Here is a 51,937-nt window from a genome sequence, read left to right on the forward strand (position 1 = left end):
TCGGACGACGCCGGGACGGCTAGTTAATTCAGATTGTTCTCGTTTCTTCTCTTTTGTATACTTTTGTATACCCCTGTGTCACAGACCCGCTGGGAGCCCAGCCCCACTGGAAAACTGGCCAAAAGATTTTGTCAATGTTTAAAAATTGCACTTTAAAACCATTGCCACTGAAATCTTTAACCTTGAAACAAAGGAATTTCTATCTATCAATAGGAATGTTTATCCCCGCTGAGAAATAAAGTTCCACCGGGGCTGTGAGACAGGGGTGTATTTGTATGTTTTAATGATTCTTTGGAAAGTATACTAAGTTTGATTGTTTTTTTTTTAATTTCCTGTTTCTTTAGGGGCTCGTTCGGGGTTGAAGTCTTTATCTTTAGAACACCAGATATCTTCTTCCAATGAAGACTCCCTTTCACTTTTTATAAGACCCAGTAAACTTTTGTTGAGACTCGATTGTTCTTATAAGGACAAACAATGAGGATTCAACGTATTTTTTACTACTTTTAACCTTAATTTGCCTGAAATTCAGCTGCATGTTTTTTTTATAAGAACAAAGAACATAAGGCTTCGCTGGCCAAAACGTTAAGAACAAGTTAAGAACATTCTAAGGCTTTGTGAACTCTAAAACACACTTTTTCTCAGGAAAATGGTAAAAAAATATTCGCAAAATGGTCAAAATAAGAACATGTATGTTAAGAACATTTTTAGGCTTAAAACTCAAAAAAGTAAGAACATCCGAAGGCTTCAAAAATTTTATGATTGTTCATGAGTTTTTTTGGCCTCTTTGAATCTCATTATTCTAATAGAAAAAGATTTAAACTCGAAAGTTGAAAATTTGTCATCAATGAAATCGAGTTGAGCTCCGATAATTACGCATACAAAAACAAGCATTTAATAAATAGATGAATTAACGGTTAATTTTCTGATCAACAACAGTTGCCAAGGAAACAGTACATTTTCTAATTAACTATCTTACATAAGAAGTTGGTATGCCAATTTTTTGTGAATTGATAAAAAGATTCGATTATCTTACATCCTATGTTAGTTTTCTATTAACTTCTTATCGCCCGGTGATTGCTATCTTGTATGAGTTAAAGTACAACAAGGTAGACTGGAGTCGTTTATAATGCGTGTAATACAGTAGTATAGGCGTTATATGATAAAACGATTATTGTTACGGGGTTTACTTTTTGCTTTATTTCTTCTATGTCTGAATTAGTCGTCAAGCTGGCTAGACTAACAACAAGGCGGCAGCGTAAGCTTTTTCCATAGGAATTGGAGGAAGCTTTTTGAACGGTGACTTTATGTTGTACATACACATTCTAAAAAGAGGAAGTCAAGAGACATTGAAGCCAACTTATTAGATAGCAGCTATTTTCATATCGAGAGAGGGCCTACCATAAACTGAGTTTTTGTCTCAGTTTGAATGGCACACAACATGTTATGGTGTGAACCATGGATAGTTTTCGCTTCACTGTTCTCAAATCGTTTGTAAATCAATCGTAATATACAACGCGTAAACGTGCGTTTATTTTTTATACACGTTTTTAATGTTTGTGAAGAGACGGGTAAATAGCGTTAGAATATGACCCTGTCTCAATGACTGGAGATTGTTACTGAAGTTGGTCGGAGAATTTTGAAGTAGTGATCTGTATGATTTGTTTGTAGACTTGTGAAAATCTTTTCCTGAAGAGAAGAAATGGAATATATATTGCACACGTACTGAATGATACATATATTCTTTTTCCCTTGGAAGGATCTGCATCAGTTTCCTTTATGGTGACGTAATCTATTTGGCAAACCTTGGAGTCTGACTTTACAACAAGCTGTCAGAACTAAATAAAATAAAGTTGGATAGGAAAGGCAACTACCCACAATCACCATACAGTCGAAGCTCTCTAACTCGATTTTCAAGGGGAATTTCCATCGAATAAGGGAGCGTGTGGAATACTGGAGCATCGTGAGAGTTTCTTGCTGAGGGTGACTTTCAATATTATTGAGTGTATTGAATAGTAGAACGTCTAATTAGAGAGCATCAATTGCAATGCTTATGTTTTGTTCGAGTATCATCATCGATACAGCACGGCTCTGATGTGTCGCGAGCACAGAGTACAATGTCTGGTAAGCGCTGTGATTTCCCTATCTAGGGGTAGGAAACTATCCCGGCATAGGGCCCGGTCTGATATCGGAGGGTCAGCTTCTCTTCTTCTCTAATTGTAATGCTGAATAAGCAAATTTCATGCTTTTGTATGTACATGACGAGGTGTGCGGTTTTTTTTAGAAACTGACTAAAGCATGGACGAAACACGACCCTCGTTACGTAGTAGATTGTTTTGTGACGTAGCATACTTTCGGAAGAGTGATATAGACACAATATACTTGTAAGGTTGTAATAAAAAATGTGATTTGTTAATTAGTATTAGTTCATCATGATCTTGCATTGTTGTCATTACACAAGCAGTTCGTTCTATTGTCACTGTCATTACGGCATTTCGCATTTTCATAAACATTTTTAAGTAACGATTGATTTGTAAACGTTGTTCTGAGTGAAACATTTGTTGTAGCTTTTATTTATCATGGGTTTTGATACTACTGTATTGCTGTTTTTGTATATTTTTTGTTGAGATTTTGTCGGGATGGTCTTCTCAGCCGACTCGTATATGATTCAGATCGGTTTTGACATTTTTTCTCCGCTATTGGTTTTCACTCGTTAGCGATTTTCTTGTCTGTCTAAATTTGAAGTATATAGTCTGTCTAATTGTTTTCTAGCTCTTGTTATGGATGTAGCAGTTATTTCACTCCATGTCAGCCTTGTGTCAATGTTGTATTATAGAAGAGTCTGTACTGACAGGGCTATTATGTGTAAATTGTGTTTTGCCAAAAGAGTATTAAATTTCTAAGAAAAGTCAACAGTGCTTGACAGCCTTCAGAGATTCAGATCTTACAGATGTTTTCTTTCTGTTTACAAGTTTCTGCTTTCCACGCCCACCCTTATCTTTAGGGAGAAAATATTTGAACGAAACTGTAGGCTCCATTTACAAGAGAAACATTCCCTGGTTATGTTAGCTTGCGTCTATTTAAGCAGATGTATTTACCCCGAAAATGTCAATAAGCATCTTAAGATTTCATTTTATGGACGGATTTTATCTTCTAAAACTTCTAAAATGTGTTCTCCCTTTTGACAGGTTAAAACACATATATCACATTTACGACGAATTTTTATTCCATTTCTAACTTTTCAGATGGAAATCTTTTTTAAAAACATTCGTTGACCCTGAGTGATAGTTAGCTGTAGTAGAGAGCTTTGTAACTGCTGTAAAGAGTTCGAAATATGATGGTTTTTTAACCGGGGTTTGTCATCAATATCGGATATTGCTGTCTACGTTGTTATATACTCGACGACTGTATAAACGCTTTTTTTTCATAAGAATACCCAAAATTTTTATAAAGTCTTCAGTTGTTCTTAACTTTCTGGGTTTTAAACCTGAAAATCTTCTTAACATGTTCTTATTCTCACCATGTTTTTGAGTACTGTTGTTCATTTTCCTAAGAAATTGGGTGTTTTAGAGTTCGCTGAAGCATTAAAATGTTCTTAACTTATTCTTAATATTTTGGCCATCGAAGCCTCATGTTCTTGTATAGTTTTTTCTTATATAAAAAACGTGTAGTGACTTCTTTCATCAGCTTGTGGTCCTTGTGGCTACACCGCGATTTAGGTAACCTGTTGCGTGTTCGTGTGTGGGAGAGATAAGAGGTATCATGAATCATATGTTCAGTTGGTGGAATTGGAATTGTGGTTAGTTTTCTCTTGGTTGATTGAAGTCAATTGACGGATTGACTTTTTTACAAGTGTGCCCAGATTCGTGTGTAGGTTTGGTGTAAGTTGAGAAATACTGCAATTAACCTCATCGCTTGATCTATTTGATTTCGAATTTTATCACTTTTGATATCAAGAGATACTGAAGTTTTCATTTGAATTGCATTTAAATCTATTTCAGCATATATGATTTGAACTGCTTAAATGATCGATTTGATGGGCGTGCTGCAGGTAATAAATATTTCTTGACTTTTTTTCTATTTTACCATAGAAAACACGAAAATTACAAAAACAGAAAATGCAGATATCCGAGGTGCTGAAACTATTCGATGCATCGCTCAGCCAGGAGCAGTGCTGGAGTATCGCTTATGGTGTTTGTAAATCATTGCTGCTGAAGAAACGTGAAGACATTCAACGTAAAGAAAGAATCAGATATATCCTAAGTCTGGATTCTCTAATCCTGACACAACGTGGTGAAATTGAGATTCTCCATTCTGAACCAAATCTCCATGAAATCCAAAAAGAATCAGAATTGATTTTCTCTATTGGGAATTTGATTTGCAGATGTCTTGATTTTGGATTAGATGAAGTGGATATCTGTGAAGTTCGCTTTCAAGATGACATGGCTGAGCTCATCGGAGGTAAGGCTGAAAAAATTCATTTTATTATTTTCTTAGAGTTCTTTAGAATTGAGTTAGTACGCCCTAGCTGCCACATGACGTCAAAAAAAACGACCATATAGCGTCAGTTAAACGCCAGATGAACGTCGTGTGTCAGTCTTTTTGGAATGCGCTTGAGCTTGAAGTAAAACTTTTTACTAAACACCCCTATATCAAATACCGCATTCTAGTAAATCAAACATGATTAGTACTAAGGCTGGAGTAGGAAGCTTGCATACAATGGTATGTAATGATAAAGGCGACCCATTTTCTCAAATTTTTGTATTGACAGTGGCTGCCAAACGGTTGGAAAGTCTAATCAAATAATGTATTGTGGAGATCAATGGGTTACCAATGTTATATGTGATTAGATTACTCCTACTTATAATCACTCCTAATGGACTTTATAAACAAATTTAATTGAACAGCCATAGAATTAAATATTTCTTGATAAATTTTGATTGAAACAGTACTAGTTATTTTGTATCTGCATAGAGTTCACAAATTTCCTCAAAATTCAATTAAAAGTGAAACGATAATTTCTTTATTTTTGATTTTCTTTCGATATACTTCGTTTGCATTTGAATACTTTGTTTGAATACTAGGCCATAGAATCAAAACCTTAATCGATAGGAGAACAACAGATTTGCAGGATCAAGTCCAGGACGACCTTTCATAATTTGGATTGTCAAGAAAAAAAATTCTTTCGAATTCACTCGAAATTTGCTCAAACTGAAAAGTCTATTCTGAACCTTGAAGTTGTAGATTTAAGAAGTTCGAATTAGAGAGGTTTGACTACTCTACAACACACCTCATTACAGCGGAAGGTGGGCGAGAAATCTCGTTCCAATTCAATCATTGTCCTCTTTAAAACCAACTTAAGGTTCATTACATAATTTCCGTTTGCTGACCAACTTGTCAATTCCACTGGACATTCTTCACAAATAGTTAGAGATGCTTTTTTCACAGAAATAATCCTGTTTGTTAATCCATTTTGAATTGGTAAAAAGGAAATCGAATGTAACGGTCTTCATCCTGTTTACTTGTCAATTAAAATGCTGTATTTAGCCGGCCGGGTGGGATGGGTTCTGTCAAGATAATCGAAGGCTATCCTATTTGTAAAGATTCAAGAATTTTTAACCAACATTCAGTGCCTTTCTGCCTTTTACTCCTTTTCCAGTAAAAACCTATTTTCTTATTCTCAATACCGTCGATTTTAAATAGCTTTGACTATCTTATAATTTCGAAATTTTAATACAGTTAAGGAAAGGTTTGCCCGAAGATTCCCTGCTTTTATGGAAAGTCGGCTTACTGAGTGAAAAATGAAACCGTAAAAATCAATTCCTAGTGAAAATTATTATTCTAAGAATTTCGGAATTTTGGACTTTCAGAACCTTGGGTCGTGAACATTAAAATGAAACAGAGGTGTCGATAAAATTTCTACAAACCAATTTTCACAAAATGTTGTTTTTTTTCAAACTGTGTTTTGACAGACGATAACAATCCTTAGAAAATTACAGTAGGTATTAAGTATCATTGATATTGTTTAATTTGTTTATCATTAAAAACGCGTGGGAAGGGATCATGATCAATTTCTACAAAACGAGGGATTTCCGGAATATGGACAGACCGATAGACGAAATATGCTACTCCGGATAAAACACCGGATTAATGACTTTTCGATGTTTGTCACCTGTGCTCAGCTTAATTAAGTGGCATATCAAGCAAGCTATTTCTCCTGACTTCAATAACAAGAATTACTAGTAATAAAGAACATCGTAGCTTCATTCACTTACTAATAAGCATCGTATTCTTTTACCTACTTGGCCTTCTTTAAACGCGTTATTCAAAGGGCAAACTTATTTTACAAGATCGAATTTAAGCTCTGTCTGTTGGAATACTGTTTATGTCTGTCAGTCCGTAGATAGCAATATATAAATAAATAGTTTGCATACGATAAATCATTTCACCACATTACTTAGCAGAAAGCTATGCAGCTCACTCAGCAAGTCAAATGACACAAAAAGAGGACAATCACCCTGCTGTCTCGTTAAGACTGAGAAATAAATAAAATGGAGAAAACCCACATAATTTCGATCCTATATTACTCATTTTTGACAACAACTTTGTAGTTAATCCAATTTTCACAAAAGAGAAATAGGAGGATTCAAACATTTTCAGTAAAAGGATTCAAACATGATTACACATCCCATTAAATCAAATGCTAATTAATAAAATGTCACAGATTTTTCATAAGAAATATTAAAATTCAAACACTCATACCAACACAACAAATTTTTCTCAGACTCGGGAATATAGATTCCAAAAGCTCTATTGTTCTTGAAATCTGTCCTAGTTTAACATCTTGCTTTAACGAGGAATTTCATATAAGAACTATTGCCAAACTTTTTATCGTGATGAAAAACTGTTGTCAAAATTTCCTAATAGAACTTTAAAGCCAATTCTTTTAACTAACTCTATTGATCCTTTATATAATTTTCTCTTTCGTTTAATTCAGGAATGGTGCTACAGAGCAATGAATTCGATGAAGGAATAGGTGATACTGACAGCCTCGGTGAAAATTGGAGTGAAAACAAAAAATCCGATTCTTTACGAAGTTTCAAATCGTTGGTTGAAGTTTTACGATTCTGTGAAGCACGATTATTACGAAAGAATATCGAATGCATAGGAAATCATTACTCGAACGTATCGCAAGCTCTTTACTTAGAAGCATCTGAACTAAAAGCATTCTTAGGGCATGTTTTGCACGATTTAGACACTTCCGAAAAACCGACAACTTATAGTTTCCAGACTAAAACGTATATTAAAGAGTGGGCTAAACTGTGGATTGAAGTTATGGGTGAGGTAAGGCAGAAAACGAAAGAGATCAAAACACAAACTGATGAATCAGCAGAAATTATCGCTCCAGAGACTGAATATTACAAATGTACACCATTCACTAGAGAAAACTTAGAGAACACTGAAGAATTACAAGCTTCGATCAAATCTTCGAAATCGCTTGATGATCTTGAAACACTCCCTGAAGACGCTGAAAGCCGAATCTTTGATTTTCTGAAATCTAGAGTCTCAAGTCACGATGAGTTAAACACTTCACGATCCATGACTCCAGATAGCCTGGATGACCTAGATGATCTAGACTTTGAACCACAAACCAAAGTTCCGTCAAAGAAAAAGAAACTCGGTGTCCATGATAAGTTAGTTAGAAAAATCTCCGATTGGGACCAATATAGCTTGGATGACACTTTAGAGAAAGACTTTTTGGATGGAAACTTCGAAACTAGTGATGATAAAAACACTGACAATAAAATTGATACTGAACTTGAGTTAGACGATTTTTCAGATTCAATGTCATCATTGAGAAGATTTACAGCACCTGTGCTATCCAGCCATAAGAAAAGGATTTCGAAAAGTGAAATGTGTTTACATCAAATAGACATTGATGAGATAACCACAGAGAATTTCGAGCAAGAAGATTTATGCAAAGTTGGTGCAAGCTTGACTGAGATCTTCAAAATCAGACAAGAACTGACCAGAGCGGAGTTACAGTTCAGTCAAGATCAGGATGTGTTAAAACAGAAAAAATGTTTCGGTTGCCACAAAAACAAATTCACATTTTTCCAACGAGCTAGAATGTGCGCTGTATGTAAGAAGAAATACTGCATCAACTGTTTGACAGAAAACGTTCCAATTCCGCCATCTTTAACCGAAACTCTTCCTCCCAATGTTGACGTCACATATAATGCAAATCAACCGTCTTCCAACCTTGTACGGTCTAAAAGTATGCTCCATGTTGGACCCTCTACAACCATCAAACAGTTACCATGGCAAAGAGACGCTAAAGTGAAAGGTGTTCGACTGAGCATGTGCAATGAATGTCATGTGTTTGTGGACAGTATTAAGAAAGAGCGAGAAAGAATCGAGTGGAAAGTCCAACTGGACTTAGATTTGTAAACTTTTGTTTTTCACTTTCTTTAGAAAGTAATAACTCACCCTTTTTTCCCAGCTGTAACACAACGTTGTTTCAACGTTCCTCTAACGTCAAATGGACGTTGTGAACATTACATGGACGTTGAAACAACATTGTGTGCCAGCTGGGATGGGATAGTTACTTGATTTTTTTTGAAGATTTGAATAACAGGCTGGTACTGTTTTGTAAATTGCAAATCTTCTATGTTTCAGTAAAGGGGCCGGGGATGGACTTTATTAACCCCCATCAATCTTGAACTTGAGTATTGTGTTCTTCATTTGAGCCATATCATTCTTTGTGTGTTTACCCTTTTGTAAATAGCTTAGTTTCGTGAAATTTTTAAAATGCATATTTTTTATTTCATTCATATTCGAATTATTTATGACGCATGACAAAAGATGAATTTATCCCATTATTTTAATTTTGAAGATTTATCAAAATAAATAATTTGAAAAAAATAATGAAAATATTATTCTTTCTTCGAAAAATCCTCGAAAAAATCCATCCTCCAAACAGGCTAAAAGAAGAATCGCTTTAACTTCAGTCAGGATGTTGTAATGGAGGTATTCTTATAGTGCCCAAACCTGATTTCTATCCATTTTGATCCATGTTGATTCCCTCAGACCCTTTATGTTGAGTTTTCCCAATCTCATACCCAGAGCAACTTGGTAAATAACTAGTTCAAGAATGGCCCAATAGAGCTCAGAATATAGCCTGGAAGTCCATAAACCCCTCCCGAATTGAAACACTCGAATAAATTCATCAATTAGCCCAAAAGCGACTTTTTCGCCTGAACTCCAAATTTCGAAAACGAGGAAATAAGCTAAACTCTCAATAGATTTTGATTATAGTAGGCTCAAAGATTCTTGCTCCGGTTCTAACTTAGGGAGACCACAAGTTGGTTTGAAAAAAGTGTAACAAAGGAAATTAACGATGAGGAGGTATAATTAGTCTTTCTTTGACTAAATATTTTATTTCAATTTTATCTCTAAAAATCTTACAATTTCCGATAAATTATAACTCAAAATTCAATGATTGTCTTAAAAACGATCATCTCGTTGGGCTGCCTTCTTTGAAAATCAAAATCTTTTTGTCTAAACTTTCGAAAACAGCCATGATAGATACAAATTGTCAAATTCTTTCAAACTATAGTTGCGTTCTTAATTAAAGTCCTAACTTATTACTACAAGGAAAGCAGTAAAACAAACCATCCAAGTTTTCCTCTGCTCAGAAAATTTACAAACTTGATGACCCTTTGAAAGACAATCATATCAGATGAAATTAATTCTTAAAAATTTTCGTTTAGAGATCTTTGAGGCAAAGGAAATTATCTTTCCATGTATTTGGGTCAGATGGCTCGGTCATTTGAACGCAGTTTCTGGTCATCTTGGGTCTGTAGTTGTAGAATTTGAAATGGTATGGAGAGTTCTTGGGAACACACAGAAAGTTATCTCCCCAGTGGTATCCTTTGGGTTCTGATGGTTCGTTGACACGGCTGCATCTCATGTTCTTGATCGCACCTAAGGATGGGAATAAAGAGTTCATAAATGGTCAATAAAAGCCAATAAACACCCCTGGTGCTGTTTTTTAATTGGTAACCATCAACGTCAATTTTTAAAATCAAGATAATGCAGCAATTTCCGAGCTAAAGTCGTTCCTTAACACCGAATTTGTTTGGTGTCTACAAAGATTGCTTAAAATTTTTATTTTTCAGTATTCTTATCAACGATTTGAACGAGGAGATCATTGAAAATCTGTCTGTTGGACGCACAAACATTTTATGCAATAATGCCCCCCTCGCATGGTTAAAAAGTCGTTTCAATTGCAGAAACTATGCAAACTTCATATGAGGTTTTGATAAAATAGCAAAATAAGCTTATTTAGATCTCAATAGCTACTTTGACAACTTCATAAACTTTATTTTGTGCGTCCGACAGATTTATGATAGCATTTTTTTTTTTTTTAGAAAAACAATGTATAGACTATTGACGATAGCCTGTAAACTATCAACTTTTAGGGAGTCTTATCGTAAACCGATAAAATTATGAAGCTCTTGCTTCCGAGATGGAAGTACTAGCTCTATCCATTTTAGCTGTGCGTCCGACAGATAAGTTCAATATAATTAAAACAAGAGGAAAATTAAATTTAACCAATATTTGGATCCCCGAATTTGTTTAAGGCTTTAGGTACTTTCTATTATTAATTATATTATTAAACTATTATCTTCAGGAAAATGACTTTTTTTTTTGCGAATCTGAAAAAAGATATTTGTGCGTCCGACAGATAAGTTAATTAACAACAAAATACACTCAAAACTTAACTTAACAACGATTCTTCTGACCTCGAGAAGGTTCCACTGACAATTCTCAGTGAAACAAACGATCACTCACGCATTGCATCATTCACTTGCGTTTCAAAGGTCATCGATTGTGTCGAGGAACGGCTGCCACTTCGATACACTTTGAAGAAGGTGTATTTGTGGAGTGATGGGTGTTCGTCGCGATTTTGCTCGCGGTTCAAATTCGCACTGCTACCTAAACTGCATCCTGATAAGCTGATAGAGTGGCACTACAACGAGGCCTCTCATGGCAAAGGCCCTATGGATGGAGTTGGTGGAACGATAAAAAATAAAGTCTTTCGAGAGGTCAAATCGTTAGGAATTGTTGTCAACTCGCCACGAGACTTCGCCGATCATGCAAATCGCCTCTGTGAGTCGGTGACTACAGTGTACCTGCCAAAAAGTGATTTTTTCGAAGAGCCCCAGGAAATCGAAGAAGCACCATACATAAACGGGACTCTAACGATCCACAAAGTAAATCCTCAAGGGATCGCATTCTTGGAATTTTATCGTCTATCGTCCGACGAACAACCATTTTTTACCCAATACTACAGGAAGGCCGACGATCCCGTAGTCTGTGGTCATAAAACATCTGCTGATGGTCCAAACATCTGTGCCCAATGTTCAAAGAAGTACAGTGATGGTGAAGAATGGATTGAGTGTCCCTCCTGCAAACAGTGGTACTGTACTGATGAGTGCTTTTCAGTTTAAAGGTCCGGGCTTTTTTCTGTCGGACGCACATTTTTATTTCGATGTAGATAGTACTTTTGAGCATTTGCGAAAGAAATTCCGAAAATAAAGTATTATAATACACAACTATCCACTATCAATCGTTTTTTTTTGACTCTAGCAATGAAAATTTCTTGGAGTTTGGCTCCATCAACTTTTCTAAAAATTCTGTCGGACGCACAACTTTCTTAATCTTCAGTTTACAATGTAATGGGAAGAGATCTTTAAACAAATTTTATGGACTGATAATTGTAACCGTTTAAAGGTTTGAAAGGCCAAAAGTTTTCATTAAAATACAAAGTTTGCCTGACAAGCATCATTTTTGTGCGCCCGACATGTGCATCCGACAGAAAAAATTGTTCTGTTTTATGGAGGAATAAAAACTCTGCCTTAACTTTAGGTAATTCAATTTTCCTTTTGGAGAAATGACGAGTCATAATTCTAATTCAGTTCAAAAGTTCAAGTTTGTAGGCCTAGTACTTTCGATAGAATTAGGATTTGCCCTCAAAAATTTTGAAGTCCATTTTCTATCGCGTGCGTCCGACAGACTTGAATTTGACTTTACTGAAAAAAGCTGTAAAGAGTTTGATTCTTGGAAAGTTCGCTATTAAAAAGAACCCATTAGTCCTTATTTATAATAATAAGCTTTGAACCTAACTCATAACTAATTTTTATTCAACTCTGTCAGAAGTATCGATTGTGCATCCGACAGAATTTTCAATTAAAAAACAGCGCCCCCTGTCTCACAGCCTCAGTGAAGTTTTTCCTCAGTGGGGATAAAAATTCCTATTGAAATCTCAATGGGGATAGATTATTCCAAGGTTAAAAAATCAAGTGGGATGGTTTTGGAGTGCAATTTTCAAACATTGGAACTCGAATGGGGATGAAAATAAAGTCAAATTCTCAGTGGGGCTGAAATTCCATGGTATTTTCCCACCGGGGACGAAATCTTTGCCAAATTTTACAGTAGGACATTTTCTGTTCATTTTGGACTAACTAACATGAACCCGATTCGGATTAGTATTTATCACATTTTAAAACGATCTTCGTGCACCTATTTTCTCAATGAAATAGTTAGACAGAAAAATATTGAGTAAAAACAGTACAAAAACAATTCATAAACATGCGCAGCTGGCACACAACGTTCTTTCAACGTTTATTTAATGTTCACAACGTCCCCATAACGTTAGATGAACGTTGAAACAACGTTGTGTGCCAGCTGGGTTTACATACCACGGTATGACCAGCGGATCCCGGTGTTACAGATTCGTCCATGCTCTCTAACATGACACAAGAAGTTGTCCCCATTCTTCCATTTAGGATCAGATGGTTCAATCACCTTGACGCAGTTCATCTTGGGGATACGTCCTTTGAAGCTCCACAAAAATTCCTCAGGGAAAGTAGGGTGTCGGCAACCAGCGTCGACGCAAGTTGCAGCAAAGATGGCGAGAGCCAAGAAAGCCAGAGTTGTTTTGCCCATGATTGTTTGATTGCACAGGAAAGTTGTTTGCTTTATTTGTTCACTTGTTTTAAGCTTTGAGATGCTTGTGAAAAGTGAATGGTGTTTTTCATTTAAGATGGCCTTTTTATATCATTTTGAGCATCTCGAACTTTGAAAGTATATTATTAGACATATCCCTATTTTCTCATAATTTGGGCCACTCTACTCTAATATCTTCAAAAATATTTGGAACTTAAAGATAATATGTAATTTAACAAGTTCCATCCCAACTATTTTGACAAATTTCTTTTTTATTTCCAATATTTTAATTAATATCATATCAGATTTGAGATTTTTAGCACAACATTTGGTTTTTGTGTTAAATTCATTCAAATTTTCCCTACTGAATGAGGAATGATAATCGGTTAAAATGTCTTTAGAGCAGGAAAGGAGTTGGGAATGATTTCCGCACTCTGGTAAAGTCTACATCTTTTGAACATTTTTAAAGAAAAAAGTACCATGCCCTACCAACGGGGTTCATTAACAATCCATTCACTTACAAGCACTTTCTACCGTTTCTCTGGCTGTAGCTCGAAGTAAACACGGAAAAATGTAAATCACATTTTGTGCTCTTGGTGACACAGGCTGGTTGAGACAGGGATGTGGAATCGTATAATGAACTGTTTAAATCCAGAGAATCACTGACCTTATGACCGAGGGCCAGGCACGTCCATCAGCACATACTGTCCTGCTCAAGTCATATAAGAACATTCTCAGTGATAGAGTGAGGATTTTCTTTTAGTCCATGAGCTGAGGGCCAAATTTTGAGATTTTCGGCTCAACGAGGCTGTGTCGACCTGAGTGCGGTATTTATTCGGAGTACGGCTCCGAATAAATAGTTATACGGAGTAATACTCTGAGCATTCCAAGTGTTGTCGAACCAAACGCCCAGATCACCCGCTCTCCCCCATTACGAAACATTGTCAAAAATTTGTCTTAACCGATGGCCTAATGGCGGCCGCCCAAGCTAAAGCTCTAAAGAGCGAGTCAGTGTGACAACGGTAATGGTATAACATCTTATAGTATTTCTATAGACCTTATCGGGGTTTTTGATTTTTCTTAAAAAGTGATGCATTGTAGGATTGTTTAGGGAGTATTACAATAGAATTCCATCGAGGAATTCCTAAGATATTTCTATTGTAATACTCCCTAAACAATCCCACAATGCATCGCTTTTTTAGAAAAATAAAAAACTCCGATAAGGTCTATTGCTTATACGATACGGAAGGGGAAGATTGCAATATAAAACCAGATATTTATATACCAAAAGATTCCAAGTTTTATGTAGAGTGGATATTTCTATGTTAGCAAGGTCAAAAAGTGATGGAATCGAAAGATTTCGGGTTTGGACTGAGGAGTGGTATGCTGTTAACACCTCAAAAATTGAGAAATTTACGTCTATTCTAGTCTTACACTTTCGTTAATATTTCAAAAAGTAAGAAAGATATAGATCTGAAATCCAGTTATACTAGAGGTAAAATTCAAGGGTGCTTTTCTCAAAAGGGACAAACTTTTGGCTTTAAAAACTTTCAGTAGTTTAGCCTCGCTAGCTATGACTTTTAATCCTTATTCAGTCATATACTTTATGCTTATAAAGAGAGGTAGGTAAATCTTACTTCTGTCAGCCAATATATCGGAATTTTCTTTCAGACAATTATATGCTAGAGAAAGGAAGATAATAATTTTCCTTCTTGCTGAACCATAACAACAAGACATATTATCAAAATTATGAGACAAAGGACAAGTATGCTTTATGCCTCTCTGAAAACTTTTTGTTAATCTCTCAAAATGCTTAAGCTTATTTTGTCAACGGTGATTAAAGGTTTTATTTTTACATAAGTGCTCCCGTTTTATATCAGACACATATTTCATATCAGGACAGTGTCTGCCTTTTGTCATATAATGCTGATATAAGCAAAAAAATGTTTTTCTTTTCCTTTTTCTGACCAATCTTGCTCCACATCCGTGTCGATCCAATGTAAAAAAGCTTGTAAATTAAAACCGTGTCAATTCAAATTCAATATCAAAAAGCTTGTGAATTAAAATTGATGAGTAAGCCCAGAGGAATGTAAAGAGATGGAAAAACGGCTTCTTGAAAACAATGGAAAAACGGCTCGTCATATACCCACTGACCTTTATATAACCCTGGACCAAGCAATATCTGCCATCTTTGATTGGAGTTTTTTTAGAATTGGTACCCAAGGAGAAGCCATTGCAATGCTAGAAATTAACGTCTAACGCCGCTACATCATCAAAAGAATTTGAGGGAAAGTAGACCTAGCTCTCTCGATGCATTTACACCACTATCGAGTAGTGCCGACATTAGGGTACCAATTTTCAAAAAACTCCGATCAAAGATTTTGCTTGGCTGGGATTGAGAAGCTTTGTCCAGGGTTATATAAAGGTCAGTGCATATACCAGGTCTCTTGCCCTTAAGAGAGTTTATGTCGAGTAAATAGGTTTCTTTTGTTGTCGCTATAAAAAATCTGCATAATTAGCGTGTTGTGACAAAATTCTTTTGTTTCAAGCCTGATTATGCGCAAATCTTTAGGGCTTATACTTTTGGTACACCTCTCCTATACGAAAAGGTACCTATATCTTCTTGCTCAGAATTTCCTAGCGATTCTACTGATATAACCGCATCATGCATGACCGCACCATAATATGGAAAGCTAGAGCTCGAGAAAATTATAACTTCATCTTGATTTTACTCGACTTCTGACAGTTTTACAAGAACCAATTTAATATCACCGCGTTAAAAATTTCTTTTGCTATATATTGGTAAAAATATTGCTCCTTATTCTTAAAAATTGAACTAGTAATCGGCAAAAAAGGAAAAACGAATTTTCATTTTTATCGTCAAATCATGTAAACACCGTCCGATTTGTATGGCGAGCCGTCTTTTCTGGACTTTCATTTAATGACCTAATCAACGTTTTTACAATAGATCTTTCAATAGAAGTGATCGTTGAACTTTGAGTAATCAGAAAAGCTGTTTTTCCATCTCTTTACATTCCTCTGGTAAGCCAAAAGATATCACTCTTATTTAAAAACAAAACTTTCATGGTAATAATTATTCTCACTGTTCACTGTTGTTTATTAAAATGATGTTTCTAAATTTTAACCCCCCCCCACCATTTACTAAAAAACTGACGTGACTAAAGAAATATGGGGTTTAGAACCTTTTTACGGGCAAATTTCAAGCGAAAAGACACCATTTGTGGTCAAAAATATTAAGTTGGGTGAAAATGACCAAAATTAACTAGCATACCCCTAAGATATAATTACAAAATATATTGATTGCAAATTATGTAATATATTGGTATAAACACATTTTGATGCATACAAACTCATTAGCGCTAATGGACACATTAATCACTGTGAAAAATTCTTTTTGACATCTTGTGGGTCGCGATTGCTTGAATTGAATTGTTGGATTGTAATTTCTTGGTTTCAAAAAACCTTTTTTTCTATCGAAAGGTTGAAAAGTTAACGAGAGAGTAATCTTTTGTGCGTTGAAACAAGTTTTTGATCGATTTGATACGTGCTTTACTGTATCAAATTGGTGTTAAAAGTGGTGAGTTATGGTTTGAGTGTCAATATTATGAACTTTGAACTGAGTTGGTTTAGAACGCCATGTTTTGAATTGAAAGATTTTTTACTTCAAGGGAAAATATATTGTCTCGATTGATTTGAGTTTCCACCCATTGAATTCCAAGCCCGAAGGGCTAGACTCGAGACTTCTGGATGAGAAACGAAGCCATTTATTTCCCATTCAGAACGCCTGCGCCGTGGTTTATACACAAAAGCTAGACTGAAATCAAAACCTATCGCTAGATTTCAAAAACTGCACTTCTTAAAAACAAAGGAACCTCTAGACCCGTCGTCATGATTGCGGCGCGTTCTTGGCGCGTTCTGGCGATGGGAAATAAGTTGGCTTCACTTTTTCTTGCCCGGGAAAGGTTAGAGATTCTACTCTAGCCCTTTGGGCTTTAAACTCAATGTACCCTCCCCTTCTTTCACCTCTGTTTAGCTGACCAAGTGAAAAGTTATTCTCATTATTAATTTTCAATCATTTCTTGTTCGGAAATATTTATTTAAACAGTATGATCAATCAACATAGTATCCATGTTATTTTTTAATTGAGAACCCCACAAAATTTTGCCTTCTACCTATGCGTCATGTTTTACAATTAGGAGTGAGAGTTTAGTGTTATTTTCCTTGGGGATGATAATTCGAGTTCTTTTCTGAAATGTGATCGAATTTTTTCCTGTTTGAGAAAATAAATTCTAATTTTATCGCACTGTCTTCTTTACTCCAATTTTTTATTCTTACTAAAAATAATCAAAAACAAATTCTCACTGCACGATGTTGTGTTGTTTTCCACACTGGATTTTCTCCTTTGAAAACAATGGAACTCAAATCCCCAGGGAATGTCAATCCCCATCAGTTATTTATCCACTGGCTGAAAAAACCCAACTAGGTCTGTGTGAGAAGGGGGTGTATGTTAGAGAGCACACCTGTTTGTGACAAAAACTTTTGAACTAAATATGCATTTATACCATTTTTTCTAGATCATCAAGTATTGAAAGAAAATGAGTAGCTCATCAGAATCTGAAGATCCATCATTAACAGGAGATGCAACGCGAAGTGAAACCAAGATCGCTTTTGTAATCGTTGGAATTGTCATCTTGTTCATTCTTGGTGTTGGAGTTTATATCGTGTATAAGTTTTACAAAAGGAGGAAAAGGCTATTGAACAATAATGAAGTTTTACAGAGAGATCATGATATCAAAACAAGCATGGAACCTTTACCAAGTTGAATGGAAAGTGATATCTGGATGGAAGAGGGCTCTGGTTGAACGAGAAGGAATCTCCAATTGGAAGGTATTCAAGATCTACGGAAGAAGAAGTCTTCACAGCTTTTGGATTTAAAATCATTAAAATGAGACAATGGTACATCAAAGAATAAGTTAGACCTTTACCAAGTTTGATGGTGATTCATTTGTTGAACCGAATAAAACCATAGAATGGACATTGGATGCTGAACTTGTGGCTAGCCTGTCTACATTATTATGTTGCATTGACATGTGAGTTCACCAACCAGCGAATTTATGTATTGGCATCATCATTCCATTCATTAGAGAAGCAAGTTGTATTTGTGATATTCATGACGCAATATTTTTTTCTTCTACGGAAACTCCCCGTTCTTTTCCGTTCAAAGTTTGCCACTACTGGAAAAAACCGAGGTGTTTCCTTAAAAACATTACCTCGTGGATATCATGAATTGTGGTTCTGTGTTCCACGGTGTAATTTTTGGTAATCATGAAACCTAAATGAAATCGGCAACTCGTGGTTAAGTTTTGTTGAAGCTAAGAAGGTCAATGTGTTTTTTTAGTCATACGTCATTGTATGTAAACAAGGAACATTGATGTCAATTAGACTGACTGTATGACGGAATGGAGGAGAGCTTATTATATGAAGCAGCAGAAAAGTTATTTTTCACTAAGAAGCCGCAAACACTTGTAAAGCTTTGATCTGGCTCTTGACAATATCCAGTTAACAAAAATAATAAAATTCTTCGTCAAACAGAACAAAACTTGCGACATTGAACTTACGAGTAGAAGTTTTGTTTCGAGGATAGGGATGAAAAAATTCTTTCATATCAAACTTTAAATTATGTTAAATAATTATTTCTAAAAAAATATCTACAATTTATTTTAAGTTTATTGACCCATGTTTTTTCACATTCATAGGGTTATGCCCTGCCATATAAATATGCTAGATAAGTTTAGACTTTGTATTTATCTCTCGAAACTATACCAGTGGGTACCCCTTAAACCTACAAGTAATAGAGGTACCCTCTATCTGAAAATTTAGGTGGAATTTGAGGCTGAAACTTTTTGTGTTGAAAGTACGCTGTCAATGGTTTTCTTCCCTAGTAGTGATGTTTCGTAGAAACCAGTTTTCAGTTTTTCATGAAAAAATGTCCTTTTGACAAAATGGTTTTTCTCGAATAACTTTTTATAAAATAGTCCGTTTGGTCTAAAATTTTATACAGTGATTCACTGCAAAGTTACTACCGTTACAATTGGATCATTGGTACCTAAATACTTTCAAAACTGTACGTTAAAATCAAAATATGCCTTAAAATCTTCACTATTACATCTTAAAACCTACAAACATTGACCCCTTACTCACAACATACTGAGACTGTGAAATTGCAATCCAGGTGCTAAACCGTGATTCAATTGATCAAATACTTGCTGGAAATCCATTCCAAAAACAATACACGTTTTTTTTTATAAGAACATCGAAAATTTTCGAAGCCTTCGGATGTTCTTAGTTTTTTGAATTTGAAGCCTAAAAATGTTCTTAAAATTTTCTTATTTTCAGCATTTTTTGAGCATTTTGATGTAATTTCTTAAGAAATTGCATGTTTTTAAGTCTCCAAAGCCTTAGTATGTTCTTAGAATGTTCTTAAATTTTTGGGCTCGAAGCCTTATGTTCTTATATAGTTTGTTCTTATAAAAAAAAAACGTGTATTTGTATTTTTCAGGATTTCATACCCATAATACAATTGCACTTGTTTTTTTCTTCAAAAAACGACCTTGAAGGGTCAAAACTTTTATTAACTTCATTTTTGACGTATGGTACTAATGTTTTTCTAAATCTCCATCGAATTTGTGACATTTTGGTATACAGAATGACCAGGTTTTGAGAAAGTCGATTTCCAGATTTTATTGGCCACTACTATAATGAGCCTTGAAATAGAACTTTCAGGGCCTTACGATTTCGGTTGAGTCTAATCATGAAGAAGAAAATGATTTTTTTCATACCTACCATAAATAGGTACCTAAAAAGTATCGGTTTTATGACTATAAACTCAATTGTGCAATCTCTAGGTTCGAAAAACTTGAATTTTCAAATAACTTCGAATTTTACGATACTTCGCGATAATTGAATTCTCGAAATTAGGTATTTTATGAAAGCAAATTTATAACAGGTAGTAGAAAAGTGAATTATACTATTAAATTAAGTTTGGTGGCTAAGAGAGCCCAAAGTGCAACTTTGTAGGTTTTAAGGGGTATGTGATTTTAAGGGGTATCCAATGGTAGTAGCACACAGTAGCAAATTCCACAAAAACAGGATCAATACTTAGTCCAATTTTGAAATGTCGACTTATTTTACAGCACTAGATTAAGGAAAAAGGCCCAGTGGGCCAAAGCTCAAAGAGGTAGTGTTTGGATGCAATTAATAACTCTTAATCGCGCTGTTCCAAAAAATTGGGCTGGATTTACATTTAGCACACGATATCGGTTTTATAAATAAAAATAAGATAAATAAAATCAATCCCAAACACGCCAATTTGAATGATTCCATTGTCTTCAAAAGGATTCACACCATGCAACGTGTGGACAGGGTCTTATGTTGTAGTCAGATCAAGAAGTCAACGTACTTTTTTGATCGCCAAAGATTGATTCCTGCATAAAAAACAGCTATGATGGAAAACAATAATAAAAACAGTGTGGTGGAGACCAAGTCCCACGTGACCATAATCCCTGAGATGGAGAACCCAACCACACTACGCATGCTCTCTAAATAAGATAAAAATTTCTCGAAATTGAATCTCGGTCTGTTTTTTACATTCTTAAATTTGTTTATAGCAGTTGCCGCAGCAACGGTTGAAGCAAATCGAGGCACACTGTTTATTGAGGTAGTCGAGCCAACGATATTTCCCGGATCAGAAAGTTGTTTCTCAGCTACTGCTTTCTGCCAAGGCATGAGATTTTGCGTTGATTTCCTTTTATTACGGTCCTTAATTTGTACACTTGATGATCGCCTGAATCCAGACAGTTTCCGTTGCGAATCGAAATGCGCAGACTTTGGGCGGCCGCTTTTGAAGATGCCAGCAACTGAAGAACTAATAGACTCGTCTAGTTTCTTTTTAGAGAAGAAGAAAGGACTTTTCCCTGCGAATGTCTTTTTATCTTGACTCGTTTTCATTTCATCAATTCCTGAATCTTCATCACTGGATGATGAATCTAAATCGTCACGATGCACCCAAGCTCGTACAACAACTATAATAAACCTGGAACGAAAGGAAGAAAAATCGTTATACTGTAGTCAATTCCTTCAGACAAAGGTTGTTTTCAGGAAGAACCCAAGAACATTCATCCTTATGTGATAAGTAACAAACTAGTTCCTTTAGCTTTTTTCTTATTCCTTAGATTTACAGCTTTTTGAACTTAAACCTAAATTTAAAATCTTCTACACAGTTTAAAGTTTTATATAAATAAGAAACAAAATCAACAACTTACCAAGTGTACTGTTTAGTAACCCATGCCGCAGTGCATAGTGGGTAAACCATGATGAGTAGTGGGACAATGGAGTGCCAAACATGCAAATATCTTCTAACAGGCGAGAATAAGAAGACGTATGTGTTTAAACCAAAACAAATGACGACAGATAGTAATTGCATGGATAAGATAACCTGTTGTAGAAAGAAAAGAAAAACTTAAGACTTGAACTTAAAACTTAAGGCTAAATTTCAGTATAATTTCACTAGCTTATCAATAATGAACCGTGGTTTTAACCCTACTGGTAGTCTAAATTTTGGAAATCTTGTTAAACCTACAAACTATGTAAAGAACACTTTTTTCAGCTATAACATCAAAAAGCAAGTTGTTTACGATAGACAGTATTCCCCCTCTATTACCTAATTTCATTACCTGATCTACTTCGAATGTCCAAAAAAAGGTCAAGCAGCTGCCATATCAATCCTCTCCAAAATAAAATTTTCCAGCCTTCTTTCAAGTTAAACCCCCTATGAAAAATTAGCCATCCCCTAAACTAAATTCCTACTAAATTATCTTCCAAAGGACACAAGATCAAATCTTTCATTTCCCCTAAATCTGTTCGAAAATAATTAATAATGAAATGACACATACTAAACACTTGGAGGAAGAGGTTTTGACGAATTTGGCGCGTTTTGAATACAACGAGATGGCTTCTTTGAATGATGTTATTCGGTTTGTGTCTCGAATCTTTGCATCGAATTGATCTATAATGGAATTGATTGAAAGATTTGTCGTTGATATCCAACATCGTTTCCTGTTTATAATCGGCTTTTTGACGCTTACAAACAGAACCAGATAATATCCGAGAATTGTTTTGTGAATAGTCTACCTTCTTTGAGAGGGGAGACTGGCACCAGCCAACACCAGGGTATTCACTGATGCGTATCAGTAACGTAAATAAAGCCTTGGATACACGGCAACGAAGTTGGTTAATTGATTACTTAATAGAGATAAACAGTAGTAAGGTTGTACCAAATGTTTTTTACAGGAAATTACTGACTTTTTCCTAGTTTTTTCTTTCGAATTTCTGAATTGATCATATACCAGTGGATACCCCTTAAAACCACATACCCCTTAAAACCTACAAAGTTGGGTTTTAGGCTCTCTTAATCACCAAACTTAATCTAATATTGTATAATTCACTTTTTTACAATCTCTAATATAGGTACTTTCATAAAATATCTCATTTCAATAATTCTAATTATCGCAAAATGTCGTAAAATTCGAAGTTATTGAAAACTTTATCAAAAATCCCTTCAAAAAATCAAGTTTTTCGGACCTAGAGATTACACAAATCAATTTAAGGTCATAAAACCTATACTTTTAGGTACCTATACTTATGGTAGATACGAAAAAATCATTTTCTTCTCCATGGTTGCACCCCAAAGAAATTGTAAGGCCCTCAAAATTCTATTTTAAAGCTCATTTATGGTAATGGCCAATAAAATTTGAAAATCGAGTTTCTCAAACTTGGTCATATTGCATACCAAAATATCACAAATTTGATGGAGATTTAGAAAAACATTAGTAACGTTTCAAAAATTTTAAGGTACCAATGATCTAAATGTACCATTACTTACTTTGCAGTGTTCAAAATTTGAGACTAAAAGGACTATTCTATAAAAAGTTATTCAAGAAAACCATTTTGTAGGTTTTAAGGGGTAAATAGCTAAAATTGCATTTTTTCACAAAGCAATAAAGATTTTCTTAGCAGCTTCTACAAAAAACCATACCCGGGGAAGAAGCTCATAGATAGCCTAGACTCACCAGAAAAAGTTTCAGCCCTTACTGTTTTCTTTATCAGGATATAGGGGGTACCTTTTTTGTTGTAGGTTTTTTAAGGGGTATCCACTGGTAATTGAAGCCATTTGTAGTCCAGGAGCTGACTCAACGAGCTTACTACCCTTAAGAGAACTTTTTTGACGGGAACTAATTTTGGCAATTCGGCAAATTGTTTCCAGGGTTTCTTTCGTTTCAACCACTTATGTAATATCCAGGTAATTGAAGCCATTGTAGTCCATGACTAAAGCTTACTACCTTAAGAGAACTTATTTTGACGGGAACTAATTTTGGCGAATTCGGCAAATTTAGACAAAATTCGCCGAAATTAGTTCCCGGCAAAATTAAAAAAAAATTCATCAATCGGCAAAATTTCCAGGATTTTTACCGCTCGTCAAAATTAGTTCCCGCCAAAATAAGTTCCCTTAAGGTAGTACTGGACATATTACAAATCAAAAGTTTCCCAATTTTATGTAGAATAGGTAAGTTCTGATTGCCTTTGCTCTACAGTTCCATCTTTTTTCCGAAACGACTGACAATCTCTTCTAATCAAAAGTACTAGATGCCCATTCTAGCCCTTAATCCAGATTTGAACGGAAGTCACCTTACCTAAGAACTCGGACATAGCGTAACCACACGCCATCATTACCGCAGTTGGACCCATCCAAAACAACAGGTAAGCGCTGTAAATATGAGCGGCTGTTACGAAACGTACGATCAAGAGTATTGAGGCCACGATTTTAGATTCCATCCATGAATTGTAGGAACCGTTAAACGCATCATCGATATATAAGAAAAGGTGTTGGGCACCAGAGCCGACAAATCCGAACGCGAGAACCCAATACGGAATTTTCTAAGAAAAACAAAAAATACATGAATGTCTTTTCACCTAAAATGTCTAAAGGTTACGCCGAACGTTATTAAAAATAAGAATTGAAAAAGTACATGGTCATCGACCTTAACTAAATATTGGGTTGCTTCCAGATATCAAATTTTCATCAACAATTTTATTACAACTATTTGAGTTTTCATTATCTCGAGTATGAGCATGGACAGACAGCACAGGCAAAAATACAGTGGATGATTTCGGCTATGTATTTCCAAGGTTCACAGGATTATAGTTTTAAGAGGGTAAAACGCGCAAACGAATTAGGTAAAGAACCGTAATACCTTAACCATTCTGAGCACATTTGTGATTGTTTTTTCATAACATTCATCGTGTCTTAATTCTTTCATTCCTTCGAGTAACCATGGTAACACACGATAACGCATAGCTAGGGTGCCAACCACGAAGTTCAACAACCAGAAGAACTGCGCTGCTAAGAAGGTGTAGCCGTAGACTTTTATGGCCTCGTTAACGTCGAAGGCAAAATGAATAACGACGCTAGCAAGCCATGATAACGCACCTAGCGAACGTAAGATAACGTTCGTACGGTGTGACGCGCAAGCAAAGAAAGCACACAGGTATTCAAGTTTTTTATATTCTTTGTGTAGGTTGAATTTAGTTGACATGGGTGCGATCATTTCTTTTAGTTTTTCGCTGTATTTTGTTGTTTTGGGATTGCCGGCATGTTTTTCATCTTCGTTGTCGGTTTCGTTGAAATATTCTTCTTCAGCTTCGCTACTGCTCGATGTCACCGACACTTTCTGAAGATAAGAAGAAGGAAAGTAGTTGATGTTTATGTTGCTATATAAACTGTTGAAAGGGGATAGAATGGAGAACTGAAGTTTCCAAAATGTATGAACGAAAGTTTAAACCCGATCCTTACAAGGAGGCTTTTGATTTGAGTTTTACGATGGAAATGAAGGAATCTGGTGTAGCCAATTGCAGAGAAAGCTTTTCAAAAGACAAAGATTCTAATGGAAGAGCCATACTTACCTTTCCTTGGGTTTTAATATAACTGACTTGATTTAAAGTATGTTTTATAAGAACTCGTTTTAAAGGGAGTCTTCGTTTGCAGGTCAACAATATTAATCCTAAGAATCACGTATTATTTTGATCCCTTAATTTCAACAACCGTTATAGATTAAGCTTTGATTGTGGAAGGAAAATAGATCATTCTTGAGACATTTTATTTAGCTTTTATTTAACCATATCAACGTAAAAACAACAACTTTTACAACAACTTGAAAAAATCAAACAATTTCTCTCGGTCACATGAAGCTAGTGGATATGAAGAAGATAGAAACAACCTCAAAGGCGAAAAGTCACTATAATCGAAATTTCATTTGGCCTCTTTCACAGACACTCTACTTTCGGACGCTAAATACTTACATTGGTGCGGCAAAACAAGGAACAAACACAACTCATTTTGTACAAGAACAAAAATGATTACAAATTCTCTTTAAGAAATTCCAAAAAAGAAAATCACAACTCAAATAAAATTTGTTCACACAAACTAAAACATTAGCCTTTGAGCTCCTCCTCCTCCTGAGAAAAACCTTGTGCTCAAAATAGATGAGAACTTGAATTTTCCAAAATATTCATCATTAGAGAAAATGAAGTCTCGATCAAATCAAAATGAACATAAAATTGCTCAAATTTCGTGAAAAACTTTTTCGATCGATTCACCAGTCTTGGTTGAATAAAAATGGAGTAATTTCCTTCTGCTTGAACAACTTATTCATCTACTTTATTTTCCATCCTTGTCGTCGATTGGAAATGAAACACTTACTTATAAGAACATCATAATTTTAGTCCTCCAAAAATACTCTTAATCTAATTTGTAAACTCAGTCTCATAAAATTTTAGAAATGTACAATTTTAGCCAACGTTGTTATAGAAAAAAGTCCTTTCCGGCTAAAATACTTATAAGCCATCTATTTCTTAAACTAGCTAGAGGGTACATTTCATTTTGAATATAATTACGATCCTAGATTTAAATTCGGAGCTAATCCCCGCTTTATTTAATGATTGGAATATTTAATGCTTAATCAAGTTCTTATAAGAAATATTGTTCATCATCAAAACATTATTCTTATAAACAAGAACAATTTTCATGAATAATGAAACAAGAAAACATGAGGAGATAAGTTAAACAAACTCACTGACCCCCTGTCTATTATAAAGATAAACAGAACCTAATAGTGACGTCACAGAGGACTAAATTCATCAAAAAATGATCAGGACAAGTTTTGTGTGAAAAGGTACAGCACCTGACCCCGAGAATGTAGGTGAAATTTGAATCAGACGTGAAAGATATAGATTTGCATTTTAAAAGATATTAAATATTTTCAACGAAATTTTGAACTCCCAAAATCCTTTCCCAGGGGTTAGTTTCATTACTTTTGATAGATACACCAATTTTTTTGGTCCTTGAAGTTGACTCCCATTTTCGTTATAGCCCCCAGAATGTAGGTTTGGTTTTATGGCTTTAAATCTAGTAATAGTAAAATGTTGATATTTTTTCAATTGGATTAATTCTAACAGCAAATTTTAGAAATGTTTTATGCGAAAACAATATTCTAAAGAGCATTTTGTTATTCTGAAAATTGGAATTTTTCACTTTTTAACCCCCAGAATGTAGGTGAAAAGATTCGGTTGTTGAGAATGGAATTTCGGTATTCATCGGAAATTATTGTTCTCTAAGTGAAATTCATACTTTAGAAATATACGCTGACAAAAAATTAACAAATGTATTAATTTCATCGTACTACAAATGAGGAAAAGTAAAAGGAAGGACGAAAAGAAGAGACAAGAAAGTTGTTTTTATTTTGTAGGTTGAAAATTTTGTGTTGAAATATGTGAATAATGTACAATCCGTGCCATAATATATTTGCACTTTTGGCTAATTTACCATTTTTCGAAAATTGAAGTTCGAGCGAGAATGTCAATTTCAGGCCCTCAACTTGATTTCATCGATTATTTCGAACTGAGAGGGATTTATTGGTTTCTAGGCTATATTTCAAGCCCTACTGGACCATTTTTAAACTTTTAGATCCTCAGATCCTAAGGTCCTAAGTCTTAATTCTAGCGTTAAAACTCAGAGTTAAAACTCTACCCTTCGAACCTACTTTAGAGCACTTACAAATCGATTGTGGTTTCAAAACACCCCGGCGAATTTCCCTTTTGTGCAAAGTATTTTGTCCCTGATTGTAAGAACACCCCTACCTCACAGCCCCGGTGGAAGTTTTTCCCACAACGGGTCCAAAAATTTCTACTTAAGTCCAAATTGGAATAGAAATTCTATTGCTCCAAACTTAGGCAAATTTTCTGATTGGGCTGGGGCCCCAACGGGTCTGGGACACGTCGTAAAAGCTCAAAATTTCAACATTAATCATCTCTCAGGTAGTACTTTCATGTTATAAAAGTACAACAAACAAGTTTTATATAATTTGACAGACTTTTTATGTCGGGTTATAAAGGCCCCCAAATTGTAGGTCAACTAACCGTTCAAACATTTTCGTCAAAATGTCTAACTCAGAACAGTAAATATTGAAATGGACTATTTTCTCCATTTCCTTAGTTCATTAGGACTAAGAAAATACCCTATTATCATAACTTAATTCCAATAGATTTCGATTTAGAGAGGATTTATTTAAAAAATGTCTCAGTTCGGGTAATATCCAATCAACTTCCATTCAGATTTTCATTGGAAAAAATTAATTCAAGTTAAAATTTTCTGTCCAGAAATAATCAGTAAGATGTAACAGTATGCTCTGAAACAAATTTTTATGAAGTTGAACTATCGTTAGGGCTACAATGCTAAAAAATGAGAAACCTACATTCTCGGGGTTTACTACATTCTCGGGGTCAGGTGCTGTATCTGGTTGGTAAATCTAATCATTGATCGAATTGGATGAGAGTAGGGAATAAATAGGCTTGGATAGTTTTAGAATAGGGTTCAGATCTCCTTTGATAGCTAAGAGTTTGCTCTTTTTATGACATCTTAGACACTATTCGTTTTGGCTGAAGACATAACCAAAACTATATGATCAAAGGTTTCCATTAAAAAATTATACCTTGCATAATATTGTTCCTTGGAGTCTCAAAATGATAAAAGATTTTCCTTTAGAAATACAACATCGTCAAACTTTTTCCTTTAGAAATACAACATCGTCAAACATTTTCCATGAGAAACTGAGAGGGCCAGGGAGAAACAAAAATAGATTTTCCTTGAAAAATACAACAGTGTCAAAGATACAAGAGGCTTTAAGATCTTCCTTCAGAAAAATAAAATTTTCAAATATTTTTCTTGGGAAAGAAACAATAATAAAAGATCTGTTAAGGTTATCTTTGAGATTTACAAAATTATGTGAGAAAGATTTCATTTGAAAAACGAACATCAAAACAATAAACGATTCTTTTGAAAAATGAAACATTGTCAAAGACTTTAGAAATACAAAATGATCAAAGATTTTTCACGAAATTACAAAATTATCATTAATTTCAAACGACGTTCCTTGAGAAAATATCGAGGCAATTTTACAAAAGTGAAATTTTTACAAAATACAAATTATACCTTTTCACTTTTGGATTCTTGTTGAATCTTATGCGTGTCCAAAGAATTTATTTCCGCGATGGTAACAAGAGGGCGATTAGTTCTCAAAAATTTCATGCTTCTTCACCCGAAAACGTTCTTGTAGTATTGAAAACGCTACAATCTAAGGGAAATTTTACAAGCACTCTCAATTTGAATTAGAGATCCAAAGTGGTGATCTCTAATGATGGTTTTACAATGCCAAGGGTAGATGTAAACAAAGATTCTTGTCTGCAGGTTTAAAAATGTCTTCTCAGTTTGTTTTTGACTCTTCCCCAAACAAATCGGAAAACAAAATCAATGTTCGTTTATGCAGTACTAAAGCCCTCTATCAAAGGACAAGATGGTTTCTAGCGATAAATCTTTGTAAAAGCTAAGAAGTACTCAAAACAAACAAGCCACAAAACATAATTTGGCTCGAAAACCTTTCAATCGATAAAGAAACAATGGAAATAATGTATGCTCCGATCAGGAAAGTTGGTTGGTAGTGTAAGGAACAATAAATTTCTCGTTAGTGTTGCCCTAAGATCTACTGCGTCTTTAAAGCCGTTGATAGTACTAATAATATGATGTTCAGGTACGTTAGAAATTAACAGTACAAATGTGCATTGAGAAATCACAACTTTTCGCCAATTTGATAAGAAATCTGAACTAATAGCAGCTTCAAGCACACATATTAATAACAAATTCATATGTGAATTTTTTACCAAATACATAAAAATAATGACGATCTATAATCCGTTTAACAAACTGCATGATATCTATGGTTTCTTATATTGTAGCGCGAGCAGTACATCATACTTTGATCAAATTATATAACTGGGGAGCTTAGAAAATACATATTTGTCGTATTTCTATCTCCTTGGTCGGGGGGGGGGGGGCAGAATACGGTATGATAACACTCAGAGCCCTTTTTGTCATACACGGTTTTCATAAGAACATCTAAAATTTTTGAAGCATTTAGGCTTAAAAAAGTTCTTAACATGTTCCCATTTTCGCAATCGAAAGCCTTATGTTCATATATAGTTTACTCTTATAGAAAAGAGAGAAATTGAAAAACTTTTTCAAAGAGCCAAAAATCAAAATAGTACTCTTAAACCAGTCCCGAGTTCATGTGATCCAAATAAACTTCTTGAACATTTCAAATCTCATTTTAACCCCCCGCAACGACCAGATGAAACAATGCCAAACGAATTGCGCAATCATCATGATAATCTCCCTCGTTTTATTCAAGAACTTCGTCAAATATCAGCAAACACAGATATTGAAGACAGCCCACCCACTATTGAAGAAATCCAAAAACAAATCGCCAGCTTAAAAAACAATAAGGCTAATAATGACGTAGATACTGAACTTCTAAAACTATGCGATGATCCCATCTTATCACAAATAATGCACCATATTACAACAAACCTATGGATGAATAATGATATCCCAGAAACATGGAGCAACTCGCGCCTTAAAACTCTTTGGAAAAATAAAGGTTCCAAACAAGACCCCTCAAAATATAGAGGGATCAGCATAGGGTCAACAATATGCAAACTTGTGACTAACATTATCTTAAATCGCCTGCAACCATGGTATGAAGCTCAACTTAGTGATGAGCAAAACGGTTTCAGGAAAGATAGAGGGACGACGGACGGCATTTTTGAACTGAAACGTGTACAGCAAATTACTAACCGAAAGAAGCAGCCCCTCTTCCTACTGTTTGTAGATTTATCTGCAGCATTTGATCACATTCCGAGACATTGGTTATTCGAATCAATCAAAATGCGATTTCCCGATAACAATCTACCACCACTGTTCACCATACTCGAACAGCTCTACAAACAGACAACTCTCACTTTCCAGGAATCAAATACCTTTCAAACTACATCAGGAGTCCGCCAAGGAGGACCAGAGAGCCCGTTCCTCTTTAATCTCTACATCGATTTTGTCATGCGTGTCTTTATGAGTGAAGCCAATGCAGAAAGTATCAACTTCTATAAACATTCATACCGTTTGAATCCAAGAAGTATCTCTAGAGAAAATAGAATATCTATGAGAGAGAACAATTTACGCAATTGGGGGACATCGACATTACCGTGGTGCGGATACGCGGACGATCTCATCCTTTTTCTCATCAGTCAACTAGATTTGCAAAAGCTCTATCAACTTTCTAGATCAAACGTTTACTCGATTTGGACTATCAATAAAACGCTTTGAAAACCGAATCTATGATACTTAACTGTACCGACAGGAATTACCCAAAATCCATCATCAAATTGAGGAACATTGATATCAAAAAACGTCAAAACGTTCAAATATCTCGGAGCTTTCATTCACTTTGAGGAACCGAATACCGGTGACATCGAGATTAATTACCGTATTCAACAGGCGACTAAACAATTCGCAGAAATGACCAACCTTCTTCAAAATTTCAATGTCCATTTGAAAACTCGTATCATCTTCTTAAATATTATGTACGTATCGCTTAATCTACTCATGCCAAAATTAGAATTTATATTCAAGCCAACTTGAGCGACTAAACGTCACATATCGTCGATTCCTACGTCGAATGATTAGAGGTGGTTTTCGTTTCGTAAATGAGTCTAACAACGATTTCCGTTATCAGGTAACCAACAAAAGACTCCATGAAATATGTGGTACATCAGATTTGTCCAATTTCATTGGAAAACAGCAGCTGGAATATGCTAAACATGTTATTCGTATGACCCACGAGCGTTCCATTAAACTGTTGATGTTCAACGATGATAAGTATACGAAACGTGGAAGACCATTTAAAACTCTGCTAGATCAAGTAACTGATCAAAACTCCCTTACAACAGATGGTCTCTGCAACAGTGCTATGTTGAGAAAATGATTTTCTAATATATTTTTTCTAGTTGTTCTTGCTGATATGATGATCGGTGGGAAGTATCTTGCAATCCAGATCAGCTGATCTGGATTTCTCGATGCTTCCCACCCCTATAGTACTAGTATATATATATATATATATTATAAAAAAAAACGTGTAGACACAACCTTATTTTCTATATCCCCGGTTTGTTTACAAACCACTTTTTCTCACCTTTACAACGCCGAATTTGCGCTGACGTTGGCGTTTCATTTGTTTCCTTCGGTACCGGCTCATCCCTCGACTATCCAGGCGGTGCGCGGGCGGATGAGAGCGGCCGCGGATCCCACAGATGCGCGGACTTAGTCTCCTGATTACATAACGAGGACCTAATTTACTCGTTGAAGGCTGGAGCTGAGACATGCTTCTAATGTCTCGAATACTAATCGTCAAAAAAAATTTCAATCTTCAAGTCCTCGGCTTCTGATCTTCAAATACTCACAATGTTATAATAAATGAGTGAGTAAAAATGAAAAACATTAAAAAAAAACAAAAAATGGATAATTCCACACTTCTGATTAGCGTGAAAATTGGGACGGGAGGAGTTTTTCATTACAATTCTTTTTAATAATCCTTAAAATTTAAATATTTTCTGAAATTTTTTTGATATTCACAACTTCACAACATCGCAGAGAAAAACTATTCTGAAAAAATAAAGTCCATCAAAACACGGAAGAAAACAAACCACACTTCTGACAGCTGAACCAAATGAGCACCACGCGTAACCCGACCAAAATTGGGCTGGAATTATATATAAGATTTTCATTAAAACTTAAAAAAAAAATTTTTTATGCTATATAGTATATACTATTACCGGAGCCAGTCTTAAAACTTAAAATCGGTCTACATCTGTTAAATCCGTTAAATTCAGTACTTTCTTAGAAACTTCTGAAATCTGAGGCTCAGATTGTTCATAATTTGTTCTAGGGTTTGGCCAATTTCCAGCCTCGTGTTCTCATGCTTATGGAACTGTTCCTATAAGAAGGCGTGTAAGAGATTTGAAAAATATAGAACGTTATAGGAGCGTTTGAAAGTTTTATTCTACAACATGTTCCAAATCATATTTTAGAATCTTATCTTCAGCGTGCGTACGTACAATTTTGCTCAAAGACTTATTTACACGAAAGCCCTCGGCAACCAAATATGTTGCATCGGAAAGTTTGAAAAGATTTGTATTGGATGGGAAAAAAACGTACATCTATATGGATACTGTAACCTTACCTTTAAAACCGCTAATTTCCGTTGCCGTTGACGTTTTACAATCTTTCGTTGGTAGCGACTTATCGCGTGACTGTTCAAGCGTTGTACGGCGGGCGAATGTGAAGGCGAACACGAACGAGTGCGCACAAGTAGTTGCGGACTCAGTCTATTTCTTAAAGCCACTTGTGGCATGATTGATGATTCCTAACTTAATTCCACTTATTCAAAGAAGAACTCTTGAAAATTTCGATTCGATTTTATTAATAGTTCTCAAACAATATACAAAACCAGTCGAAAAAAACTCAAAAGGTGATGTTTCAAGGAAAATTGTGAAAAACATTCAATGAGTTTTTTTTAAATATTCTATGTCCCTTTGGAATTGAAACTAACAATTTTAAATTTTGTTGTAGATAATCGAAAAAAGACACAGAGCAGCAAAATAATTAGGAGTAAATTTGATGTCAATTAAATCAATCAATTATCTTCTGAAAACTTTTAACAAGACCTCAGTAGACTAGGAAACCACGTCGCTGTATTTCACGGCAGCTTACGCTTGCATTGGACTTACTAAACTTTCGCCTGAATACTTTCGAAACCACTCTCCAGCGGTAATTTAATTTTCTGTATAAGAACTCTTTATAAGTAGTATTTCGTTTTTGTGGTTCAGGAAAGGCAGACGCGTGCTAGTCTAGTCTTCCAAGCCCGAAGGGCTAGACTCGAGACTCCTGGATGGGAAATGAAACCACTTATTTCCCATCCAGAACGCCCGCGCGTTGTTTCACACAAACGCCGGATAGAAACTAAAATCTATCGCTAGATTTCAAAAGATACAGTCCTCAAAACAAAGTTACCGCTAGATACAATCCGTCGTCATGATTGCGACGCGTTCTAGGCGCGTTTTGGATGGGAAATAATTGGCTTCACTTTCTTTTGCCTGGGAAAGGTTAGAGATTCTACTCTAGCCCTTCGGCCTTTAAACTCAACGGTTAGTCTATTACTCCCCCTAACCTAGACTTGATATCCGAGTTATAAGTTTCAGTGGAAGTAAAATCTCAACATACAAAACTCTGAAATTACAGCTTGGTCACCCTAGAGTATGAAAGTGTACCCACCAAACGCAACAATACAGAAATGTAGAAAAAGCAGCCTGGCAAGTTCTCAAGACATTTCAAGCATCCAAAAATTACACCAAAGTCCACAACAAAGTGTGAATGCATCACCATGACCGACCATGTTTATTTTTGAAAATGATCCTCTATCCTCTTTGTTTCTTCTTTTTCATGTTTTCATGTAACAGCTTTATCTTCACTAGCAAGTGGGAGCCACTGCCCTACATGTTTTTTTTATATGCAAGTGTCTGCCCCTATATCGGGCTCGCATTATGCTTAACATTCTATTGTTTAGGTACCCAAAACTGAGCCTGCATATGCCTATAAACGTTATGCTTGTAAAAGAAAAAACATGTATTTTTGCAAGGGAGTTTCTCCTCGTCATATAGATCACACTCTACAGCTTTAACGGATCGAGCGCAATCAAGTGCACTGCATTCGCTTTAGGAAGAGGCCGTAAACCAGAAATATAAAGCATCTAAAAAATTTTACCGCCTGGATATCCAGGCTACACTAACGATAAACCTTTTTCATTTTTACAGTATGTAGAATATGATATTTAACAATTTATTTTTGAGACGGAGATAAAACTACTTTTGAAAGTGAAAGATAGATTTAAAATACCTGCTTGTAAGCCCTCTTCAGAGCAGCACGCTCGACGAGCAAACGCCACATTTTAACTTTATCGTTATGATCCATCATTTCTTAGAGATTTCTCCCAAATCACCGCGCAATATCTTTCATCAAACAAGACTTTTCGACAAAAATTATTTTCTGTTTCTCTTTATCGACCAAAGTGTTATATGGATTCCAATTTCCATCAGAATTTCTTGAAATCCAAAATTCCTTTCCTTTTCAATCCAACTTTGAACAAATACAGCCTCCAAAAAGAATTGCTTTTGGACTCAAAAGGAAGGAGTTTAATTACAATTGCTGTAATCAAACTTTAAATGCCACAGTAGACCATAAAAATGGTTCCAAATACAAACTGCGTCTTTATTATCTTATTAAAACCAAATACTGATAGCTCAAAGAATCACAAATACGTAAAACAGTGACTGCTCAAAACTACAACTAACAAATGCCACAGGAAAAATCACAATTATCAAAGTCAAATATCTGAGAGAAAACTCACGTCACCCTATTAGGACCAACCACAGCTTAATCTAGAGATTTTTGACTTAAGAAAGCCCTATAAAATAAACAAAATGGAAAAATAAACATTACCTTGTATTTTTTACTATCCTTAGGCATGATTGGTCATTAAGAGGATCGCTAAACACTCTAATGACTTTTAATTAACAGCCTCTCATCATCAAACCATTAAAATTATCCGAGTTAATCCGAGATCAGTTCATCAATAAGGTATTATAGTCAGTAGTATAAACGATTGAGGTATCATAATAAAAAGAACGTATTATCACTTATTGAAATGTTTTTGATATCACTATGATTTAGCTTTTAAATAGGTACTTATACCTTCATTTTGACATAAGATTATTACTAATAGATTTTCGACCTTCCCCGACGAGAAGAATGCAATTTTTGAAAAATTATGATCTTTCCTTTTAGCTAAATAACAAAACAAAATTAAGATCTTCCCTACTTTCACTAAGAACAAATAAATTTTAACAGAGGCAGTTCTCATTACAGGCTTAACATTATTTCTAGAACGTTCTTTAATATACACACAGGGATACGTGCTTTATTTAGTAACGCCTTAAAAAAGGCACTTAATATATTAACATTTGATACAAGTCCTGATTCACGTTCAAACAGAGCATGTCCCGGTTAAATTTTTCACCGATTGTTTATTGGATAAGGGAGACTTCTCACTATTTGATACTCCCACATTCGACAAGAATCCAATATCCCTAGAATATTTAACTAGATAGCCATAACTGCGCAAACTGCAGAATTCTTTTCTACAGGGTATTGTGTAAACCTGGCGAGATTTAAAATATAATTCATCTTCTTTTAACCAGAAACAGGGGGGGGGGCACGCAGTTACTACAAGACATGATGTGTAGTAAGTGCTTTTTCAACACTTTTTTTCAGGACCACCACCCTTTGCAGTTACTACACCTTGGTAGTAACTGTTTTCAGAAAAGATTTCCAGGTACCACCCCTGTTTTTGAGTGATATCATCAAAAATATGCTCGAAATTACCCTAAATTGCGATTATTTTTCAACCTAAAGCCATTTTTGTGCTAGATTTTCTTTTAATTTACTTGGTTAACAGCTGTTGAGAACATTTTAATGATAATTAGGGAAAGCATAATTTCCGTTGGGTCTGAGAAAAATTTTGAAAGTTCTTTAAAAAGAATTAAAATATAAGCATTTACTACACCGAAAGTGCTGGTTTTAGTGTTTGGCACCACCCCCAAACAGCAGCTACTACACTGTGTAGTAACTGTTTTCATAACTTCTGAATACAGTACCACCACGGTAGTAAGTGTCATACTGTCTTGTAGTAACTGCGTGCCCCCCCTGCCAGAAATCAAGTTTTACTTACTTGTGTAACTCCTTTTCTGCGGAATCGCTTCAAGCTTAAAGTTGCCTTCCGACCTATGAATACCATCGTTACTTTCTTGAAGTTAAAACTCTCAAGCAGGTCTGCAGCATACACTTGTTCAGTTTATTTAACTGCAATAATTCAGCTCACAAAATATGACAGTTTTAGTAATGGTTATTGCGAGTGATCGTGTTGCTTTTTAATAGAAATCCATTCAATGAACTTTTTGATTTATAAACCCAGTTGGATAACTATCAACTATCTACAATTTGTTTATGGAAAGTCACGTAGAAATATTGGTATACACCACTCTTCAGAAAAAGCAACCGTTAAAACAAGAAACATATACTTCTCAACATTTATTAGAATTGAGTCATTAGTCCCAACTTTCCAGTGAAAATTCGAGCACTCATAAAGACTGCAGTATTCATAATATTCATTCAATATTTTCCTGCCTGTTTAAAGTAAAAACTAAAACTCTCAATTCAAGAGAAGCCTTGGGAATAAGAATTACTCATCGAAATAGTAAGTTTTCAAAGCCAAAATGTATAAAAAAGAGGGAAACCATTTGAAAGATAACTATTTAAAAAAATACATATAAAACGTCTATAAAAATGTAGATAAAAAGGTCTACTACGTTCTTACCTGAAAACTGGGGCGGCTTAAACAGCAAGCAATTGATTATTTCGGTCCCCCAATTCACTCAGTTTAGCTCAGTTATTGATTAAAAACAATTTCCTAACCGACTTCTCTTTCTTGGTCATATCTCTGCTCTATATTTGTGTATATGTAGCAAGGTAATTCTCCATCTCAGAGCATCTAGACACTTCATCTTTTCAACGTTTCACCAATATTTATTCAAATGAGCCAATTTCGTGTTCTAGTACTTTTTCTTAGTTGTATTAAATTTTTCTTTGACTCTATAAAAAAACAGAAAAGAAAGGTTTCATATAACATGAAAAATTAAACTAAGAGAATTTCTTAGGCTGAGTTATTATTTACTTTTATCAAGCTTATCATATTTTTGATATCTTTTTTAGTATAAAGGAACCCTCTTCAAAGATGGGGGAATATGATAAAGAGGAACTTTCAAGGAGACACAACGTTGAGAGGGCGACTATTGAAAAAACTTGAAATTAGTTTACAGCAAATGACAAGCAAAGACTTAATTAGGAAATGACAAGATGAACCAAATATAAAAAAGCAGATCAAAGGCCAAGTGAAATACCTAAAGGCCAATGAAGTATAATCCCGAAGGGCTAAAATCGAATCTTCAACCATTCTCAGGCAAGAAAATATGAAGCCTTAAAATACGCGCCGTATTTTTGACGACGGATTGAATCTAGCGATTCCTTTGTTTTCTAGTGATATCATTTTCAAAATTTAGGTGTAAATATCAGTCTGTCATTTATGTGAAAACCAAGCGGACCGCGCTAGGCCGCGCAGCTTTGGTAGGATTAGGTAGGCTTTAAATCCTACCAAGGAGATTCGATTCTAGCCCTTCGGGCTTATAATTCATTGGTAAAGGTATTAAATGAACACAATGTAGCCACTGGTCTTCATTCCCGGCAAAAACAAAAACAAAAACGAAGAAATTTTAAATTGAATGAAAAGGATATTTTTCCATTTTTTACACAAAATCAAAATCCATTGAAAAAAAAACATGAATTTCTAAAATAATCTTGTGAAAAGTTGACATTAAACAATGAGAAGTCGTCAAGCAAACATTTCACAGGCATTTAAAAATACTATAACCTAAACACTCAGAAAATGAACATTGGACTTCTCACTATTTAACGACAGTATACATAGCAGCAAAATAAATCCGTAATTTGTATGATTAGTTTTTAAATAATATAAAAACATTAAAAAGTGATGGCTATTTTGAGTTCTAAAAACAAAAAAGGTGAAAAACTAATAACTTCAAGTCATCAGTAAACTCCAAACTGTAGCGGTTAAACATATTAACTTTCAGTTAATCTTCAACGGGGGATAAATAATGTTTCGAGGGTTCCTTACATATTTTAGTCTCGTTTTTAAGTTAAATGCTAAAAGATTAAAACAAGTCTACTACGAAAAAAAAAAACATTTTAAAATTAGTGATACATAAATTTGCTACAGATAAAACAATAAAGTCTAAAAACAAAATAAAGTATCTTTTGCTTTTAAAGTTTAAAATTTAGAAATAGGGGTTAAAGAAAAATAATCCAGATGCTGATCCAGCAATTTTGTTTAGTAGTGTTTTCCTTGGTCATGCAACTTTCAGACCAGAATTCTCTTCCATCTAATCTTCAAAACCTTACAATTGAATCACATCCATCGTTTGCTAAATCTGGTCAGTAATATTCCTTTTTGAAGGAATCGTCTCCGAGTTTTTACCATGGACCAAATCACCAGACTGGAACCAATTGACGTCAATTTTACAGACCAGAGTGGGATCTTTGATTCAGCGTGGTCTTTCTTGCATTGATGCTCAATCTTTGGGTCATCATTTTTTATCGGGGGAAAGGAGGGTTTCAGACATCACTCACTCTCGCTCTCTTGAGGGCACGCGCACGCTCATCTCGTCACCATACGCACACATCTCTCACAAGGGGTTTTTCGCTCCGCCGCAAATGGCCGCTCGCACAGCAAGTGATCATTGGATGTTTACAGTGAGAATTTGGACGTCTCACTTGCTTTGGCATTGAATTGGTACTGTCCTTGTGGGTTTTGCTCGGGCACCACCGTCTCGTCTTCATTTTCAACCTAAGATAAATACAATAAATACAATAGTTTTATTTGCTTGTCTCAAACACCATATAACACATATCAAATCATCTTATTTTGAAAAATCAATCGAACTTAATTACAATAATGGCAACAACGTTAATGATTGACCATACTTCATCTGAGTTTCTCGAAATTAAGTTTACATAGTATCTCATATGGCCTATATGTTGTCTTAGGTTATTAACAGCCTAGGTTTACGCGTGAAACAGCTGAATGGGTCGAGTGACTTTTATAAAAGAATGCTTACATCATTTGAAAAGTATTTTTCGATGATTTGGTACGCCAGTTTATAAATATCAGGATTTTCATGATTTTGAAGGACTTCAATACGATCTAGCCCTCCGCATTCTTCGATGATGATACAAATCTTTTCAACATCATCTCCAGCCATCTGAAAATTGAAACACAAGAAAAATCTTAAAACTCTATTAGATTGGAACGGATTGGTTAGTAGTCCAGATGCAAAGGAAATCCATGGAATGCAACATTGCTTTTATTGACGTAAAAAGGAGGCAACAATTGCGATATAGAGTGGAATGCTTACCTTCATGATGTTGGTCAGACCATCAAGGACAATGTGAATAATCTAAAAAGATAAGATAAGAAATGTGATGAAAATTTTCATTTTACAGCTAAAATTTGATGAGCAGCATCTGGTAAATTAGACCCTTTCAGCTAAATTTTATGTTAATTTCAAGTTCAATATAAATTTAGTATTTTTTTCGAGAAGAAGATCTCAACTATCACTGGATTAATGAATAAAACAATTAAGACCTGCAAAATATTTCTTGAAGAAATATGCATACCTGTGGGTCTTGTACACTGAGTAAATTACAGAACGGTGGAATGCAACCCTCTTGTACTGCATATGCAACCTAGAAGACAAAAAAGGAAAATGGCTAAGTTAATTTTATTCAATTTGTAAACTCTTATATCATTTCAGTGCCAGGGCCAAGCCTGACTGTTCACGAAGTGCTGCCGTAGGGGCCTGGAATTATTACCTTAAATGGATTAATTTTCATGTAGACTTTTTTTATGAATTGAGTAATAAAATTTTTCGCTTGAACTTGTTTTTGCTTATTGACATATTCTAAAAATCTTACATTGGGTATTTTCGATATTTTAAATATAGTTCCAAATTGGAAATATTGGCGACCCATCTGCTTTTTTACATCTTCAGAAAATTAAAATTTCTCCAAAGAAGGGAAATAAAGGTTGAAAATGGGGTAAATACATTTTCATCGATTAAATTTCGATTTTCACATGATTTCATCTTTACCATTGCTAAAATGGCCAATATTTGCAAAAATTAATCCACATCTATTAAGGTACACAAACTAAAATAGCATGCCTATTTCAAGATGAACCGGTAAGTCCATATTTGAGCTTAATGGTTGTATGGCATGCAAAACTTTTGCTTAATAGCTAGACCTGAGTATTGTAATCTCTTTTAGTGGATAGGGATTATAACAAAGCTTTTGTTTGCCAAATAAAAATTAATGATATAATTACCTGTCCTGGTACACCACTGACAGTCAAATTGCTGATAGCCCAAGCAGCTTCTTTTTGAGTTTGAAATTCTCCCTAAGAAAATAACCAAACTGAATGAGTTGCTATAGAAAAACTAACACTATGCCACAAGTCAGATGACCAAACTAAAATTTTAAGGAAACCAGGGAAATTCTAGATTCTTACAGAATAATATCACAAAGTGGGAAACCAATTACCTCTGTAAGAGCTTTGATGACAAAAGGAATGAGGCCAGCATCGATAACTTGCTGAACCTGTTCTTCTGTTCCAGCAGTGATGTTAGACAGAAACCAAACTGCCTCCTACAAAAGGATAACACAAAGTTAAAATATGCGAAATTTTCAATTCGTTCTAGCCATTGGCATTGAACATTGTACATTTTTGGTAGCTTTGTAAATATAGGTTGATACTAGTATTCAGATAAATATATGAATTGTCTTATAAATCATTGAAAAGTCAAACCTTTCTGATCTTTTCTTTTTGATGTGAAAGCAGTGAAGGGAACTGTCCAAGAGCTCCATTATTCAATACTGATTGTGTTTGTTCATCTGTGCCAGTGACAATGTTGCCCACAGCTCTCAATGCAGCAGTCTTAAAATAAAATAAAAAAAAAAAAAATAAATTCAATTTTTTAAGTCATCATATTATAAAGCAGTTCCTCAAAGCTACCGAAAGTTTGTTTATATATACTGGATCATTTTATGTAATTTGAAATGTTGATACGTCTGCAGAGCCAAATATCAAAATATCAAACAATTTTCTTCAAACATCAAAACATACTACACTGGCTTAATAAGTGTGAAAGTCTATATCATGTTTTAATTTTACAAAAAAATTTCAAAACTCTATTCTTCAATTAAAGCTAATGTACTTCTAAGCCTTTGTGAGGGACACACAGTTAAACTTTAATGTTTCGAAAATCAAGTTCTCAAATATTGCGTGATGGATTTTGTTAATTTTGTAACATCTAGCTTCACAACTCGTGACTTGGCTTGTCTCTCTTCTCAAAATATTTTTCCTTCCTTGTTGATCAGAAAAAATTGTTACCTGTAGTCTTATTTCAGTGTGCGTTAAGAAAGACACAAGTTTTGGAACAACCCCAACTTGGAGAACAGCTTGAATATGGTCGTTACCACAATCAGTAAGGTAGGACAAAGCCCAAACACTGTCCACAAGAATCTAAAATGAAATACAAACCAAATAGAAATTAACATTATCTAAAACGGGTCATTCATTAGAAAATAATAAGCTAACACAAACAAAGATTCCTCACATCCACAAGTTTTCAGAAATCATCAACAAATCATGGCCCCCGGCGTGCGCATGTGGGGGCCAAAAAAATATGTCGACTTTTTGCCCTTATTTCACCCCTCTAAACGGTATATATAAGATTTTTCAAAGTAAAAAAAAAAATACTTTACAAAGTATTGGGGGGGGGGCATGCAAATGCGAACATTTCAATCAAAATTTCAATTATGACTAGACTAGAGTGCGAATGCAATTATTTGCATCTTTATGAGAATCATGTCAGTTATTTGCACCATTTCAAATCTAAGAACGATCACATCACTGTTACAAATTTAAGTGCCGTTTTAAACATTGCAATAATTCAACCAAAGCTATTATTCTTTCTTACATCAAGGTCATTGTGGTGGATGAGAACACCAAGGGCTGGTAAAAGTTGTTGAATGGTTTCCATTGGTGGTGGTGGTTCTTTGTTACGGCATAAATTGACAATAACCCATGTTACATTTCGAAGAAAAGTTAACTGAAATATGAAATTTTGGTATCATGAAGAGGATGCGAGCATTTTATTAACCCTATTCGTACTAGGGGGGGGCTCTTTCTGTTCGGAGGTCAAACTATTGCTAATAGCTCCTGAAATAATAGAGCTTTTGCCGTGAAATTTTCTGTAAATTCCTAACTTTTATTAAGCTTCAAAATAAAAAAAAATTTGACATCTAAATATTTTCACACCTTGAGCATGATGAGATTTCTGACAGTAAGGTGTCACAAAAATTGACACTTTTCCAGTACAAATTTATTTTCATTGTCAAATATATCGTTTAAACCGTAATTTATTGAATATTTAGGATAAAATAAGCATTTTAAACTCAGGCAACTTTTTTCTAAAGCCTTTGTTAGAATACAATAGCTATTTATAAGAACAAAGGAAATGTTCGGTTTTTGCTCACTTTGGGCATGATGAGTGACGTCATCAAAAAAATTTTTTGTCAAAAGTTACCTTACGTCACGAGGATCTTGTGTGCCAAATTTCATCCAAAAAGACCCACTAGATCAAAAGTTAAGGGGTGGTACAGGAAAAGCCCCCCCCTAGTTCTGAACCGCCCCTAAAAGCCTAGTATGAATAGGGTTAAAGGTTCACACAAAGTTCATGGCTTAACATTGCACTGAATATCACAATGAACTGCAGGAGGTATAAAACGGATTTAAGCAAAAAGAAAATGACGGATTGAAATACATACTGGAACATTTGGGTCGATGAATGTCAATAAAGGAGCAACTACACCATGGCGAATTACAAAGTCTCTTAAAACAGGACCATCACCAATAATATTTCCAAGAGCCCAAACAGCTTGCTCACAAACATTTTGGTGTTTAGATTCTAAAAGTCTCATGAAGTGAGCGACAGCACCGGCATGTACGACAGCTTGTGTTTGTGCAGATGATCCAGAAGCAATGTTTGTTAAGGCCCAGGCAGCTTCAAATTGTAAAGAAGCACTGAAAAGGACAAATTTCAATCGATGAAATGTTCACATGAGCTGTGACACTAACAGTATGATATGTGACAAGGAGGACAAAACTCGGATAGGAGACAAATTTGTTTTAATAATGGCCAAGGCCATATCTTAATAACATATTGTTTGTAATGTATTAGATTTAAATGAAAAGAAAGTTTAATATAAACTAATATGAACAGGCTCAGGCAAGTAGATTTTGAGCTTAAACTTACTTGTCATCAAACTGTAAACATTCCACAAGTATAGGTAGAATGCCAGACCTAAAAAAGAAATAACAGCAAAAGCAATTAGAGCAAAATGTATGAAATAAAAAGATTTACAAATATTTCATTGAAATTTCATTAACAAAAAATAAGACTAACAAACACCTCAGTCATTTCAATAAGACGCGAGCAATCACTCTCACGTTCAGTAGAGCGCTCGCCAATCTCGTATAGTGGACAAAAAGTTGCTCACGTTGATTAGGTTTCCATCATAAAGTTATCTTTGTTTAAGGGTGATCTCGCAGCTGATAAGCTCAATTGAAAATGAGAATGATAGACTTTATGATATAGATATAGATAAAGGAATAATCTATATGATTGGTAAAAATATTTCTGGGTAGCGTTTTTTAGAAATTGCACGCAAAATTTGATTGACGCAAGCGATTTGGTGAAAAATCATTTACAAGTTCAATTCATTGATCACGTTCGATTTTATTTGTGGAAAGGCCTGCACCTAGCAATTTATAACCCTTGATCAAAGAACTATTTACTTGATTAATTCATCAATTGGAGGATGTCTATCTTTTGAAAGCAATTTTCTTGCTGCTTGTACAGCACTGAGTCTTGTTGCTGGGTCACCGTGTGCAGCATTCTGAAAGATAAGTAAACACAAGTACATTAGGACAAGGTGGATACAAAATCAAATCAGGATCATATGAATTACAGTACTTTTTTGAAAACGATTTTGATGAAACTGTGAAATAAAACACCCCTCATCCATTTTTTTTGGAATTTATCTTTATATACAGTATCATAAATTTTGTAACTATTGAAGTAGGCCTGCTTACCTCAACAATCATTTGTAGTGATGCATCCTGGTAAAAAGAAAAAAAGATGTACAATGAGCCATGTTTAGAATAGAACAAAATTAACACCGTTAACACATTTGCTTTGATGCTTTTGTTCAATTTCAATTAAAAAGAATAAATTTCTCTGCTTTTACTGGAAAAAGGATTGAAATTCAAGTTGACCATTCTCTTATATGACACCTACCATAAATTTATTATATTTTTCATCGTCTTCTGGTGTATTGGGGACAAGACGTCTTTTTTGAAGTGCTTCTTCTCGTTTTGCTTTCCTCAGTACAACTGATACTTCATTTCTTCTTTGTCTTAAAGACTAAAATTTTACAATAAAAAGGTATTATTATAATAATCCCTTGAATTTTCAGACGTAAAGATAGAATAAGTAAGGTAAAATAACATAAACAAGAGTGGTAAATCAATAATAAGAGTGCTCAATTAGTTAAGAACCAGAGCCATGTATCAATATTTCAAAAGTTATCTTCCATCATAAAAAGTACATCACTCAGAGTTTGTTGCTTACACTCTAATCATATGTACAGTAATAATTGAATAAATTTGTCATTATGGTGACATTTGGAAATAAGTTCAGATCAAACGAGAGTAACATACAACATTTTCCTTCCTTTCCACTCAATGTTAAACCATAAGAAATCAAAATTATCATTTATATACTCCATATACTAAACAGCATCAGATTAGATTAAAAGCGAATACTGATGAAAAGATCTCTCACCTCAGTGTCTTTGTCTTGGTTTTTGAAAAGTTTTTGGCGTTCTCCTGGCTTTGATGGTGGTGGCATATTGAATTTATTTTAGTTTTTACTTTAAATATTTTTTAATTTATCTTCTTTTTACCTGGGCCTGAAAGAAAATCAAGAGAAAAAATTTAGTAGACGGCTGGGCTAGATGGCTTGACTATCTTATCTATGAAGAACATAGAAAGAGCAAGTTTTCCCCAAGGGAACCCCTAGTTTGTAGTCCTCAAACTACTTGGACATACCAGGTGCACCCAAAAAAAGTATACAGGTATGTCAAGATATTTGTTCACTTTTTTAATCATATAGAGGATGCTCTATTTGAATTTTCAGCTATCATATATAAATTAAATTTGAAAAATTAGTTTGAAAGTTATTTCAAAGAAGCTGACTTTCCATGTCGAAATCTCAAAAAATCATTAAAAATAACATGTACACGCTATAAATAAGACAAAATGACAAAAACCCAACCTTAGTTTCTTTGATTCTTTTTTTTTCTTATTTATATTTTGCCAACAGTTTCTTCATCTTATTTGTATGTCATGAACATTTCCAACACGAGCAAACTCAATACAGACCCAAGTTCTTTAAGCAACTAGTCGAGGAATGGTGATCTATTTTGTCAAAAGTTTTCTCACATAGCACATACCGTGAGATCAGGTAACTTGCATCAGTGGAGGCAAACATGCATAGCCCTCAAATGAATGACCTGTCTGGTCATTAAAATACAACTACGCAGCTCCGCTTGTACTCTACCATTTTTGTTTTGATTTAACTTTGTATTTTAATGACCAGCCAAGTCATTCATTAGAGGGCTATGCATGTTAGCCTCCACTGATGCAAGCTACCCGATCTCACGGTAGTTATTTGTTAACATCAAAACCTCTCTTGGAGATTTCCGAAACTTTTTTTTTGAAATTTCAACATTAAAAAAAAGTCAATTTTCTGCCATGGATAAACATCTACAACCTAGGATCACAGGAAAGTTGTATTTTGAGTTTTGCTTATCCGCAAGATTGGCCAATTGTGATCGAAGTAATCAATAATAATCGATAATAATTGAAGGTGGTCAGTGACGACCTATTGATTTTGTCAGTGACGACGTATTGATTTTATCAGTGATTGAATACTTACTCAACTCCAAATAATGGTATTTTCTTCTCCCATTTTCAATTTGTTTGATCATTTTGATTATATTTCAATTACTCTTGACCATATTGAATACCTTTGATCAATCTTGGCGCCTAGAACATGTGCTGACGATAAGTAATAAGGACGGGGAAACCAGGTCTTAAGTGTGCGAATGATTTTGATCACATGACCCGCAGCGTAAGAAAGTTGAAAAAATTAAATGGTGGTACAAGAGATTTTGCACAGGTGCATGCGCTTCATGTGTTGTGTAGACGAATACACAAGAATCTAGACGAATCTACGGTATACTTCCTAGAGCAGTGCATCAGAATCTGAAACCGATGCATGATTCACACACAAAAACCACTTTTTTCCCTGACCAATCAAAATGCGCAAATTACTTGTGGAAAACCAGGGCACACACACACAAAATGGCAGGGTGATTACTAATAGCCATTCTTATGGCTGGTGCTTCTTTTTGTGCTTTGGTTTTAGATCAATGCTTTTGGTTTTTCTTAAAGATGTCTATAACAATTCTTTCTCGAAGTAATCAATTGACTATTGAAGTTATTGAAAGTAATCATAAGAAACAAAGTACTCACACAATTTCAGTCTCTGAAGGGTTGAAAGTTTGATTGTTAATCAATACCGTGAGATCGGGTATATAACTTGCATCAGTAGAGGCCAACATGCATAGCCCTCAATTGAATGACCTGGCTGGTCATTAAAATACAAATTTAAATCAAAACAAATTCTCCTAATCATGAAAGTGATGTCATGTATAATTATGTTTAATATAATATCATTATTAAATTTGAGAAACATCAGAATTCCTGTCATATTAAAATTTATGATCTAGTATGATTTTTTATCATCCAACCATGCAGAACCATGCTGTTTTATTTACCCGTGATTCTGTCGGCAAGTAACTTGCCAAAAAATACTCGTACGGCAAATAAGAGATTGTAAAATGGTAGAGTAGAGCTGCGAGCAGAGCTGCGTAGGGGGGAGCTGGGGGAGGGGGTCAACCTTTCCTGTAGTTTTACGAGAATGTGTTATTATCTCCTTGTAGTCGAAAAAACAGCCACATTTAAAAAAAAGAGGGGCCACATGCACATGGTGAAATCCAAGGACCGCGTTACAACGGGACAGGGACAGTCTACATAAACACACACAGAAACATAACAGCAGGCCATTTATTTTCAATTTCCAATAGATTTGATTTCTGCCTGATTCATAGTTTGAAATTCCATTTTTCCGATGTTTTTTTCACTGACCGACTCATTATTTTTATTAAAAAATGACGCCAACACAAGTTATTTGTGATTGTAGCCTAGGTCAGGCCCAATTGATTGTTTGGTTTGTGTCCTAAAAGCTTTGAAAAATGGGTCAGTCGGTCGGTCGGTAGCTAAAATTGGAACCTTTTTTTCATTTTCCCACCAAAAACCTCTATTTTTGAAATTCCTCAAGCAATCGTGCAATCCTGAAATCATAACGCGAGTGTAAAGAAAGTCTAAAGCCCGGATCCATTAGACAAGGGCACTCAACACGATCGCAAGATAGGTTCTAGTTGGAGATTAAGGCGTTCGCGGCGTGTGCTTAATAAAGGAATACAGCTGTGAGTTTCTGATACACCAGGACATTTTCTGTGCGCGAATTGGATGTTGTTTATAGAAGAATCAAAGCAGTCAGTTAAAAAAGAACTGCAGAGATAGTAGTTATCATGTGAAAAGAAGGTAAATTTGTTTTGATTTTTCCGACTCAAATGAAACACTTTTTCTCAAAAATTTAGAGTCGGTTGGAGGACACGAACAGTCAGGGAAATCCCTCAATTGCGGTATACTGCAATTGCAGTAGTTTTCGTTCGTAGTTAGCCTACAAAGGCTTATAACGGGTTCATATAGTCCAGTATGGATTTCATGTAACTAACGCCGAAGTTCTTCGGCGTACAACTAAAACGTTTTTGGCGCATTGGCGTAAGGGTAATTACAAAGATTGTTTGATTTTCAGTTGGCGTAAAGTAATAATTCCAGCTCGGCGTGAATGACTCCATAATCCATCGATTTTTAGCTTCCGTTTGGCTAAATTGCTTTCGCTCGCTTGTGCTCGCGTCAATTTATTAATTATGTTGGCGCATGCGCCTCTTTTCCCATCTTGCACCCTTATTGAAAAATTGAATGTTGGTACAAAAGAAATTTTGCTTGGCGCGAGGCTTGCTGCACGGAAAAATATCTTCGGCGCGAGATTTCGTGGAATCCATACTGGCATATAGTGCTGGTCGACAGAGATAATAAACAAACATCCACTATAAAAAAATCGTACGAGAAGAAAGCTTTTCTTTATCAAAAGAATCTGATCTACGGAAAAAATATTTTGTCTGTTGTGCGTTAAAAAGATATGATCAATTATGTACAAAAATTGCCTGTTTTTTCCTTGAATCTTGAATTCTGTTTCTGTTTCTTCAATTGCTGTATATGAAAATTGTAGAAGTAACTTTTATACCGCAATTGCAGTAAAAATTTACTACCGCAATACACCTTATCGGAAATTCCACCTCCTCGCGTTGTTGCTACGCAACACTTTTTGGGAGGTAAACAAAGCTCGATATTGCGGTTTTCAGGCAAAAAGCCTTACAAAACACCCAAAATGTTGATGCAAAAAGAGCCTCCAAATCAACTGAAGAACCACCGAAGTTGTTGTTTTTCTCTTTCTAATAGCTTCTGCTAGCATCTTGAAAGCTTTGTTTTTTTGTTTTTTTTTCAAATTAGTGTATTTTTAGGAACATAAACAAGCCAGATATAAGCAAATGAGTTCTTGTTTTACGCGGGAACTTTTATACAGGCCTAGAATTCATGTAGTATATTTACGTGACGGAAATGTAGTGTTGAAGCTGGGCCGTACTACGCCAGCGTACTCCATGGATTGCTTGCCATACGTCGCTACTCGTGCTACCATTTATGTTTACCTCCCAATTTCAACGGATCCATTTTAGCGCAATTGTTTTTGTGGAATTTCCGATAAGGTGTATTGAGGGATTTCCCTGACTGACGAACCAGGCTTGGCCCTATAACCATACAGCTGATTTAAATCAATCAAAATACTTTGGCTACCTAAAGTATAGATCATTGCCTGAAAAAGTAACCCAATTCATGCTAGGATTTCTCACACTATACTATGAATATACTTAATTTGCAGATTTGAGGATGAAAAATTAAGGAATAAAGAGAATAAAAATCAACAAGTTACTTCTCTTGGCATATAACTTAAGTATAAAATCGACCAAAAAGAAACAGAGAAAATGCGAGTAAAAGTCTCACCAGATAAATTGATTTCTTCATCAAAATTTGACAAAGAGAGAAGAGATAACAATCGGTGTTTCTGGAATAACCCAAATGTTATACCCACTTCTCTGTCACAAAAAAATGACAAAATTTGAACTGACACATTCAATGGCAGAATTTTGGTTTTGCTGCGCGGTTCACAACATGATGATTAAGCGAGGCAATAGCATGGGTGGTAATAATTTGGATAATGGAGTTAAATTATTCTAAATGAGCGAGCGTAAAAAAATCAAATCAATAAACGCCCCGTGCCGCCTCACTTGCGCCTTCATATCTTCTGTTTCTCTTTTCCTGGGTAGGCCCTTTTTAGGTCCTTTAGCTTTATTCTACAAGCCTTTTGCTGTTACAAAAACTTACGGAGCATAGTTACCAACAGCCCAGGCCAGTGACAACCAACCTGGACAGAAATTCTTACTGTATATGTATAGCTCAACCTTGTCCCAATGTATCCAAGGATTTATTTATATTTGTGTTACTGATGATTGACACGTCAGAGAATACCCTGGTGTTGGCTGATGCGCCCGGGGGGGGGGGGCACTGGGTTTGCGGACTGACGGTATGTGCGGGCCAAAAATTGGCTTTTAAAATTGCACCCTTACAGTGCAGCAAAAATCAGTGAAAATCATTCCCTTAGAGTGCATTTTCCCCCAAATTTTCGATCCCTTTCGTGCAAAAAATGGTCAAAATCCTAGCATTTTTGGTCAAAATATCTAGGTTTTTCAAGAATTTTCTGAAATTTCTACCCTTACAGTGCATCTCTAGTTTTTCCGACCCTTACAGTGCATTTTAAACATAATGGAAAAGGTACCCTTAGGGCCCGCACATACCCGTCGGTCCTTTTGCCCAGCGCCCCCCCCCCCGGGCTGATGCGAGTTCCCCCTCCAAGAGGTACTTATTTTGCCCCCAGGAGCGCAGCGACGAGGAGGCATCATAGTTTCATAGATATTGGCTTGAATTGAAATTTTGTTGTTTTTTTGTTTTGTCGCGCAAGCATCCCCGTAGTTAGTCTCTTCGTAATGTGGAGTTATCGTATTTCATATTTACCATATACGTATTACAATTTATTAGGATGAAAGTGTTATAAATGCATATTCTAAACAGTTATGCCAAAACGAAAATATACTTAAATCAAAAAAACAAAATGGCAGATGGTTAGATGATACTTTGACTGGAAAAAGTGTTTTAGTCAAGTTTTGTTCTTGTCTTTCAATAATCTAATCTGAATTTAGTCATAATTCATTGGCAATGATTTCAATTCTTTTTCTAATCTTTAAAGAAATTTGCTCAAGTTTTTTAATGTACGTACCTTTGCATAGATATTTTTGTTCAAACTGTAATTTATCTGTCTGTTATTTATTAATAACAGCTTATTTTTATCTTCTTGAGCTTTAAAACAATATCGTAACTCGAGAAACCTTCTTACAAAAACAAGATACCGGCAAATTAAAAAATGTGAATGATGTGCGCACTGGCCATATAAAGTGTGATCCAAAAGTGGTTAACGATGTTGAATGTTGAATTTCTTTGGATTGACCTCCCTAGAGTGTATTCACTTTTTACATTCGTTCAACTAACATGCGCATATTCACTTTTCTTTTAATTTATAAATTTCAGTGGTTTGGTGAAATAAATTTGGCTTTCAAGTTAGGAGGGACTTCCCGAAGTTAATTGGTTAGACTAGACACACACTACGCAAACACAATAAAGTGAAAGATATAGCTATAAACTCAAAGTTAGCTTGGAAACTCTCTTCATTGGTCTGCGCTGCGACACTTATGGTGATCCTTTGTGAGAAAAGATTGCATCACATCATGAAAAGACTTCACTTGAAAAAAATTAAAGCGCTTTCAACTTTTCTCGACTGTAAGTCTGAATTGACCACAATGGCATTCCTTCATTTTTTTGACAACAAAGAAATTGCTTGAGAAGGAATCACATTACAAAGAGGAGCCCGGCCTTAAATAATTGGTTTTTTCCCAAAGATGGCGCAGCAACTTTTTGCTACTTTTTACGTAGTATTTTCTTTACTATTTTCTTAGGAAAGTAGCAATAGAAGGAAATATAGCAGCCAATGAAAAAACAGCTATTTTGTGGTTGCCTGTTGATTTAAGACCTTTTTAAGACAGCCATGTTGATAACATGTACTCCAGCATAAAACAGTGACACAGCCAGGCTATTACTGTATTTGCATATTTTAAAAAATGGCA

At 35.1% G+C, this 51,937-nt stretch overlaps 4 protein-coding genes across 4 annotated transcripts; 1 reads left to right on the forward strand and 3 right to left on the reverse strand.

Moving 5' to 3' along the window:
- The first annotated feature begins 4,092 nt into the window (after positions 1 to 4,092).
- LOC136802431 (protein spire homolog 1-like) lies at positions 4,093 to 8,915 on the forward strand. Its single transcript, XM_067059163.1, has 2 exons — positions 4,093 to 4,458; positions 6,995 to 8,915. The coding sequence occupies exons 1-2, from the start codon at positions 4,116 to 4,118 to the stop codon at positions 8,446 to 8,448; spliced, it is 1,797 nt and encodes a 598-aa protein (XP_066915264.1). The 5' UTR covers positions 4,093 to 4,115; the 3' UTR covers positions 8,449 to 8,915.
- Positions 8,916 to 9,406: 491 nt separating this feature from the next.
- On the reverse strand, positions 9,407 to 13,085 carry LOC136802432 (uncharacterized). Its single transcript, XM_067059164.1, has 2 exons — positions 12,765 to 13,085; positions 9,407 to 9,984 (listed from the first exon to the last, which is right to left on the reverse strand). Exons 1-2 carry the CDS (start codon positions 13,009 to 13,011, stop codon positions 9,767 to 9,769), a joined length of 465 nt encoding a protein of 154 aa, XP_066915265.1. The 5' UTR covers positions 13,012 to 13,085; the 3' UTR covers positions 9,407 to 9,766.
- Positions 13,086 to 20,469: 7,384 nt separating this feature from the next.
- On the reverse strand, positions 20,470 to 33,043 carry LOC136802423 (uncharacterized). The gene is made up of 6 exons (XM_067059155.1): positions 32,769 to 33,043; positions 24,342 to 24,818; positions 23,781 to 24,024; positions 21,984 to 22,096; positions 21,354 to 21,526; positions 20,470 to 21,124 (listed from the first exon to the last, which is right to left on the reverse strand). The coding sequence occupies exons 1-6, from the start codon at positions 32,937 to 32,939 to the stop codon at positions 20,470 to 20,472; spliced, it is 1,833 nt and encodes a 610-aa protein (XP_066915256.1). The 5' UTR covers positions 32,940 to 33,043.
- Positions 33,044 to 37,966: 4,923 nt separating this feature from the next.
- LOC136802433 (importin subunit alpha-4-like) lies at positions 37,967 to 45,369 on the reverse strand. Its single transcript, XM_067059165.1, has 15 exons — positions 45,238 to 45,369; positions 44,692 to 44,817; positions 44,487 to 44,513; positions 44,190 to 44,290; positions 43,648 to 43,695; positions 43,160 to 43,415; positions 42,310 to 42,441; positions 41,721 to 41,852; positions 41,136 to 41,264; positions 40,871 to 40,975; positions 40,656 to 40,727; positions 39,950 to 40,018; positions 39,688 to 39,729; positions 39,391 to 39,534; positions 37,967 to 39,119 (listed from the first exon to the last, which is right to left on the reverse strand). The coding sequence occupies exons 1-15, from the start codon at positions 45,301 to 45,303 to the stop codon at positions 39,021 to 39,023; spliced, it is 1,548 nt and encodes a 515-aa protein (XP_066915266.1). The 5' UTR covers positions 45,304 to 45,369; the 3' UTR covers positions 37,967 to 39,020.
- Positions 45,370 to 51,937: the final 6,568 nt, after the last annotated feature.

This window comes from Clytia hemisphaerica, unplaced genomic scaffold, assembly GCF_902728285.1.
Source record: "Clytia hemisphaerica strain Z4C2 unplaced genomic scaffold, Clytia hemisphaerica genome assembly, whole genome shotgun sequence".
NCBI lineage: Eukaryota > Metazoa > Cnidaria > Hydrozoa > Leptothecata > Clytiidae > Clytia > Clytia hemisphaerica.

Bases quoted from the DNA above. Each gene is read 5' to 3' on its own strand.
- LOC136802433 (XM_067059165.1), bottom strand. From the start codon at position 45,303: ATGCCACCACCATCAAAGCCAGGAGAACGCCAAAAACTTTTCAAAAAC. The intron at 40,019-40,655 runs GTAATTATATCA...TTTGTCTTCTAG, and splicing joins TCAGTGGTGTACCAGGACAG to GTTGCATATGCAGTACAAGA. The intron at 39,535-39,687 runs GTAAGCATTCCA...TTCAATTTTCAG, and splicing joins GTCTGACCAACATCATGAAG to ATGGCTGGAGATGATGTTGA.
- LOC136802423 (XM_067059155.1), bottom strand. From the start codon at position 32,939: ATGCCACAAGTGGCTTTAAGAAATAGACTGAGTCCGCAACTACTTGTG. The intron at 24,025-24,341 runs GTATTACGGTTC...TGTTTTTCTTAG, and splicing joins ATGTGCTCAGAATGGTTAAG to AAAATTCCGTATTGGGTTCT. The intron at 21,125-21,353 runs GTAAGTTGTTGA...CTTTCGTTCCAG, and splicing joins GTTACTAAACAGTACACTTG to GTTTATTATAGTTGTTGTAC.
- LOC136802432 (XM_067059164.1), bottom strand. From the start codon at position 13,011: ATGGGCAAAACAACTCTGGCTTTCTTGGCTCTCGCCATCTTTGCTGCA. The intron at 9,985-12,764 runs GTATGTAAACCC...TCCCATCCTTAG, and splicing joins GATCCGCTGGTCATACCGTG to GTGCGATCAAGAACATGAGA.
- LOC136802431 (XM_067059163.1), top strand. From the start codon at position 4,116: ATGCAGATATCCGAGGTGCTGAAACTATTCGATGCATCGCTCAGCCAG. The intron at 4,459-6,994 runs GTAAGGCTGAAA...CGTTTAATTCAG, and splicing joins CATGGCTGAGCTCATCGGAG to GAATGGTGCTACAGAGCAAT.